The sequence below is a fragment of the Bidens hawaiensis genome, unplaced genomic scaffold, assembly GCF_021521415.1.
Source record: "Bidens hawaiensis isolate Kalapana, Puna unplaced genomic scaffold, B.hawaiensis_p1.1 tig00013897_1, whole genome shotgun sequence".
NCBI lineage: Eukaryota > Viridiplantae > Streptophyta > Magnoliopsida > Asterales > Asteraceae > Bidens > Bidens hawaiensis.
This window is the reverse complement of record NW_027492190.1, coordinates 308,071-366,810: the sequence shown is the minus strand read 5'-3', so window position 1 is coordinate 366,810 and position 58,740 is coordinate 308,071. Positions and strand designations below refer to the sequence as shown.

Here is a 58,740-nt window from a genome sequence, read left to right as displayed (position 1 = left end):
GATTTTACATATAACTTATACCGAATATGCAAACATATTTTTATTGACATTATATCATTTTTCAGGCCGTGTAATACACGGGTTACGAACCTAGTACCGACGAGTGAAACTTAAAATAAGTTGTGTGTATTTATTATTAGTGTTTTATTATTTTCTCATATATATTAGTTATTAAAGATGAGTTTTGATCAAATAAAAATGAAATTAACGTGCTAATTGTGAGAATCAAGTGGTGTAATTATATATACAAGTAGAGTAACTATGTCATTACATCATAGAGTAATTATGTAATTACTCTATGATGTAATTACATAGTTACTTGCATATATAATTACCACATTAATCTTATTTGTACACTAACATTCCCCTATTAATTATATTTACTTACTACATATATCTTAAATATATATAAACGAAAACTCCATATTTTTTCTCAAGCCACCAGATTGCATTATTTGTAAATGGTGGTTTCTCATGCATTTGACTCGAATTCACGGGTATGGGTCTCACCAAACCCAGCTAGCCATTAAACGGGTTATAAAATCTCAATATATTAAAAATTAATCTCACCGAATATATGATATAAAAATCCTATAAAATAGGGATATAATAAATATTAATATTTATTTTTTTAAAAGATATTATTTATAATTATGAAACAATTTTATAGTAAAAAAAATAAACTGGTCATAGGTCTCATCAAACCCAGATAACTTTTAAACGGGATATAACATCTCATTTATTTATAAAACACTTTCATCATTAAACCCTAAGTATTTTATTAATTTCCTTATAATAAATAAAATTAATATACAATAAAAATATATTAATATTAGAAACACGTAAAATGTAAAACAAACCCCGTAATCAAACCCTAATTTAATTTCTCAATATGGATTTAGTTACACGATTCTTTTTTTTTTCTTTTAAGTTTAACTTAAATGAAAAGTTTCATAAAATAATATCTTAATTATAACAAATAAACATAAATGAATAAATATAAAAATGAAGTAGATAATTCATTCAACGTTTCATTAAAAAATGAACAAGCCCAATATAAATTAATCAAATTAGGTTCAAGTATATGTCACACCCTCAAAATCCACTAACGGACTTTTACCGTCAGAGGGTGTGAACTAACAGGATCGGAATCATTAGTTATAATCAAACCATAAAAACGTTTAAATGAAAATAAGTGCGGAAGCGTAAAAACCAAAAGATAAAAGTTGCGTCACGCAGGACGACTCAAAACCCCATAATAACAGTTTAAATCAGGTTGCATAAACAAAAGCGTTTCAAACAATGCATGATCCTATACCGCGCGCCCGCCTCGGCTACCTGAGAATAACATACTAAAAGTGTCAACACGAGGTTGGTGAGTTCACAAGTTTATATAAAATAAAGCGTTTAGCGTTTGCGTTCAGCGTTTTGCGTTCAGCGTTTTTGTAAGGCCCCGTTACCGGTAGCCCTACTTTCGTGTTGGATTTACTCATAAACGCAGTTCTAAATATCAGAGTTAATTAAAACATTCGCGGAATATAAAAGCTTTCATAAAACATTTCATAACAAAACACGTCTTGTCTTAAAACATCATTTTGTCTTTCAAAATAAACGAAACATTAAACTTAAACGTCTTGAGTCTTCCGATGCCAGCCTCTTATTCAGTGCCACGTGTCTCCTCAAGCGAGCTGCCTCATCCTACTCACCTGCGTGCATACTAAAAGTCAGCTACGCTGAGTGAGTTCTAGTTAATCATACATTATACAATACACATAAACTTATTTTCTTTCATTCATACTTTCATACTTTCTTTTGTATTAACTTACTTTCATATCTTACGTTATAAAGAGCATTACGCCCTACATTCCTCGAGTATTATTAGGGCTCGGTACCTTCCTTCCTCGAGTATTATTAGGGCTCGGTACCCTCCTTCCTCGAGTATTATTAGGGCTCGGTACCCTCTTTCCTCGAGTATTATTAGGGCTCGGTACCCTCTTTCCTCGAATATTAGTAGGGTTCGGTTCCCTAGTTCTCGAATATTAGTAGGTTTCGATTCCCTCTTCGTTACCATACAACCATACATCATACCTCGAGTATTATTAGGGCTCGGTACCCTCTTTCCTCGAATATTAGTAGGGTTCGGTTCCATAGTTCTCGAATATTAGTAGGGTTTGATTCCCTCTTCGTTACCATACAACCATACATCATACCTCGAGTATTATTAGGGCTCGGTACCCTCTTTCCTCGAATATTAGTAGGGTTCGGTTCCCTAGTTCTCGAATATTAGTAGGGTTCGATTCCCTCTTCGTTACCATACAACCATCCTTTCCTTCTTTTATTAACTTTATCACATTCATACACATAAGCATACATATCATACTTACCTTATACTTAGCGTTACAACCTGACAGTACGTGCAATATCCAAAGATCGTTCACGTACCGTCAAGCCATCATTCATACATATCACATTATTCACGTAAGGCATACACTTATCTCTTAGGATAAGCGTATTAACAAACATATCGAGTATGCACACAGCCCCGAAAACATAACACATAAATGGGGCTAGAAACTCACCTGAACACGGTTACGTTCACCGTTAATCGTAATCCCTTTCTTCAGTTGTGCACGGCTGACTGTATAACAAGTATACGTATCAATTAACTATCACTACTCATATCATATTTCTAGTCTTAACTACTACCCACAACGAACGGGGGTCAGGGGGCAGCGCCCCTGGTAGCGGGGTCTAGGGGCGGCAGCCCCTAGCAGGGTCCAAGGGGCAGAGCCCCTGGCTGGGGTCGAGCTGCCAGGTCAGCTTGGAAAAATTTTATTTACATTAACTGTCTTAACACATTTTCCATTAGGTTTTTAATTTATTTTCTAAGCGAACTTAACTTTAGGCGAAGTTAAACCTTAAGCGAACTTAGCTTTAGGCGAAGTTATCAGTTAGGCGAACTTGGCCTTAGGCGAAGTTATCAATTAGGCGAACTTGGCCTTAGGCGAAGTTATCAGTTAGGCGAACTTGGCCTTAGGCGAAGTTACCAGTTAGGCGAACTTGGCCTTAGGCGAAGTTATCAATTAGGCGAACTTGGCCTTAGGCGAAGTTAACAGTTAGGCGAACTTGGCCGTAGGCAAAGTTAAGCCTTGAAGGCGAAGTTAAGCTTTGAAGGCGAAGTTAAGCTTTTGCAGGCGAAGTTACCCAGTTCAGCTACGGGTTTAGTTTTTATCAAGCATTTTGGCGATTTTAATACCCTTGTTATGGTTCGACATCACCCACTACGTTCCCTAACCGTTTTCGGTCGTATATATATCCCGTATATACTATAAAGCTTGGACCTTTAAGTAAAAACGTTCACTACGTAAACTTTAAAGGTCAAGAAGATACCTTTAGCGCTCGTTCGATCTTGGTTAGCTTGTTTATTCACTCTAGATCTCGTGTAATAAGATCTAATACCAACTAACGTTTACTCTCTCTCGGGTCTTGCTCGTTTATGGTGTGTGTGTGTGTTTGGAGTGTGTAGAGATTATGATGGAAATGAAATGAGGGTTTAGGGTTTTAGCTTGGTTTAGGGGATATTTATATCCCTTAAAGCCCATGGACCTAAGGTCCATTCTCATTTAACCCATCTCAATTAATCTAAGTCCATGATCCGTTCTTTACTCGATATTAATTAATTAATAACGCGAAATCACTAAACGTAACTTTCTTTATTCAACATTATAAATTTTAGGATGTTACAGTTTTGCGTTACCAGATAGTGTTATGTCAATTATATATCTATAGGTAGCTAGCCTATAAAGCAAGTATTACTAAGTGTTCGACACCGAAGCTGACTGTTTATCATTTGCCTTGCCACCAGGTCTATCCCGACCATGGTATGTGTTTAGCCAAGATTACACCCACTCGACCTCCAGTCGAGTTTAGCGTTGGGTGGGGTTTGTCAAACCCAGTAGTACTACTCAACAATGACTCGCTATTATCCAATACTAAACGGTTCGATGTGAATGAAGGACTTTAGTTATTGCGTTTGCCACTTAGTCTTTACAAGTGATATATAATTTATATTAACAAAATCTTAAATGCGTTTTCGGAGTATGTTATCTCCCCAAGTGAAAAGCGTTTGAAAATAGTTTGGGGTAAGTGAACTCACTGTTTGCGAAGATTTCCCAAAAATAAATCACCAAGTGATGCGCGTCACAGAAAACTCTCTCTAGCGTTCTAAAACAACAAAGAGATTTTCTAAGTGTCGGAACTATTATCGAGTCTCTAGACTCGGCACATAACACCTATGCACAAATTACGTTTCGTGTTTCGTTTGTGAATCGTGTGTGACTTAACAAGTACAGTTGTGATACGATACATGTGTGAACGATTATTTACGTGTCGTGTATTAATAATGTACATCACTAGCAACTATTCCCCGTAGGGGCAATTTGGTCAAAACGCCACAACTATTTAGCAAGTATTCCCCGCAGGGGCAATTTGGTCAAAACATAACAATTAACTAGCAATTATCATGTTTCATGCATTTTCACAAAATTCAGCAGCTAGTTTCACCGAGACAGAATTCTACTTGAAAGATTATACTCTTCCACCGATCATAGCATCTCAATTAATTCATCAAAAATCATCACAAAAGCATACATGTATTAGGTTTCCAGAACATATTTTATTTTATTTTTATTCCACATAGGTTTCTCACAATGATCAAAACATTACAGCAAACTCACAACAGTCAAATTCATGCGCAACAGAATGTTATTTGAAATTCCCGTTAAATGAAAAATCCAACAAATGCAAGACCACTTAGGTTAGGTTCCTAACTCAACAAGTCAACTTCCAGAAGTGGAACCAATCCAATTGGTCTCGTGGTTCATGAGATATAACATTTACAAAACAACCTAACAGCAGGTCTAACAACTCAGCTTTGCACAACGTTTTTGTAAAATCATAAAGGTTAACTTTTACACGTCCAAAAATTTCAAATTTATATTCTTTAGAAACTAGACTCAACGTAGTTTACTGTAGTATCAATAATCTCAACCAATTTTCACATTTACACCCCGTTACAGTCAATTGAACATCAACAACACAATATGTCCAGAAACTGTTTGCAACAAAATTCAACATAGTAATCATCTATAGACCATAACCCGTTCATATGACACTCTAGACACCATAACCACTATCCATGCACATCAATTACACCATACATACATGGTTAGGGTTTTATTTGATCTCAAAATCAAAGACACAATAATTAACATGTAACAATATCAATTCTAGTTATCAAATCATCATCAACACATCATCAAATCAAACAAAAATCATATGAACACAATATATGAAATTTTCGGAATCTAGGGTTTGTAATTAACCCATTAAAAATCGAAATTAAGTATAAAGGATGCATAGGATAGTCGTTTATACCTTCCTAGCACCTTAATCTTCAATCAAACTTGAAAAATCTTGATTGTATGTGTGTGTATGAAGGCCGATCGCAAGGGGGGGGGGGGGTTAGAGGCTGCCGTCGGGTTTGGGAGAGAAAGAGAGAAGAGAGTTTAGGGTTTTATAATATTATTAATAATAATAATGTTACATCTAGGTCCCTCCACTTTCAAATGTTACTTTTCTAGCTTAATTAACTAGTTCTAGCACATTGAGTTAACGTTTATAACAATGTTATCACATAACACATAAGTCTAACACATAATTATCACATAATTATTGTTTTGACGTTTTTCGTTTATTCACCAATTGTTTGCGTCAACTCGTTTGCGTTTCGATGCAATTCCCGAAAGACTACACATGTAGTAAGTGTCAATCGTCATTTAAACCCTAGTTTAAATGTAATGAGGTGTGCGTTATAGATTCTGAAATCTTTAGGTTTGAATTGACGGAGTTGAGTTAACGGAGTTAACCTGAAATTGACGATTGTCACATCATCCCATGTTAAAGAATTTTCGTCCCGAAAATTTGTGTCAAATCGTGATGAGTGTTTGAAAAAGTAAGAAAATTTTCAGTTTGTCATAGTATATTATTAACTTCTTACAATAAATAAACTAAAATATAACGAAATACATTCACAATATTAGAAACAGAATTTTAAACAACCTCCGTAATACAGGGACAAAAACTAGTGTTGTATATTGAATAAAAAAAAGCCAAACGGAGCAACGTGAATGGATTTTAAACAAGGCCCACAGCCCCCAGTCTGTTTTGAAGAATGAAAATAGGTAGCATTTATAAGGGCGGCCTAATTTGATAGACATGGGCAAGCCTGGTTAGCAATCAGGCTACTTGTCATCAATGTAAAAACAATTTTAAAACAAGGTCCACTGAAGAGGTAGGTCCCCGCAAAGCCCAGTTGGACCCGCAAGATACACCTTGATGAGGTACGTCTGCGCATAGACCAACTGGTTCCGCAGGACCCACCATGCTCAGAGAGATGGAGACCTTACACGCAGTAAGCCAGCTGTTCCCGCAGGAAAGCCTCCCTTGGTACAGTACCCTGCCTGTTCCCGCAGCTATGAGTACAAGCCAAGAAGGAAGGCTACCCGCACTAACAGTAAGGCTACACGCATAAGGCACTAACTCTTATACTTCAGCAATGTCACCTGAAGAAGGAATGAGCAAGGCGGGAATATTCCCGCCCAAAAGAGCCAGTCCGTACGCTTCTGGAAGATCTTTTGTACTATACCTGCCAAGGTATGGACAAAATAGACAAGATCTGACCAAAGCAGCCCATGAACCAATCATAGGGTGACAGCTCACCGACAATAGTACGAGGAGGAGCACGCTCTAGTACAAAATGTCACTATTAGCCATTGTCCACCCACCAACTCCCATCGTGGCACGTACATAGCCCGTAGTTGGTGGAAAAGGAATATTATACAGCTGGCCGTACCTGCTTGGAAACCTACCTTCGGCTATAAATACTCCAACACCTTAGAACGGTATGGGCATCTTATCTTATCTTCTCTAGCTATTTCTCTTAATATACACTTATATTCAGAGCAATCTAGTCTGATTCTCACGCCGGAGGGTGGTCACAAGGAGGAACCCCCCCCCCCTTCTCAGTGACGAGCTCACGGTGTCTGTTTTGCAGGTCTAGAAGAATAACCATCTTTGCCGGACCTAACCCTCGTGGGAAACATCTACTTAACCCTAAGATTATCCGTAATCTGCCGGGGTCACCTAGTGTTTCTTCATTGGTGCCATCCGTGCATAAAGCTAGAACTAATTCTTTTTCTCAGTTTTTTCAAAACCTCTGGAAAGATGGTTAAGGTTACTCCGATGCCAAGGCCACCGAGTGACCAAGAAACTCCGGTAACCACAACCCCAGCTACTGGGGGGGAACACCGATGAGTACACAATTTTTACGAACACTACCCCGGTTACCCAAGCTGGGGCAAGTGCAGTAAACAATCCTCCCCTGGGATTCATTAATACCCAGTTAGATAAACAACAGACAAGGCTTCCCCGCCAAACACTGGATCAAGTTAAAGCTTGGGCGGAAGCACTTCAAAAAGAATTCCAAGCTGAGTTGGATGAACGTTTACGTTCACTCCAACAGGCCAATGACGAATTCGGAAGCACTCGACAACAGCTCAACATGAGCAATGATGGCGAGTACTTGGACGATGATTGGGAGGAGTCCGACAATGACGCAAACCCTCGTCATAGGGCGAAAGGGAAGCGTAAAGAAACGGACTTCCAGCCGAGAAGAAATTTTGGAGAAACCTTTAAACCAAGGAACGCGGGGGGAAACCCACGTGACTTCTCCAAAAGTTTCAGGCCAACTGTTGCAAATGCGGGAACGTCCAAGTTTGCAAGGGACATTGCGGAAGCAATCGCCCTGAAGAGTGCCAAACAGATGTCCAACATCGGCACTTATGATGGCATATCCGACCCAGACGATCACTTGAACAGATTCATAGCGGGGGCAACCGTCAGCAACTGGACGGAACCCACGTGGTGTTATATGTTCCAGATGACGCTGGTCGGAGCGGCCAGGGCGTGGTTTGATCGTCTACCGGTCCACCACATCTATGATTGGGCGGACTTCCAGCACAAGTTCAGCCAGCACTTCAGTCAACAGAGAAAATATACTGAAGAGCAGTGGACGATCCTCAACTGCGTTAGAGAGGAGGATGAATCTTTGCTAGACTTCATCACTCGCTTCAACTCAAAGAAGCTGAGTCTGGGCACCATAAGTGAAGATCTCGTTCGTGCCGCTTTCATCCAGGGCGCCGAATACCCAGAGCTTATCCGCACATTGACGGGTAAAGATGGCATGCCATCCACATGGGATGCCATCATGACGGCAGCTAAACGCTTTGCCGAAACGGATAAGCAACTAGGTAGGAATCTTCCCCAGAGTACAAACCTCTACACGCAAAGGACCAGAGAGAATAATGTCTGCACCGCCCGACAAAACAAAAAGAGGAAGCTTGGTATTTGGCAGTCAAGGGTAAACTTTGACACCTCATCCAGCTCTCGCCCTCTATTAGGCGGAAGGGATAACACGCACTCATCAAACCGGAACCCTAGATGGACGCCACTCACCAAAAGCGTCACAGAGATATTTGCCACATAGAAACTCCCATGGCCAAAAGCTCCAACGATCCGACAGCGCCATAACGCTGATCAGAGCAAATCCTGTGACTTCCACGGGACAAAGAGCCACACCACCGAGGAGTGTACATCTTTGAAGGATATTGTCGAAACATTCGTCAAAGATGGAAAACTTACACACCTCGTGGCATCAATCAAGAACGGAGGGAGGAATGATAATCGGTACAAGGGCAACAGACGAAAGCTCGTCGACATCAGCATCCACATGGTTCATGGCAACGTCAGAGGAAGAAAACGACGAACGACAGAACCATGTGCGTGGAAGGAAGCTGAAGTGCGCTTCCCGCGAGTGCCAGGAGGGCCCAACAAAGAAGGCCCTATAGTCATCAAAAGCCAGCTGGGGCACTACATTACTTCCCGCACTCTTGCTGATAACGGCGCTTCGTCAACGGTCATGTACAGGCAGTTCTTCGACAAGCTAGACGACGAAGACAAAGAACGCCTGGAAACGGTCTACGCCTCGATGGAAGGGTTTGATGGCAGCACAAACACCCCTCTGGGTATCCTATCTTTCCCCGTCACTCTCACGGACGGGAAACACTCCCGCACAGAAGATGTGGACTTCATCGTAACGAGGAAGCCACACCACACATACGACATTCTCTTCGGGAGAGATGGGATGGCAAGATTCAATGCTGTGGTGTCTTCAGTCCACGACATGATGGGGTGGCCAACAGCTGAGGGTGTAGCGATGATCACCGGTATTCCCCAGGTATGCATCGCATCTGTCTCATCTAAACCCAAACCAAATATGGCTAAACCAACCATTACCGAACCAGAAGAATGGGCCTTCAATGGCAAATACCCTGACCAGGCTGTTACCATTGGTCCAACAATCACCGATCCCACACGCACCTTACTCAAACGCTTACTGCTGAAAAACGCCGACATCTTCGCGTGGACACCAGCTGACAAGACTGGTGTACCTCGAAGTAAGGCAGAGCATAAGCTCAAGTGTGACCCGGCTTTTAAGCCGGTCATACAAAAGCGTCGAGTAATGGGAGCGGAACAGGCTAACGCGTGTAGAACCCAAGTCAAGGAACTCCTTGACGCAGGCATCGTACGCGTTAGTAAATATCAAACATGGGTTGCAAATCCCGTCATGGTACCGAAATCTAACAAACAATGGCGCATGTGCATAGATTTCAAAGACCTAAACAAAGCATGCCCCAAAGATTGTTACCCGTTACCCGAAATTGATCTTAAGGTAGATTCGTTAGCACCGTTTCGCCTTAAATGCTTCCTTGATGCGTATAAGGGATACCATCAAATTCACATGGCCGTTGACGATCAGGATAAAACCGCATTTCGGACGCCCGATGGCACGTTTTGTTATCAAATGATGCCATTCGGACTTAAGAATGCCGGGTCCACATACCAACGCCTGATGGACAAAGAGTTTCATGCCCAAATTGGGAGGAACTTGGAAGTTTACATGGATGACCTGGTCATCAAAAGCCTTGAGCCAGAAGCGATGTTGAAAGACATCGAGGAAACTTTCAACACGCTCAGAAAGATAAACATGAAGCTCAACCCGAGCAAGTGTTCTTTTGGAATGGAAGAAGGGAAGTTCTTAGGAGTCATCGTTACCAAAGATGGCTTCAGAGCGAACCCTGAAAAGGTCGAAGCCATTATCAAAATGGAATCACCTACTACCCTCAAACAAGCTCAGACACTGAATGGACGACTAGTCGCACTTAAGCGCTTTTTGGCGAATCATGCGGATAGGTCGTTCCCATTCGTGTCAACATTGAGAAATTGTTTAAAGAAAACGCACTTCCGCTGGACACCAGAAGCGGAAGCAGCTTTTCAAGAGATTCGGTCATGCTTGATCGAACTCCCAACGCTCACAGCACCAGAAGCGGGGGAGGAGTTAATCCAATACCTCTCCGCCACAGATAGAGCAATCGGGGCAGTCCTGCTAGTAGAACGAAAAGGCATCCAGATGCCCATCTACTATGTTAGCCGCGTCTTAACAGACGTAGAAACCCGGTACTCTACTTTGGAAAAATTAGTCTTAGCGCTCGTACAGGCTTCACGCAGGCTAAGACGGTATTTCCAAGGTCACCCAATCACCATTCTCACCAACTTCAAACTTGCAAACGTTCTAGGCAAACCCGAGTTGTCAGGACGCCTAGCCAAATGGGCAATAGAATTGGGAGAATATGCGATAAAGTACAAGCCAAGACCAGCCATAAAAGGCCAGGTCTTGGCCGACTTTATTGCAGAAGTCCCCGCTTCGCGGGAGAAAGAGTGCCAGGAAGAGGCTCAACCCTCTCCAGCACAGGACATTGATGATGTCTGGCGACTCTACACTGATGGAGCAGCCAACAACGAGGGTTCAGGCGCAGGGTTGAAACTAACCAACCCAGTAGGCCAAGAGTACACTTACGCTATTCGACTGGATTTTCCAAGTACGAATAACGAAGCGGAGTACGAAGCATTCCTGGCCGGGTTGAGAATTGCGCGGAAGATGGGGGTGAAAAACCTGGAAGCCCACGTGGATTCCATGTTAGTAGCCAACCAGATAAACGGGACGTACACGGCCGTTAACGACACAATGGCCCTGTATGTGACATTCGTCAATTTCAGGTTAACTCCGTTAACTCAACTCCGTCAATTCAAACTTAAGATCATTGAATCTATAACGCACACCTCATTTCATTTAAACTAGGGTTTAAATGACGCTTAACACTTACTACATGTGTAGTCTTTCGGGAATTGCACCGAAACGCAAACGAGTTGACGCAAACGAGTGGTGAATAAACAAGAAACATAAAAACAATAATTATGTGTTAGACTTATGTGTTATGTGATTATATTGTTTAAGAAGTTAATTCAAGATGCAAACTAATTACTTTGGGCTAGTAAACTAATAATGTGAAGTGGAGGGACCTAGATGTAACATGATTATTATTAATAATATTATAAAACCCTAGCCTCTCTTTCTCTCCTCTCCCTCTACCCCGATCGGACTCCTTTACCCCCCTCCTCACGGCTGCCGCCACTCACACACATACATACAATCAATTTTAAAGCTTTTCAATTGAAGATTAAGGTGCTAGGAAGGTATAAACGACTATCCTATGCATCCTTTGTACTTAATTTCGATTTTTAATGGGTTAATTACAAACCCTAGATTCCGAAAATTTCATATATTGTGTTCATATGATTTTTGTTTGATTTGATGATGTATTGATGATGATTTGATGACTAGAATTGATATTGTTACATGTTAATTGTTGTGTCTTTGATTTTGAGATTATATAAAACCCTAACCATGTATGTATGGTGTAATTGATATGCATGGATAGTGGTTATGGTGTCTAGAATGTCATATGAAAGGATTATGGTCTATAGATGATTAATATGTTGAGTTTTGTTGCAAACAGTTTCTGGACAGATTGTGTTTTTGATGTTCAATTGACTGTAACGGGGTGTAAATGTGAAAATTGGTTGAGATAATTGATACTACAGTAAACTAGGTTGAGTCTAGTTTCTAAAGAATGTAAATTTGCAATTTTTGGACGTGTAAAAGTTAACCTTTATGATTTTACAAAAAACGTTGTGCAAAGCTGAGTTGTTAGATTTGCTGTTAGGTTGTTTTGTAAATGTTATATCTCATGAACCACGAGACCAATTGGGTTGGTTCCACTTCTGAAAGTTGACTTGTTGAGTTAGGAACCTAACCCAAGTGGTCTTGCAATTATTGGATTTTTTGTTTAACGGGAATTTCAAATAACATTCTGTTGCGCATAAATTTGACTGTTATGAGTTTGCTGTGGTAAATTGATCTTTGTGAGAAATATGTATGGAATAAAAATACAACAAAATATGTTCTGGAAACCTAACACATACATGTTTTTGTGATGATTTTTGGTAAATTAATTGTGATGCTATGATCGGTGGGATAGACTAGTTTTTCAAGTAGAATTCTGTCGTTAAGAAACTAGTTGCTGAATTTTGTGAAAATTGCCCTTGCGGGGATAATTGCTAACTAATTGTCGTATTTTGACCAAAATACCCTCGCGGGGAATAATTGCTAATTGATTGTCATGATTTGACCAAATTGCCCTTGCGGGGAATAATTGCTAGTTAATTGTTATGTGTTGACCAAATTGCCCTTACGGGAAGTAATTGCTAGTGATGTACATTATGAATACATGACACGTAAATAATTACTCACACATGTAACGTATCACAAATACACTTGTTAAAGTCACACACGATTCACAAACGAAACACGAAACATGTTGTGTGCATAGGTATTATGTGCCGAGTCTAGAGACTCGATAATAGTTCCGACACTTAGAAAATCTCTTTGTTGTTTTAGAACGCTAGAGAGAGTTTTCGTCGGTGACGCACATCCTTTGGTGAATTATTTTGGGAAATTCTTCGCAAACAGTGAGTTCACTTACCCCTTTTAAACTGTTTTCAAACGTTTTTCACTTGGGGAGATAACATACTCCGAAAACGCATTTAAGATTTTGTTAATATAGATTATATATCACTTGTAAAGACTAAGTGGCAAACGCAATAACTAAAGTCCTTCATTCACATCGAACCGTTTAATATTGGATAATAGCGAGTCATTGTTGAGTAGTACTACTGGGTTTGACAAACCCCACCCAACGCTAAACTCGACTGGAGGTCGAGTGGGTGTAATCTTGGCTAAACACATACCATGGTCGGGATAGACCTGGTGGCAAGGCAAATGATAAACAGTCAGCTTCGGTGTCGAACACTTAGTAATACTTGTTTTATAGGCTAGCTACCTATAGATATATAATTGACATAACACTATCTGGTAACGCAAAACACTGAACGCAAAATGCTAAACGCAAAACGCTGAACGCAAACGCTAAACGCTTTATTTTATATAAACTTGTGAACTCACCAACCTCGTGTTGACACTTTCAGTATGTTATTCTCAGGTAGCCGAGGCTGGCGCGCGGTATAGGATCATGCATTGTTTGAAACGCTTTTGTTTATGCAACCTGATTTTTAAAACTGTTATCATTTGGTTTAAGTCGTCCTGCGTGACGCAACATTTATTTCATGGTTTTTACGCTTCCGCATTTAATTACTCGTAAACGTTTTCGTAGTTTGAAAACCTTGTTTTATGGTTTGATTATAACTAATGAATCCGATCCTGTTAGTTCACACCCTCTGACGGTAAACTCCGTTAGTGGATTTTGAGGGTGTGCTACCAGAGTATACTACCAGAGTCAAAAGCACAGGCAAGAAAGATACGCTGTACTAGAGTCAACTCGTTGATGACATACTTTACAGGCGTAATTTTCTTGGCCCACTCCTAAGATGCGTGGACGACCAAGATGCTGATTACCTCCTAAGGGAAGTACACGAAGGCATCTGTGGAGTACACGCAGATCCACGCGCAGTTGTAGCTAAGCTAAACAACGCGGGATACTTTTGGCCTGGGATGCATACGGATGCGCTGGCATACATCAGAAAATGTAGGTCCTGCCAGCTCTACGCACCCAATACGCATCGCCCGAAAAATGAACTTGTTCCAGTCACTTCTTCATGGTCATTTCAGAAGTGGGCCATCGATGTGACAGGCCCATTTCCCACAGCAGCAGGGAACGTTCAGTTCCTAGTGGTAGCTATCGATTACTTCACCAAGTGGATAGAAGCAAAACCCTTAGCCCAAACAACCGCAAAACATATCAAAAAATTTATTTGGGAATTTATTATTTGTCGTTTTGGACTTCCACAGAATTTGGTGAGCGATAACGGCACCAACTTTGCTGACAAGAAGCTACAAAAGTGGCTGGAAGAACTTCAAATCACCCACACCTTTATCTCAGTGGCACACCCGCAGGGTAATGGTGAGGTGGAAAGAGCAAATAAGAGCATCGTCGACGGCATAAAGAAAAGACTCTTGGAACATAGATCCGGCTGGGTGGACGAAGTTCCACACGTCCTTTGGGCAAACAGAACGCTAAAAAAGGCAAGTACGGGAGAAACCCCTTTCCGCCTCACCTATGACACTGAAGCCATGGTCCCGGTCGAAATTGGTCTACCCTCACCAAGGGTCTTGACTCAACCAGAAGACAATGATGCGGAAAGACGGTTAGACCTTATGCTAACCGAAGAACACAGAGACTTAGCCGCAGCACGTGAAGAGAACTACAAGCGACAAATGCAAAAGTACTACAACACGCGGGTAAAACTCTGCAACTTCAATGTCGGAGACTACATACTGCGTAACAACGAGGCTTAGAACCAAGAACGCCCAGGAAAGCTGGCCCCGGTCTGGGAAGGGCCATATATTATCAAAGAAGTTTTGGGAAAGGGCGCATACCGGCTCGAAAGGCTCGATGGCACCCCCATCCCAAGAACATGAAATGGAGCTCAATTACGCAAATGTTACATGTAGATCAATTCCAAACTTGTAAAGAAAAGTCCTAGAGCCACTTCTAGTGAAAATGATTCTCCTTTGTCACATTGTGTTGATAGCCTTACCTTTATACTTATGAACATTCCACACTGATATGCCGGTATTCACCGCATAATTAAGTGTGGAAAGAAGTAAGTTGTTGCGTGTGGAAGGCGGCAAAACCCGCATAAACATAAAAACGGTAAAAATTTCTAAGGAAAAGATGAGGAAAACCATCACGCAGGTCAGATATAGGTAAAGTTTGGCCATCCTACTAAGTGAAAGTGACAGTCTTACCCGCACAATCATGATAGAGGAAGCAAAACTTGAACTTATTATCTACCACGTTGACAGGTTAACTTATCCAAAACACTTAAAAAGTTGCTAAGTTAAACTAAAATATGCATGAGCAAAACATATAAGGTTTACAAGGCAATGCATTAACAAAACATTTATATTCCATAAAACTTCAAACATTACAAGAATAGTTGGGTATCTACCCGCCTACAAAAATATAAATCTATCCTAATGATGGGAAGGGATCTCAAGGTTCAAACTTCAGGACCACTCCCTCCAAACCCACTTGAACCCGCACCATCAGTTGGCTGTGGCGGTTCAAGGAAAGCCTTGAGAATAGCTAGCCCGTCATCAGCAGCAGCAATCTCGTTCACCTTCTCCACCACCGGATGCGGGAAGGCCGCGTATTGGTTCACGGCTTGATCGTAGGCAGCTTCAGTGTCTACATCATGCAAAGGAAGGCGGAATGCCCTTCTCAGAAAATCCTAGACCAAGCAGAAAACCAGCTTTCTCCCCATCCTCATGAGAAGCGTTGAGGGCTGCACTCATAGCATCGTCATATGATGTGTTCGTGAAAATCCGATGCACAACCTACAAAATAAAAATATATGTATCAAAAACTTTTCTAAGTATGAAGAAAAGCGTAAAGAAATTACGGAACTACACATACCTGCGACAACGCTTCTCGTAGAAGCCATTCCTTGGTGATCAGAGCTTCCTAAAGGGCAGCTTGAGCTTAATCACGGGCGCGTTCGGCTTCATTTTTGTTAAGGTTGGCAAGCAACACATCCTTAGCAGCAGCCTCTTCAACGCCCTTCAGCTTACGCTCAGTGCGGTCAAGCATACCCTTCTGATCCAGGAGCTCTTTCTTCTAAGGCCAAAGCATCATGAGCCTGCTGGAGCTTTTCTAATTTGGCTTTAAGCTCTTCGTTCTCAATGCGCAAAGGCTCAGCAACGGCTTCAGCTTTGGTGGCCCTCTCGGTCGCGTTCCGCGCAGTTTCCTTGGCCAACCTAAGCTATTCGTTAACAGCTTGGGTAGCCTTGGAACGGGCCTCATGCCTGGCCTGAACCTCGACCTCAAGGTCCTTGAAGGCCTTCTCCTTATCTGCAGCAGTAGCAGCAAGCCTCCTATTCTCCTCCCGCAATGCTCGCGCCTGAGCCACTTCCAGGCTACGCGCCGTCTTTAACTTGTCGTTTTCACGACAAAGCAACTCGACGCGCGGCTGCATCCGAGCAAGGAGAATTCGGAGCTCATTGGTTAGCCTGCCCTCCTGGTAGCTAGCCATTGCCTCCCCCAACGCACCGCTTGGGGCGGCATGGCGCGCCCATTCGACGCAGTCCACAATCGTTCGAAGGGTTGTTCCCCGGCTGCTAATGTGATAGACTCATAGGCATGAGCAAACATGGTTAGTAATCAGGCTACCCCTATTTTCGTTGTCGGTAGTGTAAATTATATATTTTGGTTAGTTTTCGTATTTCATTGCACACGGAAAATATAACATTACCTCTACTTGTTTAAAGCCTAGCCCAGGGCCGGCTCCGAGAAGACGATTTTTTTTTTGGGCCGAAGGTGAAAATTTTTTTATTCCTTAAGTAAAAAAAGAACATTTTGTTGGGTTTAAACAATTTAATTTTAAGTGGGCTTACCTGGTTATGAATTTGAGCTATGTAAAAAACTTTTGTATAAAAATAAACTTAAACTTAAAAATGTCTGAAATAAGTTTGGAACCCACAACCTATTGGTTAGATGTCATACCTTTTTGCCACTAGACCAAGCTAGTGGTATATAATTGTGTTAAAACATTGACTATACATATTGTTTTTCATAAAAATACATTTAATTTAAAACAAAAAAGAAAATATTTTGGGCCTAGCGAGGTGTCGGGCCTATGGCCGTCGACCACCCTGCCACACCCTTTGGCCGGCCCTGACCAACCAAGTTAATAGCTAAAACCAATTGAAGCTCAACCAAAGTTTAAAGCTCAACCAAATTAAAGCCTAAACCAAATAAAACTATGTTCCTTGTTCCTTTTGGTCAGTGGATCGCAGCCGAGTAGCCGACAGTCAGTGGTCCCTTGGTCTTTTTTCCACGATTTGACTTTTACTTATACAATTAAGGGATTTTTCTGCTTTTATCTAAATTTGCAATTGCTAATTTGTTTATATAAATTATTATTAATTTTGAATTGTTTATAGATAATTGAATATTTGAATGGTTGATAGTTTATTGGATATTTGGATATTGTAAATTGAAAAATGTAGTTGATTAGAAATTTAAGGTTTGTGTCTAAATTGGAATAGATTAAGGATTTAGGGTTTATGTGTAAGTTAGAATTGATCATGAGTTTATGATTTAAATTTTGATTCATCTAAAATTAAGGAACTTAAAGATGAAACGAGAAAATCATATTAACAATATTTTTAAACAAAAATCCAAGAAAATGATATCGGTCAAACACCAAGTTCAAAAAAAATTATGTAAAATACGGTTAAAAAACCGGCTATTGCATGAAATACGACAAAAAAGAAATTCGTTTAAATTGTATGAAATATAGTAATAAATACATTTTTAAACGTTACTCCTGAGATTTTGGTTTTGATCCGCCACTGGTGATAGCCGCTAGGGTGTTCAGTATTCGAATCAGACTCTAATAACTCGAAATTCGATTCGACTCGTACATTCGAATTTGAAGGTTCATTCGAATTTGATTTTAGATATCGAACTTTGAATCGAATTCAAGTTATACATTTTGGTTTTGTTACATATACACATACTTATGAAAAGATAATCCACTTAAATCTTTTGAGCTGTAGAGATTAAAAATTGAAACTTTATCATTTTGGTCAATAATTAATGTAATTGGACATTACCATTTTAAATATTTAGAACGTGATAACTTTAAATAATTTATTTATTTTATGTGTTGTACTTTTTGTTGTTAAAAAACTAAAATTTGTAATTGTTTTGAAATTGAAATAGATTTTTTAACTGATTTCGAATTGATTCGAATTCAAACTCCATTCTCGAATTGAATCGAATTTAGGATTAGCTTTTCTGAATTCAAATCGAATCGAATTTGTCGAAATTATTTAGAATTCGAATCGAATTCGAATTCAACCTCAATATTTCAAATTCGAATGGTTCGATTCGAATATTCGAAATTCGATTCGTTGAACACCCTTAAGTGCATTTTCAATAGGTTCTCTATCTCCATCTTTGAATTTAACTAAAAACATAATTTCTTTAATATATACATCATTTTCTAATAACCTTCCCAACCCATTCTCCATTACCATCTTTATATTCTTTTTTCTCTTTCTTTCATTTATAATTATAACTCCAAACTATTTTATCTTATTATCATTTTCAATATAAATTGATTTCTAATATATATTTATAGAAGGATAGTCGGAAATGGAGTATTGTGGCAACACTCTAAATTAATTGGAGGCTTTCTATATCATTTCACTAAAATTTAGAGATGGAGTTTGGAGATAGGGAATTGGTTGGAGTGATTAGAGCATTCCCAATAGGTTCTCTATCTCAATCTTTAAATTTTAACTTAAAAACATAATTTCTTTAATTTATACATTATTTTCTAATAACTTCCCCTAACCCATTATCTATTATCATCTCTATATTTTTTTTTTCTCTTTCTTTCATTTATAATCTTAATTGAAAAGTAGGTTAGCATTTGAGTTTAAGGCTTCGACAACAGGGACGTCTTCGAGAATTGTTAAAAAAATCTGGCCGAAGACGAACTTTTTTTTGGGCTTTAAGTAAATGGGTTATTTTGTTGGGTTTAAACAATTAAATTTTTGAATGGCTAACTAGGTTATGATTTGTGTTATACGAAAATATTTTTTATATACAAATAGGCTTAAATGAGTTAAGTAATTGAGTTTAAACATATACGAGTTAAAAAAAAAAGTTTGGCCCTACCAAATGATCGGGCTAGGACCCGTCGACCACCCACCCTGCCCTCCTTCAAAGCCGGCACTGTTCGATAGAGAGGTTTCTTTTTGAACAACGACGACAACAGCCACCATACCTGCCAGTTTAATCTTATTCTTTAAATATGTATTCGTATTTCTGAAATCTGTGAACTTACAATAAAACAAGACATAAATAAACAGAAAAATAATATAAACATCAATAATGATTTTCCTGACAAGTTCAGGCGTACAATTCTTCAAAAAAGTTTCCTAATTTCATGTATTCGTATTTTTCAAAGAAAGGATTCTTTTTCTTTTTCTTTTTCTTATGAATGGAAGCTATTTGTACAACTAACCATTTTTTATATCGGATATTATATATAATAATTAAGGCTATGGAGTATCATACGTTAGCTCATTCAAACACCGCACCCCCGGTCATCATCTCACTAGTGACATGATGCAAATGATATCATGGTCACGCGGGTCATTTATCACCCTTAACCAGTCATTTCTTTTACTTATTATTATTATTATTATTATTATTATTATTATTTGTTTTTATTTTATTTTGCCTTTTTGATATAAATAAATGGAATGACGGTGAATAAGGGTATAATCAGTGGCGGATCCAGACATTTAACTCAGTGGACGTAAAAAAATCAATAAAATAAATTACATGAAATTATATAAATGAACTACACTGAATATAACAAAACAAAATACATCTTCATTGCTTAAAAAATATTTCACCATTGCGGTTCCAAGGGGTAAAACTAATTCTCCAAATGAACTTGATATTCATGAATCATCTGCATATTTATCTTCTTCGTTTAACAGTTAACATCTTTTTAGTTGATAATTAAAAAGAAAGAATGAGTTTGTTTATCACTTTAGAGGATCGAAAGAAATATAAAATATTGGGCTAATTAAAAAACAAAAGCCATAAGGGGTGTTAATTGATTTTTTTATTATTTTTTTTTACCAAAATTATCACTACAAAACTTAATATAGTCTCATTAAATTAAATCTCTGTGGGTGATTAATCCCACTGGGCTTGTCTTCGATCCGCCTATGAGTATAATATGGGTTGAGAAGTGGGATTGAACGATGTGGTAAAAACTAATGTGACGAATGATGAAAAATGAGCAGACAGACCCATAATGGATAGCCTAACGGTTATTTAAAGGATCATGTAGGCAGTATCTTTTATAGTTTTTATTTGTCACCACTGCTATTCGTCTTTTACATGCCATGGCTTTCCTTGAAGCTGGCTTAATAATCCTTCCAGTTGTAGTTTTCTTTGTAATTGTCTTTGCCTTATTATGTATAACTCAACGCCATAACTCTATCATCCCTACCAACTGGCCGGTTCTTGGTGAAATACCGGCGGTCGTTGCAAATATTCACCGGCTCCATGAATACGCCATTGATGTTCTTGCATGCACCGGTGGTACGTTCTTTTTAAATGGACCTATGTTAGCCAAAATGGATATGCTTTTCACCTCAAGTCCTGCTGACATCCATTACATTATGAGCAAAAATTTCCATAATTACCCGAAAGTTCATAGATTTAGACAGATCTTTGATATCCTCGGAGATGGAGTGTCGAATAGCGATGGAGAGTTATGGGAGTTCCACCGAAGAACATTCATATATCTCCCAAACCACCCTAGCTTTCATAGCCTCCCCAATAAGATTGTCTGGAGCAAGGTTGAAAAAGGGTTACTACCGGTACTAGACAATGTTTCGAGACAAGGGGTGAAGACGGATTTGCAAGATATATTTCAAAGGTTCGGGTTTGATATTATATGTGAATTACTTCTTGATCATGACCCGCAAAGCGTGTTTACCTTGCATTCCATGTGTAAAGGTTTTATCGGGTGCGGAAGAAGCCATCTTTTGGAGGCATATCATGCCACCAAAAGTATGGAAATTGCAACGTTTGCTTAGATATGGAAATGAGAAAAAGCTAAGTGATGCAAGTAAAATAATAGATAATTTCATATATGAAAAATTAGGGAAAAAACAAAAGGAGTTAAGTAACATGAACTATGAACAAGATAAAGAAAGTTTTAATTTTTCAACTGCTTTAATGAATATGTTAAAAGACCAAGGTGGCACGTCTAAGGATCCGAATAGGTTTATGAGAGACACTGTGCTGAATATTATAGTTGCGGGAAGAGATACCTCTAGCATCACTCTCACTTGGTTTTTTTATCTTCTTGCCAAAAACCCCATGGCGGAAGATAAGATCCGAAAAGAGCTTTTCCAGCAACTAGATAAAAACGCGGGTGGTGTTGAAGCATTAGATTTGGATAAACTGGTTTTCTTCATGGTGGATTATGTGAAGCCTTAAGGCTTTACCCTCCGGTTCCGTTTCAGCACAAAACTCTAGTCCAACCTGATATGCTTCCAAGTGGCCATAAAGTTGATCCTAATGACACAATCATTTTAAGTTTTTATAGCATGGGAAGGATGGAATCAATATGGGGAAAGGATTGCTTGGAATTTAAACCCGAGAGGTGGCTTGAAACAGGAGGAGGGATCAAACACCAACCGTCTTACAAGTTCCCCGCGTTTAATGCTGGTCCAAGAACTTGTTTGGGTAAGAACATGAGTTTCACTCAGATGAAGATAGTGGCTGCTACAATCATGCAACGTTACCATGTGGAGCTTGTCGAAGGGCACCCGGTATTACCAGGCGCTTCTGTAGTGCTCCATATGAAGAATGGATTGAAAGTTAGAGTAACTAAAAGAAGTAATGTTTGAATTATATGTTTGATGTCATTCTATTGTGTTACCTTTTGGTGTGGGTGTTTCAGTTACAAATAAAGAGTGTGCCTTGTAATTGCAAAATAAAGTATTTTGGTTTTAATGGAATACTATAAAATTTGAATTAATAAATAGATGATTATCTATGTTAAATTCCGTGATCAGTGTGATTGATCAGTGCGATAGTCATAAGGGAGATATAGGAATCATAAGGGAGGTATAGGAATCACAAGGGATGTTTTATGAGATGACAGATTTACCCTCATATGCAATGTGGTTAGTGCAATAGTCGACGATGAGTAGTAGTAGTAGTAGTAGTAGTAGTAGTTGATGCTGATAAGGGAGATAAGAGGAATCAGTAGGGATGTTTTATGAGATGGCGGATTTACCCTCATATGCAATGTATGGTTTATCGTAAACTTTAAACTATATAAAGCATCGTTGGTATTACAGATTTCAAATAAAGACAATTGGTGTTACACATTTAAGAGAAGAGACAACTACAAGGACGATCCATGTAGTTTACTCGCATATGATAATAAACTACTATTACTCCAAAATCCCAAGAGGGTTTATGGCGAAACAACATCATTAGATTAACCTTTTTTAATTTATACGTACCAGCAACCGGTTTCAATTTGGATCTTAAACTTTCCTTACGAAGAATACTAAACGATCTTGATTCTAGCTTTAGAGGAAATGCGAAAATAGAAAGGAGGAGTGTATGTCCTTGATCGTGTTCTTGAGGTGTAGATAAAATAGATGGAGAAAATGGGGTTTATGGTTTAGGAAATGTTTAAGGCTTACGTATAGACATGTACAAAAAACCCGGAATGAAACCGGTTAACCGGAAACCGAACTTAATCGCCGGCTCGTATGTTGGTTTGCTCATTTCACAATCAAACCGGGTTTTTATCTCAAACCTCCTTAAAACTTGTTTTAAATCGAACCGGTTTTGATCAGTTTGACAAGTTCTAAGTTTAAACCGGTTTTGATCATGCAAAACCCAAATCAGTTGGTTTAGAAAACTGATTCGGCTTGAAAAAAAAAACGGTTTTGTTCACCTCTATTAATATATATATCCTCATGCACATGGCCTCCTAAGTCCACTTCCATTATTTTAGACCCAATCTAAATAACTGTAATCTATCCCAACTATAATTAAATCATTTATTTAAATAAATAACATCCTCATAGTAAAATAATAATATTCCATGTTTTCATTTATTAGACATTCTGGATTAGGGATGAGAATGTTTTTCCAATATCCGTACTCTTACTCGTTCGGTACCCTGACCGGTAGTACATTTTTATTCAGTAAGGATACAAGTATCTAAATTTACTGATTTTAGATACAAGTATTTTCGGGTATAGGTATATGTTCATGTACTGGTATTACGGTACTCGTTAAGAATATGTAGGTGTTTTTATTGGGATTTTCAAAACTCATAACTCTAATCGTGTTTTTATTGGGATATCCCCAAGGCTTCAAACGGTCTTTTCAAACCATTGATAATCAAAATATTAAGTACTAATAGTTCTAATTAAACCCCAGTTCTATTCTCTTCTTATTCCAATCAATAACGAGTTATAGCCGCCACGAATAGATTTTATATTGTGGTTGATTTGTTTTATTTTTTGTTTTGTTATTATGTTTTTTGTTCTGGTATTATGCTTTTGGTTTTGGCATTATAGATGATCGTAAGTACTGCACCGGTATCGATACCAAGTAAGTTTATTGGAGATTTAGTTAAAAAAGAAAAAAGAAAGTGGTATAAAAGCGAGTGTCGTACCTAAAGTACCCGTACCTGTACCGGTACTCGTACCATAAAACTCCGGTACATGTATGGGTACCCATATGGCCATATATACTGATTTCGGTACAGATACTCTCGGGTATAGGTACGGTTACGATATCGATCTCATCCAAACTCCGGATGTAACACGGTCCACATAAGAAATATTGCATTTTAATTATATATTTATAATGAAGTTTCACGTACTTTTTCAGTTATATGATATTTTGTTTTATTATCTTTTTTTTTTGTATATATGACCCGACCCAACCCCGACGGAAACGACTGAACCAAATCAAACAAAATTATATAACGATTTAACCCTACTCGAATGGCCGAATCGAACCGAATTTCTTTTTATATAACCGAGTACTGGCTCATAAAATTACTAACATATGTAAGAAAATTTTCTAGGTTTGCCACTGATTACCGAACATTTGGTTATCCCGATACGTGACAAATGATGAAGCGTACGATTGCGTTTGAGTTATTTAATTATCCTTATGACAAAAAAAATATTTTATATTTTGGATAGTGTAAATAAGTTAGAAGACAACTATCACACCCAGCCTTAGGGCTTAGACGTGTGACCATAGTTAATACATGTTTTGTAAATATATCAAGGTTTATGTTGCGTAGCGGAAGTCTTTTTTCAAAAAAAATATTATTATATTGAAAATTTCGGGAATTAAATACCGGATATTGTCTTTCAAAAGTTAAGTGAGGAAAATGCTAATGTACATCCATTTACTTATTATTATATATAACAATTAGAGAGTTCGGTGCCGCTAAGCCTTGATTGGGCCACTTGGCGGCATCATACTTGTCAATTGTTTTTTTTTTGTTTTTTTAGTGTCGTAACGAAATAACAGTAGCCGATCAAACGTTAATTTTGTGGTTTTTTGTTTTATTGATTTCTGGGGCCGTAACATACGCGATTAAAACCAACTAATTATGCCTAGACTCATCGCCTCAACGTTCAGGACCGACCACACTCGAGTTTAACTAACGTCTGTGATTACTAACAGACACCACCCCATTCATGCACATCAATTTTATATTATCCATTTTTTTCACTCGTACTGTAACGAAAACTAACCGAATGCAGATTTTTTAGTTCTGGTATCCTAACGAATATGACGAAAAAAGAATGAATTCACATAGACTCGCCGCATTTGGTTTTAAATCCGGTACCGTAATGCGCGTAACGAAAATCAACTGAATGCCAATGTTTTTTGTAACATCCTAGGCAAATCCCACATCGGCCGTGGACAAGAGAGATCCTTGGTTCATAAGTAATTGTCATGCCTCTTAAATCACCAACGTGTTTTGGGGCTTAATGGTAGTGGACGAGAGGAGAGCTCCATAGTTAAGCGTGCTCTGGTGGGAGTAGTAGCAGGATGGGTGACCTCCTGTGAAGTTTCCACCTGGGCAACCAAAAACAAATCTGTGAGCTATTCCTGGGCAAAGCGGACAAAATTGCTGGTGCGAGGGGCCGGATGTTACATTTTTTTCTTGTTTTAGCTCTGGTACCGTAATGAACGTGACGAAAACCGGCTGAATTTGTGTACACTCATAGTCTCAACACCCGGGATCAACAACGCTCGAGTCTTCCCAACGTCCGTGTTTATCGACTGATTTTACCCATTAGTCCACCAAAATTTTTATATTTTTTTTCATTTTTGGTTTTTAGTTACGATATCATAACGTGTGACATCGAAATCGCGTAAACTTATCAGGCTCAACGCGACAACACTTTGGTTTTACCAACCTGCCCGGCGCAACGCGCCGAGTAAAACCCTAGTTAAAAATAAACTTAACCATCTTATGCTTTTAACAGCTTACACCTCCATCTTCTAACATATGTCTTACTAATTATCTGTGTGCAAATTGGAAATAAATAATCTCACATTTTGTGTATTGGTCGATATAGTCTCACATTTAAAAATCACTAGCAACGGTCCAACCTTTCAACTATTTTTGTCTCATGGACATCCGTTAGAAAACACTTAACGTCGTTAAGTTTTTTTTCGAGTTTCATATTGTTGTTTTAGGGTTTTTGATCGGAAGAAAAATACGAGCCAAGTAATGTAAAACTCGAAACGCTGATTCAAATGACTTGATTTTTGTTAACTGGAAATTAAAAACACCCGAATTAAAACACAGTTTCGTCGTTTGGATCACCGTATCGAGATAAGTTTTACATCAGTCGACTTGTATCCTTTTTTCCGATCAAAAGCCCCCAAAACATCGGTTTGAAACTTGGAAAAAACTTAACCACATTAAGTGTTTTTTAACGGAGGTCCATTGAGACAAATATAGTTAAAATGTTGGAACGTTGGTAGTGATTTTTAAAGCTGAGATTAGGCCAATACACAAAAGGTGGAATTATATATATTCAATTTGCCTTATCTGTAAAAATGTTTAATAAAATATGTCAACAACAATTGCTCGGGTATTAAATATAGTTAATTATGTATAGCTCAGGTAATTGGAAAAACATGACTGAAACACATGTTACTATGTCAATTGCACAAAATGCTTAACATGGTGTCATTTTTTAGAGTTGGTTTCATTGTTTTTAAGTTTAATTTTTATCGGTTTAATTGTCTTGTTGCAACGCAGGGGTCAAACAATTCACCCGAACCAACTTGTTAATTGAATTTGAAAACATTCAAATTGATTGTCCTTCTCCCGCAACGTGGGTAAAAATACTAGTATTTTATTATTATGCATACTTCAATATTAATGTATTCATTCCATACTTCAATTTTTGAATAGGCATTAGATTATTATTATTATTATTATTATTATTATTATTATTACACGGTGTCAAATAATCCTTAACGCTCCTTTAGATACCTTGTATTTCAGGTGATGATGATTCTACGCGTTAGTTACTCGTTTAATAATATCTTAAATATATACTTCAAACATTTATACCCACTACTTTATCTCACGTATTATATTTTGGTTCTTCAACTTTCATATGTTGACACTTTTCACATGAAATTTTGATAGGTGTTACAACAACAAAAATTTTAATATCTTTTGACAACACCTAAAATAATGCAAGTGCAATTCAAAAATTAATATTAACGTATTAGCCGATTTTGTGAGACTGCTGTTTTTCATAGCCCATTTTGTGACACACATATTAACTTATATGAACTAGTTGTTAAGGAAATAAGCAAATTAGTTTCTAGAGTTAGTCGAGATAGATTTGGGACGTACCTACCCTATTGTGGAATTTGAAGGCAAAATTTACGAGAAGGTAACCGTTCCGATTATAAAATAAATTTAGTAAATAATTCAAAGAAATGTTGGTTGTTATTAGACCATCTCTAATAAGGGATTCCTGTGAGATTTTACATCATTTCGAGCCACAACACCATTGGAGTGACAGATCCTTTGGAGATTTTTGGAGGTCACATTCTTGCACGAGAATATCAAATTTGCAGGAAAAGGGAAAATTGATGGGTCATGGGTTGGGTTTTATTTAAAAATTGAAGAATGAATGTTTTTCTGATGTGACAGCTGATTAGGCATGTTTTTGGATGGTTTTTAGGATCCTTATTGGTGATGGTCTTACTTGTGCCCATGCGTTGAACCCGTGCTTGAACATTATTGGGGTTGAAAGATTAATTGATCGGATTGTTTAACTTTTGGAAACACATGAACAAGACATACACTTGTTTACAAAATATGTATAACTACTATTAAAAAAATGGCACGCAATAAAACATTTCCGATGCGTTTGGTTCACCGTCAAGTATTTCACGTAAGAATCCCATCTATAACTGTTTTAAAGATTTTAAAAACAATGCGAGTAAATGTGTATGAAGTGGTTTAAATTATACATGAATTATATTAATATTTCATACTCTTTTAAATAGTTTATAGTCACTTATTATTTATTACTACATCTAATTTGTTCATATTTATATTTTACGTTTCAAAAGACAAAGAGCTAAAATAAAATATTTTTATTGAACTTGAGAAAGACGAGTGAAACTTAAAAGTAAACTTTGTGTATTTATTGTTAGTATTTATGTTATTTTCTCAAATATATTAGTTATTAAAGACTAGTTTGAGACCCGTGTACTACATTGGTAGTTCTTAAAAATACAATATTTAGTAAATAATTAGTATACAAGAAACAATAAACCCGTTAAACACTATTAATATAGTCGTTTTACAATATAGTCTTTAAAACAATAATAAAGTAAAAGATAATTATAAATATCAAATGCATGAAAAAAAAAATAGGAATTAAATATTAAATTAACAAATTTTGAAGCATAAGTTTTAATAATGGTAACTATTATTTTACTATTATAAATTTGTTATAAAAGGTTAAGTTTAATGTAGGAGTGACAAGTGGCAAAACTTATAGCCTTTTATTAGAGTATAGATATAGATATTTACTCAAATACAATATAGTATATTGAATAAAAAGAAGTCAGCCGGAGCAGCGTGAATGGATTTGTAAACAAGGTCCACACTCTCACAAAAAAGAATGAAAATAGGTAACATTTATGATGGCGGACTACTATGATAGACATGGGCAAACCTCGTAAGTAATTAGGGCTAGCGGAGGCTACCCCCTTAGCTTTTCGTCGGTAGAGCAAATTTACTTTTCTGGTCGGTTTTTGTATTTCGTTACCCTGGAAAAATATAACATTACCTCTATTTGTTTAAAACCTAACCAAATTGAAAGCTAAAACCAATTAAAATTCAACCAGAGTTTAAAATCCAACCAAATTAAAGTATTTTGTGTATTTATTGTTAGTATTTTTGTTATTTTCTCAAATATATTAGTTATTAAAGATATTTACTCAAATACAATATGTAGTATATTGAATAAAAAGAAGTCAGCTGGAGCAGCGTAAATGGATTTTAAACAAGGTCCACACTCTCACAAAAAAAGAATGAAAATAGGTAACATTTATGAGGGCGGGCTACTATGATAGACATGGGCAAACCTCGTTAGTAATTAAGGGTAGCGGAGGCTACCCGTTAGCTTTTCGTCGGTTGAGCAAATTTATTTTTTTGGTCGGTTTTTGTATTTCGTTACACTAAAAGAATATAACGTTACCTCTACTTGTTTAAAACCCAACCAAATTGAAACCTAAACCAATTAAAGTTCAACCAAATTAAAGCCTAAACAAAATAAAAACCATTGTTCATCTAGTCACTGAATCTCCACGCTACAGCCGGGTAGCTGACGGTAGATGCTCCCTTAGTCTTTCTTCCACGATTTGACTTATACTTGTTTAATGTAAGGATTCTTCTACTTTTATCTGAAATAGTAATTGTTTATATAAATTATTATTAATGTGGAATTGTTTATGGGCAATTGAATATTTGAATGACTGATTTTATTGGATATTTGGATAATGTAAACCGGAAATCGTAATTGATTACGGATTTAGGGTTTATGTGTAAGTTGGAATTGATTAGGTGTTTACGGTTTAAATTTTGTTTCATTTAAGGAACTTGGAAGATGAAACGACAAAGTCATATATAAATTTAACAAAAAAATTCGGGCCTACCGGGTGATCTGGCCAAGGTCCATCGACCACCTTTCCCTCCTTTAAAGCACATATTGTCCGTCAACCACCCTGTCCTCCTTTAAAAAAAATTTGTGCCTACCGAGTGATCGGAGCTATGGGGTATGGGTACATGAGCTCATTGAAACACCGCACCCCTGGTCATCATCTCACTAGTGACATAATGCAATTGATATCATGGTCACACGGGTCATTTACCACCCTTATAACCAGTCATTTTTTACTTACTACTATTTTTTCCTTTTTTATTATAAATAAATGGAATGACGGAGAATAAGGGTATAACATGGGTTGAGAAGTGAGATTGAACGATGGGGTAAAAACTGATGTGATGAATGATGAAAAATGAGTAGAAAGAACCATAACGGGTAGCCCAACGGTTATTTAAAGGATCATGTTGGCAGTATCTTTTATAGTTTTATTCATCACCACTGCTATTCGCCTTTTACATATTATGGCTTTCCTTGAAGCTGGCCTAATCCTTCCATTTGTAGTTTTCTTTGTAATTGTCTTTGTTTTATTATATATAAATATAACTCAACGCCATAAGTACTCTATCATCCCTACAAACTGGCCGGTTCTTGGTGGAATACCGGCGGTCTTTGCAAATATTCGCAGACTCCACGAATATGCCAGTGATGTTCTTGCATGCACCGGTGGTACATTCCTTTTAAAAGGGCCTATGTTAGCCAAAATGGACATGCTTTCACCTCAAGTCCTGCTGACATCCATTACATTATGAGCAAAAATTTGCATAACTACCCGAAAGGTAAAAAGTTTCAACAGATCTTTGATATCCTCGGAGATGGAATGTCGAATAGCGATGGAGACTTATGGGAGTTCCACCGGAGAACATTATTATTTCTCCTGAACCACCCTAGCTTTCATAGCCTCCACAATAAGATTGTCTGGAGCAAGGTTGAAAAAGGGTTAATACCGGTACTAGACAATGTTTCGCGACATGGGGTGGAGACGGATTTGCAGGATATATTTCAAAGGTTTGGGTTTGATATTATATGTGCATTGGCTACTGATTACGACCCACAGAGCATGTCTCTTGATCTTCCTTCCATTCCACGTGAAAAGGTTTTATCGGGTGCAGAAGAAGCCATCTTTTGGAGGCATATCATGCCACCAAAGTTATGGAAATTGCAACGATTTCTTAGATTGGGAAATGAGAAAAAGTTAAGTGATGCAACAAAAATAATGGATCAGTTTATATATGAAAAATTAGCAAAAAAACAAAACGAGTTAAGTAGCATGAACGTCTATGAACAAGATAAAGAAAGTTTTAATTTTTTAGCAGCTTTAGTTATGGAGTTAAAAGACCAAGGTGGCACATATAATGATCCCAATAGGTTTCTGAGAGACACTGTGTTGAGTATTATAGTTGCAGGAAGAGATACCTCTAGCAGCACTCTCTCTTGGTTCTTTTATCTTCTTGCTAAAAACCCGATGGCAGAGGATAAGATCCAAGAAGAGCTTTTTCGACAACTAGATAAAAATGTGGGTGGTGTTGAAGCATCAGATATGGATAAACTGGTTTATCTTCATGGTGGATTATGTGAAGCCTTAAGGCTTTACCCTCCGGTTCCGTTTCAGCATAAATCTCCAGTCCAACCTGATATGCTTCCAAGTGGCCACAAAGTAGATCCTAATGACACAATCATTCTAAGTTTTTATAGCATGGGAAGGATGGAATCGATATGGGGAAAGGATTGCTTGGAATTTAAACCCGAGAGGTGGCTTGAAACAGGAGGCGGGATCAAACACCAACCGTCTTATAAGATCCCCGCGTTTAATGCTGGTCCAAGAGCATGTTTGGGTAAGAACATGAGTTTCACTCAGATGAAGATAGTGGCTGCTACAATCATACACCGTTACCATGTGGAGCTCGTCGAAGGGCACCCGGTCTTACCAGGCGCTTCTGTAGTGCTCCATATGAAGAATGGATTGAAAGTGAGAGTATCAAAAAGAAGTGATGTTTGAGTAATTATGTTATAAAAATATAATAGTATAATAATAATTACTCTAGTTCAAAAGTTACAGTGTAATAATAATTGCTCTAAATTTTACATAATTACTCTAGTGTAATAATAAGTACGTTTCTCACGATAAAACATTTGTATTTGATTCAAACCCAAAACTACTATTACTCCAAAATCCCATGAGGGTTTATACATATTTGCACTCGAAATAAAAATACACACCAAAATTACAGGAATAAATTATAAGAATAATATACAATCCTTCTAATCCTGCAATCACATTTCAAGCAAAAAGAGAAACAAATAAGAAAAAAAAATACACACACTGACACACTATAATATGAGCAGGTAATGGATCTGCCTATGCAGGAACCTGAAAGACTAGCACTATCGTCAAATAAGATAACACGACACTCGTTCTTTTTACAGCTCGATTTTGACCCATTTCGTCTTTGCAAATCTTATCAACGTTTCATTTCTGCAATAAATCAGTATTTCAAACAAAATGTCAACGTAACTACTCATCCACATGTGCACACATAATCAGGGTGAACAAGCCAAGCGACTCATAAGTTACTCGAAAGCTTTAATCGAGTCAAGCTAAAATGAGTTCAAGCCTAAATCGGAGCTCATTTAATAAACAAACTCCAGCTTCAACTTCATATAACTATCTTGATTAGGCTCGCACGTAGGAGTGTAAACAAGCCAAGCTGCTTGTGACCTCCAAATCGGCTTGCTAAAAGCTCGAATCAAGCTGTGCTTAAACGAGCCTAAAAATAAGCTTGTTTAATAAAGAAACTTGAGCCAGAGCTTCACTTATCGAGCAGCTCTGGAGCCTAAATGAGCCTACTGTTTATATAATTTTTAGTTAACATATTTCACATATATTTATATATTAATTATTATTTTGTATAAAGATATGATAAAAATAATAATATATTATGTTATCTATAAAAACTAAAATTATATATATAACAATTATAAAAGTATATGCATATAAACTAGTTAATAAAACAATTAATATATAATATATGAACCAAGCTCCAGCTTTAGTAAGTTAAACGATCCGAGCTCGAGCCTAGTCAAGCTCGGGCTCGTCTCATTTACAACTACTCGTACACCTTAACGAGCTTATTACTTGTATAGGTACGATGATATCATATAATTAAGATAAAAATAACTAAATGGTATATGCTATATTATATAGTCATATAATTATATATAATTAAATAATAATTATGCTATGCACAGATTAAACTCCAAAAGACCATACCTCTTGTAGAATGTTTATCTTTCTTATCTATAATCCCATCATCATTTTCCCATTCACCATCATTATTACTAATCTCTTTTCCACCATCATTATCACTTTCACTAGCGGTTTCCCATTCCGAATCATCACTCCCGTGCCCATAACCATCACCACCATCCACCTCACAATCGATCCCCCCATGTTTAACCGCAGCTTCCCTGAACAACCAAGCAGCGCGCATCTGTTTCTTAACCAACCGTTCAGCATAATCCGGCACTTTATTCTGTCTAGAACTCGAATCAGGATCCGTTGACTGAGAGCACTCGTTTATAAACAAAATCGCGTCCAACAAACTCTCCTTACACAAACCAAGCATGTCATACGCCTGTGCTCGTCTCCATAAGCTTTTAGCATGTCGGTTAACCGGATTATGAAGACAAAGTGCACGTGTAGCATCACTTATAGCACCTAACGGCTGTTGTAATAACAAATAACATTGAGCGCGATTACTGTACAACACAACGCGTTCTTTTTTGGATCTGACTGGACATAAGGCGAGTGCTTCTGAGTATTTTGATGCAGCTCCTGATATATCTCCTGATGAAAATAGGGAATTACCTTCTAGTTTTACTACCAATGCTGCAGCTTGCTTGATATGAAGATCTTCTTTGGGTAGAGTTTTTTCCCATTTGAACCGAGCTCGTGAATGTAATATTTCTTCGACATCTTCTTTTATTCGGTTGCTGATAGAATTGCGACCCGTTGCGTGTGACTGGATGCATTCTTGAAGAACGCTGAGAATGGAATCTCCAAGCTTTTTATGGTCCCCGAGAGATGAGATCTCTGCTAGGTCTAGAACTGCAGGTGCTGCTTTTTCTATAACCTAACAGAATATTACACTTTGCATAAGAATATAAAGCTTAAGCGCTGTTCATCCTAAGGATATATAAAAAGCAAATTTAGACTATGAGCTATTGATGGTGCAAATATAATGTTAGTCTCAATATGAGATACTTCACTTTCTTCTGATGTGATGCTGATAGAATAATCTTCACAGTTACATGATTGACAGATAGTTGATCTAAAGCAATAAGACATAACTATTTAAAAAAAGATAATCATCATTTTGAGAACAGACTGAGTAGTGGGGACTGGGGTACTGTGTAGCAGGGGTTAAAAGAGCTGAGCCGAGCCCAAGCTTGTCTAGGCTCGAGCTCGGCTCATTTAACTTATGAGAACTCGGCTCTTTTCTAGCTCTGAATCCGAGGGCGGAATTAGATTGAGTGTTTTCCAAGTCTTTTATTCTAAAGTTTTGCATATTACTACAAAGAAACATAACTTTCCAAAATATATTGAGTGTTTTCCAAGTCTTTTATTCTAAAATTTTTCATGATCCTATCATTCCCTCTCAGTTGTTATCATCACATTTCATTATCAGTGCACCTTTATAAAGCAAGTGGTAAACCAGACTCATAAAATGTTTTGCATGATGTGCAATTAGTTTTAAAGAACATTCTACAGTGTATAAATATTACCTTATGACAGGTATTAGGGTCTTGAAGCAACCATAGAAGACAATCAATCGCCATATATTGCCAGTCATCTGATGACCTGGCAATATTACATAACGCATCGATTACACCAGGGCAGCTGCTAATAGCTCCTCTTCCAAACTTATGATGACATATCGTTCTCAACAAACCAATGCCCGCAGGTGAATTTTCATTAACAAACCCACCCCACAATCCAGGAAGTTTTACAAGAAACTCTGGTTTGCATACTGTAGAAAGAAACTCGGGTTTGAATGCAAAACAGTTTATAAGTTGAAGAGACCAACATTGTAACTGACTAGCCCATTCCTCAGCTTTTCTTGATTCCATCTCTACGCCACCCATGCCACGTGTCAGAAGATCACAATGGTAACCAAGTCTTCTATCAGCGTATTGATAAAAATGAGAGTACACGATCTCTAACGAACTCATTGCTAACTGAATACAAAGTTCAAGAATCTCCCCGTGACTTGCTACAGCAGAGAAAGTGCTTGCATATGTAGCTAAATGTCCTAAAGCCCGTACAGCAACTCTCTGTTCAACCCAAGTCAACCGACCCCTTAAAAGTTCAACCAAAGGTGGGACCACCCCAGCATTGACTGCAGTTTCAGCAAAATCTTCCACGTTCATAGTATAAGATCCGATAATATGTGCGGCATAATAAGGTATGTAGATATTTTGATCATGAGATAACCAACGACGGTTCTTTAAACCCTTCCAAATGAGTGATGTCATGCATTCAAATATACCTAACTCAATGAACTCTGGATCATTAGGATGAGCCATCACTGTATTCCAAAGACCACTTATTGGGAGAACCTGGCCATCATCATCTTGCGAAGGTAACTCTCTGAAAAACTTCATGACGCTAGCTCTTCGCTTGTTAGGATTCGTTTCTTTCATGACACAAAAAAAGCATCCAGGGTATGGGCAGTCAGGGATCAATTTGTCCATGCTCAGAGATTTAATTGCTCAGAATTTTATAATCATGAAACCAGTTTTTCATAAACAATCAAATGTACACTGCATTAGGTCAGAAAACACTGATTACATGTCCACGATAACTTAATATATCTGCATAATGTGTTTTTGAAATGGAAGGAACCTTTAATATATATACGAGTGGTAAACCTTAATGAAACCTTATAATAACAAACTAATAAGTCATAATTCATAACTATAATTTACAATATGAAATCATAAAGTTACATCCAGAACACATCTTCTTCAGCATCGCCAACGACAAAACAAAAATGAATCTTTGTATAAAAAATTAATCATCATCAAATTGGACGAGCTACAGCCGTCTAATCAGAACACATTGAAATCAACTACTAATATACATACTGAAAATGTTCCAATTATTATATTTATAGCAAAGAAAAACACTAAGCACAAACCATCTATGGCTTGCAAATAAGAACAGCCTCCAATCCAGCATAACAAGACACATATGTATAGTATAGGTTCAGATCTAAACAATAAGTTAAAAAGGAATATAAAGTTTATAATTATCTAGAACCAGAATATACATTCTTATCTAAAGCTAACCTGCTATGAATTATATATATATAACCTAAAGTTTTCGTAAATTGTGTGTGTGTAAGCAAATTAGGGCATAATTAAAGTAAAAGAAGCAGGTAGTGAGTGTTAACGAAATGATATTAATTAATAAGGAAATCGAAGAGGAGGATACCAGCAGCAGAGTAATAGTAGTTCCGCCGGTTGACACGGCGGCAGAATTGGAGGTCGGTGGTCGCCGATCACGGTGAGACTGATTTGAGTGAGTGCGGATGTAATGTAATGATTTATTTGACAGACACGAGGGTGCACCTGGGATCTAAATTAATAATATATGTATGTATGTATGTATGTATGTATGTATGTATTTTTCATATTATTTTTTGTTTATTTTTATATCTTTTTTATTTTTTTGGCTAATTCAATTTATTTAAATAGACTCGAGTTAGGGCTGCCATTTTTATCCGAAACTCGAAACTCAACCCGAAAAAACTCATACTCAAACCCGAATCGAAGTAATTTGGGTTGATTCTTGGGTTTGATTTATAAGATTTGGGTCAACCTGAATAAACTGTTAGTTTTGAAATTAAATATATTTCTATGTATAATAGGTTATGTCTTAGTCACTACAGTTATCATTATTTGTAATTGACTGTAGTCATTCGAACTCTAATGGATCGATTTCTTATTTAATTTATGGTTTCCGTTTATTACTAATAACAAATCGTAATCGAACAACCAAATCACGCCCGATTGAATACGATTATGATTTGAGTTAGTTTTACTCCTCTTTTGAATTATTTTATCAAGTTAGATTAGTTTATTATTTGATTATTTTATAAGCAAAGAATAATATGTTGTTTTAATTTTATCATTGTAGTTATTTAAAAAAATTTGGTTCTGTGTGTGTGTGTTTTTTTTCTGAATACTAGAAACCCGATTAACCCAACCTGAACCCCAAAAACCCGTGAGAGATTTGGGTTGGGTTTCGGGTCAAGATTTAAAACTTTGAACCCGAAGAACCCGGCTCGAAAAACCCGAAACCCGAAGAACCCGGCTCGAAAAACCCGAAACCCGAAGAACACCCCTAACTCGAGTACTACTAATAAGCTTACTTGAATCAGTTTTATTGAATCTTACTTGAATTAAAATTGAGGCTTTAAATTTTAAACTTAAAATGAATCGGGAGGCCGGTCGGTTGGGCTTAGACCTTAACTTCGGACTCCGTGCTATTGAATGGATCAACGAACTAAATATCTTTTCAATTCCGACTGCAGCTCTAGCCTCGAGCTAAAGCAATTGTAGTAGTTCCAGCACCGATGACTTTTAAACCCTCTATACCATCTTTGAAAGTTTTCATTTCAGTCTATTAACTGGATGCAGGATTTTGATTCTTGAAAGCGAGTTAAGTGACTTTGAGGGACACGAACGTTATAACAATAAGTACTGATTTGACTAGCTCGAACGTGGAGAACGAAGGCTTGAATGTGAACAAATAGCTTACTCTTGCAAGTTTGTGGTCAACGATCACCCTCTAAGCTATACGCTTGATAACGAACTAACTCGAGGTTCAGCTTGTATACAAAATGAATTTTGTAAATACTTTTTATTTGCAAAAACTAATAAATTGTTTAAAGTTATTTTTTTTAATAAATTTATTATTATAACACTACCGAGCAATATTATTAAAGACTTAAAATACTTTTTAAAAAATAACAAAATAGAATGTGGACCACTTCTTTATCATTGGGACATCTATATGGAATTATGGCCGATGGATGTGAAAATAAAATATAGACAATTCGTTGTTTTTTTTTCTCATTCCATCATCACCACTATCACATCATCATTCTCTCTATCATTCTATTGCAGCCCACTATTTTTGGAATTAATCCTTGACAAGGATAGTGTAAGACTGTAAGTCAATACTCATTTTTAATACAAAAAAAAAAAACTAATATATAGCTGTATATTATAATATAATTTATTATGTTTATTTACCTTTATTAAAAAACCAAAAATTTTTATTAAAAACTCGTTTGGTTATGGCTTATGAAGTATTGGTGTACAGTTCAGAACCAATTGAATTTACACGAATAATTGTAAGAAATAAGAAATGAGAACAATACGGTTGGTCTAAGTTTGTGTGTTTTCAAATTTATGTATATTTTGGTATCGGTTCAAAGTTCAAACAATTTGGTTTCCAATTTTGTTAATGTTATATTCGTTTTAAGATTTTTGTTTGTTTAAGTATTGGTTTATTATGGTTTTTTCTAATGGCATGTGGTGATAGTGTATGCTCATGGGTGTTGGTGGTTGAGATGCTAATGGTGATATACAACTAGTGGTGGCAGTGTTTCATGGTATATGACGGTTGAATGAAGTGTTAAATTATTCGATTGTTTTGGAAAGTCGAATGTTTAATCATGTTTGGAACCATGCTTTGTTTACAATCTGTTAACATGTGCTCAAATATATATTTTGAGGCAAAGTTAAATTACGATAACTAATTAACTTGATTTTAGAAAGATTTTAAAAAGTGGTTTTTATATGGTAATAACTAATAACTAATCATGCGGTTTAAATAGATGATGTGTCGCGCCCCTTTTGGGTATCAGTTGGAGCCAATAAAAGGTCAAATTTTAGAGTTTTTGAAAATAAAAATAAAGTAAAGATGTTAAGTACCCACGGTTAGGTAGAGTCGAGAATGGGATAGGTAACCCGTTGAGCGGATCAATCTCAAAGATAATTAGAGAGAAGCCAGAGTAGCAATCTAGAGAGAATATTAGACTTTCATAATTTTCATTCATAATCATCCCAAAGTACATACATGACTATTAAATAGAAATAATACTCAAACTACCCACTACTTGTTAACCCATGTTCCACTAAAATAATGGAGTAACTACCTATTACTTGACACACTAATTCTAAATAAATGATAAAACAACTAATAATATTTAATTATGCATAATTAAATAAAGCACGTAACAAAAGAAAGATGGCTACTTTAACCATCAATAAGATAAGCAAGGAATAAAAAGTGTGAGCCCGGATTCGAACCGGGACCTCTAGTGTGTGAGACTAGCGTGATAACAGACTACACCACCCAGACAACTGATGAAAAATCTAATTATCTGAACCAAGTTGCAGATCTCATTGTTACATTGTTTTTGAATTTGGAATTTGGACATCGTTATACAACTGATAACACGTGTTTGGTGTAACTTTAAGAGAAAAACCTAGTGTAAAATTTGGTAAATTATGCTAGGCAGATACGATCTATTTAGTCATATCATGTTTCGTACTAGTTCTATCGTATTGTTTGTTTAATTATTCATTGTTATTCTTTTTATGTTTATCTACTTGATAAGCAATTAACTCTGTTTATTTTTTCTTCTACGTGCATGACACTTTTTCTTAATAATCCAGACATGCGATTACAAGCTCGGGAGCTTTTAGATGTCTATCTTAACAAATGAATGTGAAAGTTTCGGGTTTTAAGGAAATTACATCAGTTAATGATCATTATAAATGATTTAATAAAAATGTTACCAAATATTTATTTTTATATAATACACATAGATTACTTTTTTAGAGATAAAAATCATATTTTTATGTAAAGCTTTAAAAGTTTATAATTATATAGCTTTATTTCTATCTTCTCCATGTTGTCATTTTACCCATGGTGCAATAACTGAGATACTAGTACTCAGTTCTCACTACTCCGATTGTAAAATTCTCACTGCAATCATCATTTTTCTTACAATTACATTTCATAAAACATTTTAAATAACAAACTAGTCATAGTATTAATAAGATTTAACATGGTTAATAGCTAATTGTCTGGGTGGTGTAGTCGGTTATCACGCTAGTCTCACACACTAGAGGTCCCCGGTTCGAACCCGGGCTCAGACACTTTTTTTCTACATTTTTACAAATGTTATTTAGATACCAGGATCAAATTAGCCACTAAACAATTCCCTTTTTGACCTTTTCCCCCCTCAATAACTATAAATTTCACATGTTTAAGTTCTTTAAAACCACTTTATTCAAAGACAAAATTATTACCTTTATTTTGATATTAAAAACACTTTTAATTTATTTTAATTATTTAACAATGTAACTTAATTTCCAAGTTTATACATGAGCATGATTTAGCATAATTTAAACAAACATGCTTTCTTAATTGATTAAATACTGGTGTCAAAATCTAACACTTTGTGTCGAGTCACAATCTTTTCCGACCGAGTTGTTCGGATTCTATTGAAATATACGGTCATTTCAATTCAACAACAAATTAAATTGAAAAAATATTTAAGAGTTGTTGGTATTTAAACGTTTAAATTTCAATAATCAAGTTAGTTCTACTATAATTGTTTTTAACTTTATATATGTATGGTGAATGTGGCCGAGATAAATCTGGGCTAACATTAGTTGGATTAAAGTTGAAGCTAGGCTTGGAAGCAAGAGTCGCGCTTGTGGTTTAGGAGTAGCTCGTTGTGGGCCTGTAAGATGTGATTCGAGCTCGTCGAATGTTTTACTCTCGAACAACTTGGCGTCGTCATCTGGTTTTGTTTATTGTTAATCTTAATCTTGATTAGAAATCTCTCCCGTGTTCATTCCAATCCGTATGTTCTAGTTTAATTTTGTATAATCAGCTGAATTATTATGATAAGAGTTTGATGGATCTATTGTGTTCTTAGTTAAGAGAGATTTTTTTTTTTCGAATTTGTAATGAGGGTTAATGATTACGTCAGGTTTTTGTTAAATAATAAATAAAAATCAATCGTTTTATTAGACTATGACAGATTCAATCACTTGTGTTAAGTCTCTAAGATTTAGTAATTTCATCGCTCACGGTATTTGTAGCAACCCTAGATTATAACACGGTCCAGGAAGGGCCTCAAGTCTTCACTGTCCCTTTGTTTAATGTTGTAATATACTAATATGAACCAAAAATTAAAACACAACATGAACGGATAATCGGATGGCAACAAAAGCTACTTTTAACACCTATCCACATTGGATGTTAGCTTAAACCCGACGCGTGCCACAAAACTCAGGCTCGTGAATGCCTAAATACAAAAAAAAAACCCATAAAAATCGACTTGATACGGATATTTTCTAATCACTAAATCCCTGCTCAAGGACAAATGATTGTACATTTGACATTTTTTGGTGTCTACCTTGGTAGATATATCGTACATGTGATTTAGATACAATGTACATTGTTGCAGCATGCTGCCACGTTCGTGTATATGACCGACTATAACACCTCTTTTTCGAGTTTCAAAACTGCCATGAATGCTTCTTGAGGCACGTCGACTTTTCCAATTGCCTTCATTCTCTTCTTTCCAGCAGCCTAACAGCAATAACCAACAGATCCGAACAATCAAACATGGCCTTCCCAGAAAGCCAAAAATAAAAAATAAAAAATTACTTGTTTCTTTAGCAATTTTTTCTTCCTCGAAATATCACCACCTACAGAGATATTAAGAAAACATTATACTGAGAGAAACAAATTAATCTATAAAGATAGAAGTTTGTTATCGGGAGGATATACGGGGAACGAGATGAAGAAAAACAAGTCTACAAAGTTAGTAGAATAGAAGAAGCTACAAGTGGCACCCATTCTTCAAAGTAGGGTGTAAACGAGCGAAGCTGAACCTGAGCTTTCTGGCTTGAGCTCAGCTTATTAAATTTACTAGAGCTCAAAATTGGCTCGTAAGTAATTTTCAATCTCGGGCTCGACTCGTTTATTATTATTTTTAATTAATTTATATATCTTTATAATTAAATTTATATCTATATTTAATTATAATTTTACATATATTATTTACTTATTTTTGTAATTTTTATCATAAATTTATATATAATAATGATAAATGTAGAGTTATTGTTTTATATAAAAACTAGATATATATTAGACTCTTTTAGGCTTGAGAGCCTAACAAGCTTGTTTAAGCTTGTCTCGATTCCAGCTTTTAGCGAGCGCTCAGAAGCAGCTCGGCTCATTTACACCCATACTTCAAAGAATGGGTCGATTTGAGCAAACATAAATTGTTTTGACCTGAACTCATTTTTATTCAGAACCCGTATTTACCCAAACCCGTTCTGACCCGTCCCCGAACCCGCCCAGTTTTCCAGGCTTAGTGAACGTTCAACAACGATTATTGGCTAGAAGACACGCGTACCATAGCATTTGGCAAGGACGTCTTTCCTAATTGCCGACAAACTTTCACTAGCAATCACCTTTGTGCCTATGCATGCCTAACAAGTACACAACGCACAAAAACGTTACTTACGTTCATAAAGGAATTTATACGTAGGTCATGGTCGAGATATGATAGACAACATTGATAGGACTAGAGACAAAAGATGCTGAAAGCCAGCGGTAAATTACATAAAAATAGCAAATAATGAATAAACATATAACAAACAAGACAATGTCAACAAAATAGTCAACCCTCCTAGATAACTGTTTAATTATGAAAATAGACATAATAAAGCTTACTTGGATGGGCACTTTGAACATTTGCCTAGGTATAAGTTCCTTTAGCTTCTGAGTCAAAGCCCTACCTACAGAATATGCCTACAAATACAGAAAAATAATATAACTTTTAATAACCAAGGTGCAGATTTATATAACAATTATCCTTGACCATTTCATTATAAGAACAATCTACAGATTGTAACGTGGCACTTACCCTCCTATATACATGATTTTTCTAAGCGATTATCAAGAATTTTATATTTTAAATCATGATAAACAAAAGAAATTAACCAATTTCATATTCCGGATCCATTTTGAAGGAACTAAAAATACCTTATCTTTGTGTACGATCGTAGCTAACGGCTCCACACCATCACCGTTTATCAACACATCTAGCTTTATCAAATCACTTTCCTTGTATCTGCAGTCACAATAAGATAGATGTATATTATCCAAGTTCACCAACAAATTCACAGCATGCGATTCTAAAAGCTTATAGCATCTTCTCGTTTCCAAATAATTTTCTAAATGTAACTTTTTGTCACATGATGGATATGTATCAAGTTTCTAAAAGCTGTGTGCGTTAAAAAGTAGATTAACACTGCATTGGTAATAAAAATCTAAGTCATTGAAAGACATTGCCTTATAGATAAGTGCATACAATTAAAAACATAAATAGATTAATTAAGTTTACCCGATAAAAGAATACTCCATACTAGCATATCCCTTGCTCCTTGATTTTAGCTGATCAAAGAAATCTCCTACCATCTGTAAAAGGACATCACACTTGATTTTTTGAACAAGAACTCATAATATCTAATCTCATGGACAAAGGTGTTTAAATTTATGTCATGAAATAACCTCAGCTAGTGGCATCTCATAGGTGAGTGAAGCTCTATTCTCTGTAATAAACTTCATTCCTTTAAACTCTCCTCGTCTATCTTGAGAAAGTTCCATAAGTGAACCAATATGGTCTTTTGGTGTTAGCATTTCAATCTGCAAAATGGATACAAACCATCAAGATTTAAAAAGACCCTAATTTGTGCATTATATTACAATAACATAAGAGGGAAAATCAAAAGATGTCACAAACCTTCACCATCGGCTCTTCAATTGACTTCCTCTTACCTTGTTCAGGAAGTGCTGATGGATTTGAACATTCAACCTAAACAAGTGAGAGAAAAGAGAGTTCATATAAATTTTGTTAAAACATATTATCATCATAAAGGAGAAAAAAGAAAATAATATTGGAACTTACAATTTCACCATTGTCACAGTGCACTCTGTATACGACACTTGGTGCAGTAGTTATTAGAGTTAGATTGTATTCTCGTTCAAGTCTTTCCTGTGCAATTAAAACTATCATATCCATGATATCATAATGAAACAATCAAGATCAAGGATGAATGACATCACATACCTGAACAATTTCCATATGAAGAAGACCCAAAAACCCACATCTAAAGCCAAAGCCCATAGCACTTGATGTCTCTGGCTCAAACTGAAAAACATTGATTACGAAGAACCAAACACTTTCAAGAATGAGTAAAAAATATAAACAGCATTGCAACCAAAACAACAAAAGTCAAGAAGCTTAACCTTCAATGCAGCATCATTAAGCTGCAGTTTCTCAAGTGCATCACGTAAATCAGGAAATCTGTAACCAAAGATGCCAATTAGTATCACAATGAAGATAAAAAAAATTTAATAAAGACAATATGAGAATGTAAAAAATAAAAGATTGTACTGGTCAGCATCTACAGGAAACAAGCCACAAAACACCATTGGAGTTGCCTCTTTATATCCAGGTAGAGATTGCTCTGCTTTTCTACCATAGTGAGTTATCGTGTCACCCACTCTAGCATCGGCTACTGACCTTATTGAAGCTGACATGTATCCCACCTGAAACAATAAGTTCATGAATATAGATAATCATAACATAAGACAGCTATTAAAAGAATACCCAAAGCATTTAGATGACTCATACTTATTTGCACAATGGATATATACAAAATAAAATGAATATATTAGTAAAATGTATACTTACCTCACCAGCATATAGTTCATCAACCTGCTGTTGATTAGGAGATAGAACCCCAATTTCATCAGCAAAATAATCCTGCATCATAGGATAGTAAATATAAAACAAGTAACAACTTTACAGAATTGGCAAACTAAAGAATGTGGGTTTACCTTCCCACTAGCCATAAAAAGAATTCTGTCACCTTTCTTTACAGTTCCATCAATAACACGAAAATATACAATAACACCCCTGTACGCATCATAGTAACTGCAAAATTCATAGATATCACCGGTTACTATGATAGTAGAAAAATATCATATCTTAAAAGAAAAAGGAAATATGCATTGAAAGAAGAAATAAATCTCTAGATTCCTGTATATATGTGCTGAAGGGTTTGATACTTTGATACCTATCAAATATAAGAGCTCTCAAAGGTCTTCCAGCAGAATCAGGTGGTGGAGGAATCCTTTGAACAATTGCAGTCAGTATTTCATTTATACCGATTCCCTCCTGTAACAAACAAACAGACAGCATACATGTCACCTATTAACATCTTAGAATATTTCACAAAGCGAAGATCACTTAGTTTTGTAAAATGCATATGATCACTTAGTTTTTGACTTTAAATGGATGACCTGTAGGGTCATCAAGAGGACTTCTTTGGAAAAAAACTTACACAACTTTGTTTTCTTCTGGATATAAAAAAGAGCATATTGTAGAACATACTTAACTTGTTTTACTATTGATTATATTCATTTTTAAAAGATGTCAAGGATTACACAGGATATATATACTAACCTTTGCTGAGCAGTAAATAGCATTACTGCAATCCAAACCGATAACCTATTAAAGTAATATATTGAATTAGAAAATAAGGGGCAGAAGAAGCTCCAATGAACGGTTCAACAGTAACAACTAAAGGAAGGTGGGTTACAACGTAAGATATACTCTAAAATTGCCTCCTGCAAACTAACCTCTTCAATCTCTTGAACAACACGACTTGGTTCTGCACCTGGAAGATCTATTTTATTCAACACCTGTGGCAATAAAAGAAGTGTCAGATAATATGATACCTATCAGTAAAAGGCTGTTAAAACACCCATATATAATTTTAGGCCCCATTTGATTTTATATTGTCTTCTTTTGTTCTCCCATGAGGTTAGTACACCATTAAATTTACTTGGCACCCCCACTGTTCCACCAAGCATGCCAACATTAGTGTTGTACCATGTGTTGTTAATGTTGAATATGAAGTCACACAAAGTAAATGTAGTGGTGTATAAATCATGGTATATTGCATTGATAACAGCTAGCTACATCCAAAAGACCAACTTTCAGGATGCCTTAATGAAACATTTTTTAATAGCGTTTGGAACTACCCCCAGTAAGCTTTCCTAAGACGGGATGTCAACTGCCCATACTGATTTTGACGCTCCATGCTTGACTCACTCAGAACCATCATCAAGGAGGGAACACACCATTGTGGAAAACCCCCTTGAGTCAGGTTTCGAACTTGAGACCATACGATCCCAAGTCTTAACCATCACCCCTATTCCACTGGACCAGAAGGTCAATGACTGTAACAAAACTTTTTTATAATGACAAATTGACAAACAATAAATACATTTTGATCAACTTACAGGAATCACTTCAAGGTTATTTTCCAAGGCCAAATAAACATTAGCTAATGTCTGAGCTTCAACTCCCTGCAATACAAGGTTAAGCTCACAATAAATTCAATTTGCCACCAAGATAAAATCATTTGACTAATAGCTTCCAATCCTTTATCAAGATTCAAAAGGTGGAAAAAGAACTAAACTTAAGAATATGTAATAAAACACAACTTGTTTTGAGAATGATAACGATGATAGTGGATAATGTGGCAAGTCTTCTAGTAGCATATACTGATATCAGAAACAGCTCATATCTGGTTATATTAATTTTCTAAGATATATGTTTCTTCATGAATAGCATGATATCATGTTAGTAAATTTTTTTAATATTTCTAGGTAACATGTTTTCTTTTCCAGATCAGCAAGGATCAGGAAGATGGAAGCTTTTATATATTGGTTTAGTGAAAAGATTATCTAAACAATGTCCTTATACTAGGCTTCTCACATGTGATCATCATCTACATGTTTGCTAGTAGGTTATTTGACTAAGAGAGATAGACCTCAATTAACAATAACAATTCCAGCTTTATAAATATGTGAAAGACATGCCTGTGAGGCATCTACAACAAGGAGAGCCCCCTCGCATGCAGCAAGAGATCGCGAAACCTTCAATTGCGAAAATGGGCATACAATTAAAAGACTTATCCAATAATCATGTGCCACGCAAAATTAAAAATATGACAACTGCTAGCAGTTTAAAAAAAGCAGAAAGTCGACAAACAGAATTCCAGTCAAATTGAACCTTATACTAACATGCAATCTGTTTAATACAACAGTGCAATATGAAACTTATCAAATTACAGTACATTAAAAAACTAGTCATACCTCATAAGAAAAATCAACATGCCCTGGAGTGTCAATAAGATTAAGACAATAAGGTTCACCCTCATGCACAAAACGCATTCTAGCAGCCTGAAAGAAAAATTAGCAAAAACATCATTTAGTAGGAAATACACGAATAAAAAAAGTGCAATACGTTAATTAAGTAGTATCATGTTGCTTCTGCTTTTACACCATGCACTCATGAATTATTTATTACCATGTTTACTTGTATAGATAGGATATGGTGTCATGCTCACAGGCTTTCAGTCGTAGATTATGTAAGTTCATTTTTGTTTATTCAGACAATCTGCTTAGAATTAGAATAGATGTTCATCTCAAATGACATAACATGTAGGTACATGAGTACATCAGGGAAAAACCTTAACTAGTTTCAATAACCTAATGAGCATCAACCTGCCCACAACAATAACAAACCAGGTTGTATGTCCACTAGCAGAAAACTGAGATGGAACCTTACAAAACATTGTTCCTTTTAACTTCATTTTCATGTAGACTGCACAACATCTAAAAGGGTATGACTTAAAAATATGCACCTGTAATTTGATGGTGATTCCCCTTTCCCTTTCAAGATCCATGTTATCCAAAAACTGCTCCTTCATTTCACGTGATTGCACAGTACCGGTCACTTGCAACAACTTATCTGCTAATGTCGATTTCCCATGATCAATATGTGCAATGATAGAGAAATTCCTAATTTTTTCTGTAGGGACCTGGAATTCAACAAAAAGTACATGCTCAAATAGCAAATTAAACAGTGCAATACTTCTACCCAAATAGGTAGTTAGAAGTGCTTGAATTTCCTTCATGCCTTTTCAAAGAAAGAAAACTTGTGAAAACGTGACTCAAACTAAATACATACATAAACAAATAAATGGTTCATTTGGCATAACTGAGAATACTAAGCATCAAACTTGGGACCTGAAAGTTTTATTTAACTAAGAATCTATGATAACAAAGTCTTCACGTATATTGGTTAACTTGTTCAGGAAAAGGTGTGTTTCACTATGCAGCATACTAGATAATCATATATTTCGACCTTTGGGATACAGTTGAACGCCCCTCAAACCTTCACATATTAAGTACAGATACTACAAACTGAACACCATGGGTTTCTATCTGTCTCAATTGTGTTATCCTTTTAACATAGAAACACACCACAACACTCTCTAACTGATCAACAATATAACACTGTACTTTTAAAATTATGCATATTAACTTTTCCGGTCACACCTAATGCATTACAATCTCAAAATCTACAAGGACTTTGTTACGAAGAACTTAAGCAAGGAGTTTACAGATTCATAACATGTAGCTACTTATTGTTCATCCAAATCCATATCAATTATAAAGTTCAAAGTTCAAACAAGTAATGAGACATCTAACGGTCAAACATTAGAGCATATGACTGAAACAGGTGAGCATATGTTCAAAGGACATTAGTTTCTTCGTCTCAACCATGTTATCTTTTATACCTAGAAACATGCCACAACACTCTCTTAACTGATCAACAACATAACACTGCACTCTTAGAAATACACATATTAACTTGATAACTTCTCATGTCAAACCTAATCCATTTTAATCTCAAAATCTACAAGGACTTTGTTACGAAGAACTTAAGCAAGGAGTTTACAGATTCATAACATGTAGCTACTTATTGTTTATCCAAATCCATATCAATTCTGAAGTTCAAACAAGTAACAGTCAAATAGACGAGTGTAAATTCAATGGACATTAGTTTCTTCATACAATATAATATAATACAATTGAATCTCTAAAATTAGTACTAGCAATTAGTTAATATATTAATGAACAGGAGGCAATCGGAATAAGCATACTACCTACCTTCAACAGACGATATCTGCCGGCAATAGCGGTTGCTTCGAAGTCCGAAGCGTCTTTCGATTGAACTTCAACGGCTTTACAGCACACGCGATACCTCCTCCGGTGACTTCTACTGTAATAACTGTTGTTTCTGGAAGCTTCTAGAGTGTAGAATGTTATGTTAGACACCGGAATTGGAAGGCGGTGGTGGTGGCTGAGGAGGACAGTAGTAGTTCTGGTGGAACGGTGCAGCGGTGGTTGCGAGGATGATAAGAATAGTTTCACGTTCGTTGCCATGCTTCTCACACCGGTGGTGTGGTGGTGGCTCTCTCTCGTTTGCTGTGTTTGTAAACCACAAGTTCTGCACTTGTCCGTTATCCAACCATTTTAGTAACTATACCCGAACCAATCCAAATATTATTATTTCGATTTAATATTATAAGTTTATTAAAATTGTAAAAGGGGTGCAAACGAGCTCGGGTTGATAAAAAGCTCGAAATAAGCCGAGATTTTTTGAGTTCGAGTCTTGTATTAGAAGCTCGTTTAGATTAGTCGAGTGTTAATAAGCCTTGTGTGTTTTTAATTTTTCATATTTTGGACTTTTATGTATTTAGTTAACACTTCACAACCGAGCTCAAGTCGGGCTTTGGCTCATCTAAGACACTAAACGGGCTTTGGCTCATCTAAGACACTAAACGGGCTTGAGCCGAGCTAGGCTCGCTTAAGGTTTTTCTCAAAATATATAAAAATAATAAAAAAAATGTATAAAAAGTTATTAATAAAAAATAAACGAGTCGAGCCCGAGCTTGAAAAAAACTACTCATAAGTCGATCCCATGCTTGAAAAATCAACTCACAAGCCGAGCTCAAGCTTTAAATAAAGAGCTCGAATCGATATGCGCTCCAACTCGAACCCTCGTAAGTCAAAACGAGTTGAACTCAGGCTTATTTGCACCTTGCTTTATAGTGACCACCATCGAAGACACCCCCCCCCCCCCCCCCGAGTTGCCTCGTTCATTTCTTATGCCCCTTTTTGCTCCGACAAAATCCTCATCAATCCACCAATTACACGAACTAAAATTGAAAAAAAAAGGAAGAAGCACACAATAGCAGGGGGAGATGAGTGGCTGGAAGGGAGATGGCGGCAACGACAGTATTGATGCCTAAGGCTATGTGTAGTGGATGAGCTACAAATTGGGCGAATTGCGACACGCGGAGCCCAGTCAGCAAAGGATATGAATTTGTTTTTGGGGTGTAACGGTGTTGTAGGCTAATATATATATATATATACATATATATATATACACACTCACACAAACACATTATCGCCCAACAAAAAATTGTAGCCCCCCCTCCCCACATTTCGCCCCCAAAATCGCCCAGGGGGCGGTGTTGTAGCCCCAATTCGCCTAAATTCATCGCCCACTACAGGCAGCCAAAAGAAGAGAGACTCAGAGATAGTAAGGACAATGGTAAGGCTTATAATTTGTTTCTTTTTTTTATGAAGGGTAGTTTGGTCATTCCACAACCCCTTTTTACATAAAAATTTAACAGATAGTGAAAGTGACCTAATGTTTTACAATTTTTCAATTAAATGATAAGTTTGTAACTTAAGTTAAAGGACGTAACATGTAATTTGAGATGAACCTAAAGAACAAAACAATTAATCAAGAATAAAATTGCGAGATAGAGGAAAGGTAATAGAGCAATGAGAGTCCATGAGGCCGAGTTGAATGACATTGTCTTCAAACTTATTTTTATTTATTAGTATAAAGATATTGCCCAAGTAACTTAAATCTAAAGCATATGACCTAAAACCCTTTACTTCAAATATTATCCCAGATAATTTCTTTTAATGTTCCGGATAAATGGTACAAAATTTATGCCCAAACAAGAAAATATAGCATAACAAACAATTTAAAAACCAAAAATAAAACATCAAATCCACAAATTCTAACTCAAAAGTGTTTTATGACCTCAATCTGTCTCATGAATCCAAAACACAACCAAAAGCACTCTAATACAATCATTATTTTCGATAAATGAGATGATACTTCATCTCATGCTAGGTGTTACAATCATTAAAACAAGAAGTTGTTTATCATCGTTTCTTGAAACCGTATTTTTTCCGTTCATAAAACAGGTCGGTTTTAGCACTTCCAAGATTAACAATCTTGGGACACCCGTCCCGATCTTTCTCCTGCTGTGTGCACTCTTTGCAGTAATACGCATCGGATATACCAACACCTCCACATATCACACACCGACCTTGAAACGAGCCATAGTTGCACTCGTCACACACGCGCACGAGTGTGCACGGACGCACATAAGAGTCGCAAATGACACATTTGCCATCACATTTTTCACACAGCCGGCCAATGGCGATTCCTGGCTGCTTCCTGCACATGATCAAATCAGGATGATGTTTCGCCATGATTTCAACTACACTGCAATCAACAAGAGGTGGTTAGTGAATAACGGATCAAATGGGTTAAAAGTTGTATGAAGTCTTTCTAATGCTTACAACCTCCTAAAAGTCATATTCTAAAGATATAGAACGTATTGTAATAACCTAACGTGTCATTATTGTAATCATGATTAATGAATAAACTATTTATTATTTTTATTAAAAAATGGACAAAATAATCAACCCACTGACATAAATTTACAGTAGTGGGCTAACAGAGGTGAGAACTCAATAAAACTTCCAAAATTCAGCTTGTATTATGGTTTCCGAGATTTCCCTTGACTTTAACAAAATAATTTAGTTATTCACTGTACTACGGTTGTACAAGCGGGCCTGTCTTTCTACAAAATCATACCTAATCTTTGCAACCCATATGTATAATAACAGACAAAAGCCTTTGTGCTTTCATCAATAATCCACCAAGATAATCAGGAATTAAGAAGTTTCAACTGAAACTAAGTAATTTTTTTTTTAAGATTATTGATTTGCTGTTGAAGAGAAGGAAGTGAATACTGAGTAGTAAGGTAAATAATCCAAGTCATCAAGGGTCCAAATATTGCTATTGAAGTTATTTAACTAAAGAGCATTATAAAAGTTGTCTTAACGTAACTAAAATTAAAAATAATCTGAAGTTAAAACTAGAAGTTCGATACAATTAAGTAAGGTTGGATATACTCAGATAAAAACCGATGTCACATCATCAACTAACCACAACCCATGTATCAGAATCAGATACATTAAACGGTAACTTTTAAAGAGTTGCATCAAAAGTAAAATTTTGATGGCAAATGTCATCCTCACCCTAAACAAATATCAATATGGCCCAAAAAACTATCAGAAAAGGAACCCTAAACAAACATCAATAACTGAACTGTTAACTGAAACCAAGCCGAAATTATCAAAAATCGGTTACCGTTTTTTTGTACCCTCGATTGACTGAAACTAACCGAACCGAACCGAACCATTCATATGTTCATATAATTCTAGCTTTTAAACCTCCATTTCATGCGATTATGCCTTCAAGTATTTATACCTCCATTTCATGTGTACCTAAGCAAAAAATTTAGCCTGGTTTAACCATAAACCAACAAGATAACCAAAAAATAAAACCCAACCGATTAACCGAAACCCGATTGGTTAAAAGGATAGATCAGCTGAACCAGACTGTGCACACCTAACTAACTAGCTTTCATAAGTCATATAACAAGCAAATACCTAACCAGTAGCTCTTCCAAAATGAATCATGAACGCCTATTCATATGTCATATCCTAGGGTTTCATAATTCATCGATATACGCACGAAACTAACAAGTTTCTAGGGTTTCATCGGTAATTGAACATAAAACACACAAATGGAGGCAATTAACCGGTTATAAATGAAGAATCACAAGTGGATTTTAGCAGAATCTAACCTGATGAAGAGCGCAACAGTCGCAGAAGCGAATCCTCGAGCCTTCTGGCAGCTTGTAAGGGTTTCCACAATTTGGCTCAAATACTTACTTATTTAAACCTTACTTGAATATTTATTATTCTTATTATATTTCGGGTCGTGTTTGGGCAAATAACATTAAAAAATCTTTCTGTTTTATCTCGTTAAAATCTCTCAACAACATTTTGTGAATGTACTTGTTTAATTCATGTTATTTTTGTTTTGAGAATGAGTCAAAACGATACATTGAAGTATACGGAAAACAAAATAGTTGAGGAACTGAATTTTGATATGAGCCAACCTATCCATCTAGAAGATCTAAAACACAATAGTATCATCCATTTATGTTTTATACGTAATACTTATATACAAATTAATTTGTGCCAAGATTTTATTTTAAACGTGTTTGAGACGTTGCGGGTTGAACTCACAATTCTGTTTGTTAAACATGTCGGATTGGGGCTACATAGGTTCGTCTGTTTAAGTGTGTTTGGTATACATTTTTATTTTTGTTGTGAATATAATTTTAGATTAATAAATTATAAAGGCATGTGTGTGTAAATAAAATAAAGGAAAAAAAACATGTAAGTAAAAAATTGTTCGAGGAATTTTAACGTGCAAATTAACATGTGAATGGACTTTAACGTGCAAAAAATTGTTAAGGGATTTTAATAATCTCATAAAGATAACCTAATTGGTAAAGTTGAAAGTAAAAACATGAAGCATTCTGGAGGGTTATTCGAGAATAAGAATAGTTAAAAGAGTTTATTGTATTTGAGATGGATATGATATAGGTGATATTTATCCGATTACCCCAACTCGTTTACACCAACCAGGACTGTTTCAGTATGCTATTTTGTTTAAATATACAAATAAAAGTTAATTGTTTATTCTCTTTTAAACAAGACTAATTTTAATTTGGAGGTGAAATACAAGCTAAATTGATAAAAAGGAGTCGTTGAAGTTGATCTTATACCAAGCTTAAAAGTATGAAACTATGAATCATGTGGAACAAATGACCCACAAGTCCTAGTTAGCAAGTTGGTAGTTACCAAGATTAAAACTATGACAAACAAAGCGTATATTAATATTTTCTTTTTCCTAGTTATAAATTATAAGATTTTGAGATGATTTATACAAATAATAATAATTATAGCATTGATATTTCATTTATCTACCAAGTAATAATAATAATTACAATATTTCCCCTTTACTATAGCATTGATATTTCATTTATCTACTAAATAATAATAATATTAGTAACAAATACCAATATTATTTGTGTCCAAATAAGTGAAAGAAAAAATACATGTTTCACTAAAATTTCCAGTTTTTAGACCATATTTATCGAGTTTAATGGCATAACAAATAAATTGATGATTTGTAGAAACAAATTCAAACGAATCATCGATATTATTAATTTTGCAACCAAAAGATCTCTCAAAATCTCTTCAACAATTCACACACTTTAACCATTTAAAAATGCACACTTTAACGTCAAATTTTCCGCAAAAACACTTAAAAACCTCAACGCAAATTCACTATTACCGGAAAAGTTCATATACACGATATTTCTCTTGCTTTTTACCAAAAAACAGAAACATAAGAACATGATTTTATAATGAGAGTATAACGATGATAATCGTACAACTTAAAAGCAGGAAAACCCAAGAACGATCCGCGCTCTTACTTGTCTGTTCTGATGTATGTTTACTATATAAAACCAACAAAACTTTATCCAGAAATAATCTGGCAACCGCTAGCAATCCAAAACTTAACGAAACAAGAAATATAACAATCCCTTTATTCTCCATATGTACTTGATTCTCCCTCACTTTTGCCACCTCGGATCTGCATCCACATATACACATAATTAAAACACAAAAACAGACAGTTTGTAAAATATTATAGTGGTTAAATGTCTAAAATACCCTTGAACAACAACGATGGATTAAGGAATCTAACCTGAGGAAAGCATTGCTGTTTGTGATATCGTCCAGCTGAGTAGTCACGAATGTTTTCCATGACTCTAGATCATCAACCCGTTTAGTCTGCAATAATGCAATATATTAGCTAAATGGCAAAAATGCGCTTGACCAACGAATATTTTCCAGGACTCTAGATCATCAACCCTTTAATTGTTACTCTAGAAGAGTTATCAGGCAGCGCTTAAACTACCAATCCTATAACAGCTGTAACATTTGATTAATCAAATGGTCTGATAACATGTTTAAACATTAGATAAATGTCTAAAATGTCTTTTGACCCACGATAAAACAAGCGAATGCTAAAATTATAAAAAATAATTATAAAAATAAGATAATGGTAACAATAAGTTATACCAAGGCCTCACTGATAAAATGTTTGTCTAAAATGCCCTCGACGAACGATAAACAAGCAAATCTTATAATAATAATAATAATAATAATAATAATATACATATAAGATGATGATGATGATGATGATGATGATGATGATAACAACAACAACAATAACAATAATAAGACATACCAAGGCCTCACTGCTGTCATGAAAACTTCTCAAGTCTCTTCTAACTTCCTCCATAATAACATCTCTTTCACCAATTTCCGAATCAATTTCTTGAAAAATGTATCCATATTTAGAGTTCAACTCATCAAGATACCTCTCCAACAAAGATAAATTAACATCTAAAAGCCTAACTTTTTGCATCAAAATTTTGATGACACTATCACCGGGTGACCTTCCCACCTGTTGGTGGCGCACTTCCGCAAGTGGGTCCGGCACATCAGTCACTGTAACCGCACGAACACCCTCAGATTCATCAAATCTCGGCTCATGTTCCACGTCATCAACCGAACTTTGATCTAATGGATCACGTTTTGTTTCACTATCAACTTCTTTAGATGCAAACTTTTTATCTTGCACAGAGACCAAATCCTCTAGCATCATTTCAACAGCATCAACCCCATGAACTTGCACGAAACTTAACGTACAATAAAACCCGGTTCCATAATGACTTAAAAGATTCAACTTTATGTATTTCACCCATTTGGGTTCCTGAAGAACGAATCGTTGTTCATGTTTAACGTTTCCAGCTGTAAAATTTCCAAGATTTACCCAAGATTCGGTGGGGTAAACCAAGCTTCCAAGCAGTTCAAAATCTTTAAGATTTGATGAATGGTGCTCAAAATTGGCAATTGTTATGGTGTCAACTAGGGTTTCTTCTGAAAGTTTTACAACCACAAACTTTTCTTCAGCTGAACACGGGTTTCTTAGATACTTATCTTTATCTACTGTTAATATGTTTGATGCACCTTTTGCTTCTTTATTACAAGCTAAAACCTTTGCACCTTTTGCAGCAGAGGCATAATTGTAATCTTCACCGCCGGGCTCGAGTCTGTGAATTATACTCCCCACATTACCGTTTGAAAGTCGGGTTTTTGCATTAAAAGCTTTGTTCTTGAACTCATCAAGACCTAAAGGCACGGATCTTGATCTTTCGGTTTTTAAAGATCCTTTTGGCTCTGGTTTAGAAGCAGAAAGAGGGCTTGATTCTTTTTGGTCAACTTCAACATGTTGACTGGTGATTTCTTCCTTGTTTTCAGCTTGATAAATTAAGTTGCTTTTGATAAGAGCTTCGAATTCGAGCTCTACGGGACACTCATTTGGAGATAATGAGCAGTAAGATCCTTTTTCAGACTCAAGTTTAAATTCATCCCAAGTTCTTAATCCTTTTGGAAGATATTCAGGTCCATCTATGAAACAGGATAAACAGCTTCATATTAGAAGATTTACATGCATAGTAGCCGCTAATGTTTGTAACTACAATCTCATACATTTGATTAATTCTTAAAATCTTGCGTTCTTCTGTGAAACATTGAACAACAACTTTATATGCACTTAAATAATCTTAAGAATCCAATGTTACATTAAAAAGATCTAGAAGGTTTGTATGTACTCATAAAAGACTTTTGTGACTTTCAATCTGTTTGACCTGTTCCACATTTAGCTAACTTATTTGACCCATTTTACCCGTTTGAGATCAAACACGGCCAAAACGGACCCATCCATAAGCAAATAGGTCAAAATTGCAATAATGCAATCATAACAAACTTCATATACTTAACAGTTAACACACTAGAGACAGGACTCAGGTGATATAATCAGGCCTATATCAGATAACACGGGACATAATGGAATATAAGTGACGACCCGCATATGAATTAGCTTTATTATTCATTTTCCTAGAGATTACGAAAAACGGTTAACAAAAGTATGATTGTAACTAACCTCTATAACCATCGCCATGACCGATCCATAAATTCAACAGGAACAAAAGCCCCCAAATAAAAACCGCGAGAGACAGGGAAACCTTATAAAAGTTATTTATCCAAAGACTAGGCTTTCCCAAAGCTCTTCTGTCGAGAAGAGCTTTACGTGATCTCTGCATTGTACATCAATTTGGCTCACTATTAACCACACCAGATAACCTCAACAAAGAAGATTTGCAGCCCAAATCCTGCAACCAAATAAGAACAATTAAATTATAACTCATCCAACAATCCAATTATCACCTAGATGGCTAGATCGAACAACAATCGGTAAATTCAATCCAAGAAAGTGAATTAAACAAATACAAATCATAATAAAATATAGTTTCTACTTTATTAATCTTTGGTAGGAAGTAATTCTCATGAATTGATCTTCATTGACGCATAACAACAAACACTTTGCGTGCAAGAAACAACTGGCCCAGCCAACACGTTGATCATCATTCTTTTTTACAATAATAAGCTTCAATAATCCCCAAACTCATAAAAGATCAACCCCCAAATCAAAATCTTTAAACAATTGACAAATCAAAAGAAAACAGAGAGATAGAGGCGATTAATAAGATTAATAATAATCAAACTGGGCACAAGGATCAAGGGTATAATAATAATAATAATTGTATAAAAAGAAGGGGTAATCATGAAGCAGATGGTGGCAGCCAGTAAACTAATTGAACTATAAAAAATTGAAATGGAATAGGAAATTGAGAACAGCACCTGGTTTCTTGAAATTGAAATCAGGGGTTTAATCGGAAGGATGAAAGACTAAATCTTGAGATCATAAAAGTGATGATGATGATGATGATGATGATGATGGGTTTTGTTCAAAAGCCTGAACTTGAGCGGATCTTGTTTCCTTTAGAGTCTTGAATTGCTCATACTCTGTTTCCGTTTCGATGATTAAACAGATTTCGATAACTTGGTTGAATTTGAAATTGGAATTGGAATTGAAATGGGATTTGTTTATTTTTTGTTTTGTTTATGTTTATGTTTATGTTTATGTTTATCTATCCCACTTGTTTGATTTCAACAAATTTGGGTTTATACAATGTTTCCACTCAATTCTTGATTGGGTGTTACTAGAATTTAAAGTTAATAGAGTTTGATTTGTACATCTTAAGAGTAAAAAACAAGGCTTTCCTTTGTTCTTTTATATATATATATATAAAAGTATTAAATTAATGACCCAAAAATTGCATAAATATTTTTTATAATATGTGAGAGCATTTTAATTTAATATAATCTTTAATCTTGTAATTTAAGAAAATAAGTTATATTATTTATCATTTTTATTTTTGCACTTTGTATCTGATTCTCTAAAATATGATGTAGATATAGATCAAAAGTAAAAAAATATTATTTAATTGAATGAGATTGATATGGGATATAGCGTTTTTTAAAAGATGAACAAATTTTATACACAAAATAAAATGTTTTTTAGGTAAACTATATGGACAAAAAAAATTATATCTATGTGAATACTTTAAGACGAAAACAAGGTTTTCTATGTAAATTTTATGGGTAAAAGTGTTTTTTTTACTATGATGCATTTTACAAAATTGCATATAACTGGTAATAGAGTTTTTTGTGTTTTTATTTAACTTTGATCAATGAAGGTATAGTTATTTAAAAGAAAGGGTTAAGGGATTAAAGTATAATATAAATTTTTAGAAAATATATGATAAATCTTAAAATATATATATATATATATATATATATATATATATATATATATATATATTAATTGACGTTTTTGAATTTGTTTTTCTCGAGCTATTGTTCATTAATAACAAAACTAGAAACGTTTATGATTAATCAGGTGCAATAACTGTATAATATATTTAGTGTTTTTAAATATATTATATTTTTACCAAATATGAGAAAAAGGTTTTAACGAAGTTTAAAAATAGAAAAGGGTGGTGGTGCCAGCACATATTCC

General features: G+C 35.9%; 4 protein-coding genes, 2 non-coding genes and 2 pseudogenes across 7 annotated transcripts; 3 read left to right on the top strand and 5 right to left on the bottom strand.

Moving 5' to 3' along the window:
- The first annotated feature begins 20,472 nt into the window (after positions 1 to 20,472).
- Positions 20,473 to 22,075, top strand: LOC143545316 (alkane hydroxylase MAH1 pseudogene; annotated as a pseudogene).
- Positions 22,076 to 29,663: 7,588 nt separating this feature from the next.
- Positions 29,664 to 31,412, top strand: LOC143545315 (alkane hydroxylase MAH1 pseudogene; annotated as a pseudogene).
- A 159-nt stretch (positions 31,413 to 31,571) lies between these two features.
- LOC143545335 (uncharacterized) lies at positions 31,572 to 36,009 on the bottom strand. The gene is made up of 4 exons (XM_077037246.1): positions 35,910 to 36,009; positions 34,199 to 35,236; positions 32,685 to 33,546; positions 31,572 to 31,889 (listed from the first exon to the last, which is right to left on the bottom strand). Exons 2-4 carry the CDS (start codon positions 35,165 to 35,167, stop codon positions 31,876 to 31,878), a joined length of 1,845 nt encoding a protein of 614 aa, XP_076893361.1. The 5' UTR covers positions 35,168 to 35,236; positions 35,910 to 36,009; the 3' UTR covers positions 31,572 to 31,875.
- Positions 36,010 to 38,776: 2,767 nt separating this feature from the next.
- On the bottom strand, positions 38,777 to 38,849 carry TRNAV-CAC (transfer RNA valine (anticodon CAC)). Its single transcript has one exon. It is a non-coding gene; the product is annotated as a tRNA-Val (tRNA).
- Positions 38,850 to 39,578: 729 nt separating this feature from the next.
- TRNAV-CAC (transfer RNA valine (anticodon CAC)) lies at positions 39,579 to 39,652 on the top strand. Its single transcript has one exon. It is a non-coding gene; the product is annotated as a tRNA-Val (tRNA).
- Positions 39,653 to 40,625: 973 nt separating this feature from the next.
- Positions 40,626 to 48,933, bottom strand: LOC143545334 (translation factor GUF1 homolog, chloroplastic-like). 2 transcript variants are annotated; one of them, XR_013137409.1, is made up of 23 exons: positions 48,615 to 48,933; positions 47,303 to 47,479; positions 46,752 to 46,838; positions 46,472 to 46,532; positions 45,894 to 45,955; positions 45,228 to 45,290; positions 45,052 to 45,096; positions 44,663 to 44,763; positions 44,424 to 44,520; positions 44,278 to 44,349; positions 43,978 to 44,132; positions 43,830 to 43,887; positions 43,651 to 43,731; positions 43,489 to 43,575; positions 43,324 to 43,395; positions 43,092 to 43,226; positions 42,925 to 42,998; positions 42,564 to 42,651; positions 42,252 to 42,329; positions 41,932 to 42,007; positions 41,178 to 41,218; positions 40,924 to 41,099; positions 40,626 to 40,812 (listed from the first exon to the last, which is right to left on the bottom strand). XR_013137409.1 is itself a non-coding variant. In XM_077037244.1 (22 exons), exons 1-22 carry the CDS (start codon positions 48,888 to 48,890, stop codon positions 41,004 to 41,006), a joined length of 2,082 nt encoding a protein of 693 aa, XP_076893359.1. In that variant the 5' UTR covers positions 48,891 to 48,933; the 3' UTR covers positions 40,737 to 41,003. The 2 variants fall into 2 exon arrangements, 1 of the variants encoding a protein (XP_076893359.1); XM_077037244.1 differs by having other exon boundaries at positions 40,737 to 41,099.
- A 1,574-nt stretch (positions 48,934 to 50,507) lies between these two features.
- LOC143545314 (PHD finger-like domain-containing protein 5A) lies at positions 50,508 to 51,059 on the bottom strand. The gene has a single exon (XM_077037231.1). The coding sequence runs from the start codon at positions 51,024 to 51,026 to the stop codon at positions 50,694 to 50,696; it is 333 nt and encodes a 110-aa protein (XP_076893346.1). The 5' UTR covers positions 51,027 to 51,059; the 3' UTR covers positions 50,508 to 50,693.
- Positions 51,060 to 53,946: 2,887 nt separating this feature from the next.
- LOC143545333 (SUN domain-containing protein 4-like) lies at positions 53,947 to 57,766 on the bottom strand. The gene is made up of 5 exons (XM_077037243.1): positions 57,519 to 57,766; positions 56,761 to 56,989; positions 55,000 to 56,225; positions 54,454 to 54,539; positions 53,947 to 54,339 (listed from the first exon to the last, which is right to left on the bottom strand). The coding sequence occupies exons 2-5, from the start codon at positions 56,918 to 56,920 to the stop codon at positions 54,105 to 54,107; spliced, it is 1,707 nt and encodes a 568-aa protein (XP_076893358.1). The 5' UTR covers positions 56,921 to 56,989; positions 57,519 to 57,766; the 3' UTR covers positions 53,947 to 54,104.
- Between the last annotated feature and the right edge of the window lie 974 nt (positions 57,767 to 58,740).

What these genes read in the sequence shown, in the direction of transcription:
- LOC143545335 (XM_077037246.1), bottom strand. Translation starts at nt 35,167, where the DNA reads ATGGACAAATTGATCCCTGACTGCCCATACCCTGGATGCTTTTTTTGT. An exon ending in ACCCTAATACCTGTCATAAG is followed by an intron (nt 33,547 to 34,198) that starts GTAATATTTATA and finishes ATATTCTGTTAG; the next exon opens with GTTATAGAAAAAGCAGCACC.
- LOC143545334 (XM_077037244.1), bottom strand. Translation starts at nt 48,890, where the DNA reads ATGGCAACGAACGTGAAACTATTCTTATCATCCTCGCAACCACCGCTG. An exon ending in GCAGATATCGTCTGTTGAAG is followed by an intron (nt 47,480 to 48,614) that starts GTAGGTAGTATG and finishes GTTGAATTCCAG; the next exon opens with GTCCCTACAGAAAAAATTAG. An exon ending in TGTAGATGCCTCACAGGCAT is followed by an intron (nt 45,956 to 46,471) that starts GTCTTTCACATA and finishes TATTGCAGGGAG; the next exon opens with TTGAAGCTCAGACATTAGCT.
- LOC143545314 (XM_077037231.1), bottom strand. Translation starts at nt 51,026, where the DNA reads ATGGCGAAACATCATCCTGATTTGATCATGTGCAGGAAGCAGCCAGGA.
- LOC143545333 (XM_077037243.1), bottom strand. Translation starts at nt 56,920, where the DNA reads ATGCAGAGATCACGTAAAGCTCTTCTCGACAGAAGAGCTTTGGGAAAG. An exon ending in ATGACAGCAGTGAGGCCTTG is followed by an intron (nt 54,540 to 54,999) that starts GTATGTCTTATT and finishes GCATTATTGCAG; the next exon opens with ACTAAACGGGTTGATGATCT. An exon ending in AACAGCAATGCTTTCCTCAG is followed by an intron (nt 54,340 to 54,453) that starts GTTAGATTCCTT and finishes ATGTGGATGCAG; the next exon opens with ATCCGAGGTGGCAAAAGTGA.